Source organism: Spea bombifrons, chromosome 1, assembly GCF_027358695.1.
Source record: "Spea bombifrons isolate aSpeBom1 chromosome 1, aSpeBom1.2.pri, whole genome shotgun sequence".
NCBI lineage: Eukaryota > Metazoa > Chordata > Amphibia > Anura > Pelobatidae > Spea > Spea bombifrons.
In genome coordinates, this window is record NC_071087.1 from 3,239,980 (window position 1) to 3,312,068 (window position 72,089).

The window sequence follows — 72,089 nt, forward strand, 5'->3', positions numbered from 1 at the left end:
GCCTAGATTCACAACAAATTTGTCAAGCCCTGATCTAGGGTCATTATGAAAAAAAAAAAACACAAATTAATAAAAAATACATAATTATTAACTGATCACTTGTCAGTGACATTTAAGCCACTGATTATTGAACGGTCTCCCTGATCGATGTCAGCGGCCTAAACTCGTCGCTTTCAAGTAATCTGATTTTTTCAAAAGTCTAGAAATTGAACTGCGCTCATTCCAGTTTTGACTCCACAATATCTGAGAATCATGACTTATGTATGCGTGTGGGGTATCGCTGTACTCAGGGGGTGTTACTGAGACCTATTTTGCTCTTTCACACATCCGTTCAGAAAAATACATTTGTGTTAGACTAAATGTGGAATCGGCTGCATGGGACAGTCCAATATGCCCCTAACTAGATTCCCTGAGCCGTCTAGTTTTAGGAAACGTATAGTTTTAGGTGGTTAAAATGAAATATGGGAAGTCTACGTACCCATAAAAACTATCATTCGCATTTTCCGATTTTGAACCCGCAGTGCCAAAAAGACATGCCCTACACATGTATATTCCCATCCCCATTCAAACATGCACAGGCCACTCCCATCCTCAAGAAACCCTGCCTTGATCCAAATTCCCCTGCTAACTACTGCCCCATATCACTACTTCCAATAACATCCAAACTCTTAGAAAAACTAATCTACGACCGTCTAACCCACTTTCTGTCCTCAAACTCTCTGCCCGACCCCCTGCAATCCGGTTTCTACCCACAGCACTCGACCGAAACTGCTCTCACCAAAGTCACAAATGACCTTCTATTTGCTAGAAACAATGGCCACTACTCTATCTTAATCTTACTTGACCTCTCTGCTGCTTTCAACACAGTTGACCACCCCCTCCTCCTACAGACTCTCAGCTCTCTTGGTGTCCGTGACACTGCTCTCTCCTGGATTAACTCATATCTTTCCAACAGGTCCTCCTCTGTGACTTTTGCTGGCGGCTCCTCTATGCCTCTGTCTGCTGGAGTACCTCAGGGCTCTGTCCTGGGTCCTCTACTATTCTCCATCTATACTTCCTCACTTGGAAAACTCGACAGCTATGGATTCAAATACCACCTCTATGCTGACGACACACAAATCTATCTCTCCACCCCCAATCTATCTGCATCTGTCCTCTCTCAGATCAGCAGCTGCCTATCTGGCATCTCTTCCTGGATGGCCTCTCACCACCTCAAAATAAATATGTCTAAGACTGAGCTCCTTCTAATTCCTCCCTCTAACTCTATTCCCCTCTCTGACCTTTCTATCACTGTTGATGGTGATCTCTCCATCACCACACGTCCGCTGCCTCTGCGTGACCCTAGACTCTAAACAATCTTTCATCCCTCACATCAAATCACTCTCTACATCTTGCCACTTCCAACTGTGTAACATTTCCAAAATTCGTCCTCTCCTGACTGTCAGCACCACAAACAACTAACCCACTTTGTTGTAATCTCCCGTCTAGACTATTGCAACAACCTACTTACCAGCCTCCCTCTCTCCCGACTATCCCCTCTTCAATCTGTGCTCAATGCATCTGCCAGGCTAATCTATCTCACCCGACGCTCTGCATCTGTCGCACCTCTCTGCGAGTCCCACCACTGGCTCCCCATCTATAGCAGAATTAAATTCAAAATACTCACTCTATCCTACAAAGTTCTCACTAACACCGCTCCCCTCTACCTATCCTCCCTCAGAAGCAAATATACACCAGCCCGCCCTCTAAGATCCAACAATGACCTGCTCCTTGCATCTTCACTCATCACCTCCTCCCATGCCCGCCTACAGGACTCGCGCAGCACCAACCCTCTGGAACTCTCTTCCCCATGCTGTCCGACTCAAACTCCACCCTCCTTCAAACGCTCCCTAAAAACTTTTCTCTTCAGGGAAGCCTACCACTGACATAAACATCAAAACTTCTCTCTCACCCACTTACAACCCTCATCTCGCCCCACAATAACATTCACTACCATGCAGTCCTCACCTCCTGTTTCTCACCCCTTATCCACCTAGAATGTAAGTTCCTGCTCCAATCAATTGCTTGTCATTTTGTACTTGTCGTTATCTGTAAAATTTTTACCTTGTACAGCGCTGCAGAATCTGTTGGCGCTTTATAAATAAAGTATAATAATAATAATGTATATGGGGTATTCCTGTACTCGAGGGGTGTTTCTGAAGATAAATCACGAGTTGTTTCAGTAATTTTATGTAACCAGGGTAAAACATACTGAAATACTGTGTTTGCATAGAATGGGTTTGTTAAAAATGAAAAAAAAAATGTTACTGCAATGTTTAGGTCGGACTGGCACTAAAATGGTTAAATAAAAAGTGTTAAAATGCCCCAAGTAAAATACTTTGGGATGTCATCTTTCAAAAAATATACTTTTGTTGAGCAGTTCCTCTTTTTCTGGACGCTATTGGGGCGCAACTCCCCCAGAAACAGCGATGCAAGTCATTCATATTTAACCCTGTAAGTGCCAAAATAAATGAAAATATGAGGTGTTTCCAAAAACTGATTTTTGTCTGGCCGCAACGTCCCTAATTACTCTTGTGTGAATGATAATAAGGTGGATGGATTTATTAGTGATCACCAATCAGGTGCTACCATTCCCATAGCACAGTTATGATTCACTGCCATCTCAAGTGAGTCTTTTTTCCAGAGAAGTTGTACAAAGGCTCCAGCTTCACTCATCTGGAGAAGACCCAGAACACGATCCTAACTGCTAAATTCTTATAGCAACTCAAGTTATCAATTTGCTTACATTGCAAACTTGAGTCTTAATTGAAAGACACGTCTGAAGTGCTGTAAGTGATGGCCGTTTGATGTTTTGCCCAAAGATATTTCTGGAAACAGCTTCACAAAGTAAACAACCTCTAGCGCTATAGGCTTGTGCTCAGTCTTCTGATATAATGCAGGGAGAGTCCAGGAAGTGGGTTATTACTTCCTGGGGATTAAAGGAAGTGACGGACATTTTATAAAAAAAATGTCCCCACTATGCTAATGGTGGATGTCAGAGCTGGATAATATGAATATAACTAGAATACAAAAGGTACATTAACACAAATTGTGCATTTCTGTATTAAATCATATTATTTAAAATTCAAATAGAATAAAATCATATCCAATCACCTCCGTGAATTAAATTTTAAAAAAAAGACATTTGCAGAAAAATCAATGATAAATTAAAAGTGCTGAATAACATTTACATCTGAGAAAACGATAAATATTATTAAAGGACATAAAACTGCCTATGAATGAAACGTCCTTCTAAAACTAACTAATACTCTAAAGACATTTGATTAAAGTCTGCGTTTGTATATTTCTGTCCATGCAGACAATTACCGGCGCTCTGCGGTTTTCTTATAATTTAAAACCAACATAGAATTGCGATCCCAAAACACAAAGTCCTGCATCTATATTGAGACTCCATTGCAATGAATGAGACCGCACTGTATAAAAAGAGCCGAGATGTTCAGGTTCATTACAATGATATCAGATGCAGCAGATGCCACTGACCCACACGGTGCTCGACTCCACCGAACCCGGCAGACACTCTCTGGCACTCGGCAGGTTACTGGGCTGCATGATGCTGATCGCTGGGTTTCTTCCATTGAAACGTCTCGTTTGTTTGTTGCTCCTGTGTATGACTGCCTGCAGATCTGAGATCCGGAGCCCAGCACCGGCCTGTCATCTGCAAATAATCAAACCATTTGAAGACTTTGAGTATTTTAAAGATGGGGACATTATAATTGGAGGAGTTCTCACGGTGAATAATCAAATGAGGAATTTTTTTTTTTTTGGACAGGATCATTTTTTACCCAAAATCGTCTGTATCATGTAAGTTCCCACAACTAACCATAAAAATAATATCTGCAGAACAAATGAAGAAATATCTGATGTTATAGAGAGCCTAAAGCAACTAACCCAGTGACTGTGTTAAGCAGTAAATCCAGTTGCTGTCCAGCTGTTTTTATACATTATATTTTTTATTTCCCCCTGCGTGGTATAACTTGCTCACATGCTCTAGTGCTATTTTGAGGTAAATATATACATATTTATGACATGTTATTATTATTACTTTTTATTAGGCTGTTTTGTGAAATTAACGTTACACAGTGTAAGATGTGTTTTTTTCTTGCAATATTATGGATTTTATGCTATTGACTTGATTGGGGGAGTTAATATCTTTTTGTAAATCTACCCATATAGATTTAAAAAATATTATGAAGATATTGGATAAAATACGTATCTATAAAACAGAGGTCATTGTGTTTTACGCTAAGGAGCTGACATCCCCTTTTGAGAACATGATAAATGCATGACAAGGGTTAACCAAAATATTGGCTTTTTTATTTTATTAAACCAACTCTTACTTTTTACTTTCACAAAGGATTTGCATTTATTCCATTTCATGAAACATTAGGACTGAGACTATGTAGAATTAGCAAGAAAATTAAAATACATTAGGATGCGCAAAAAAAAAAGAGATTGAGAGTTTGAGGAGGGAACAGACAGAAATAGAGGGACTATACTATGTACCTCCCAAGGATTCCTATATTTCATACGATTTTTCTCTTCAAAAGAAGTGTATAAGGTGAATTTTCTATATCTTGTAGATGTATCTTTTTTAAAAAACATATAAATAGATATTTTCAATCTGCGAAGAGGGGCCACATGTTGTATTGGGTGGGACCGGACCATACTGTCCACTGTATTCAGACATTTGCAACCATCTCAGGCAAGGCTTGAGACAGAAATCTTTCTCACAAAGGTGCAGGGCATGACATACCCTACATTAAAAAAATATGTGAGGGTAATTAGAGAACACGTGCTAGTACTCTCTACTGACCCATGACCTGTTTTGCCATTCGTTTAAATGTAGAACCTTTGCCAGTTGATGGTAACATGGTATTCCTACAAAGTCTTAATAAGTGTTTTTATCTGGCAGACCTCTGACTATGTTCTTCTGCTTTAATCTAATTCATCTACCTTTACAGGCCAAGCCTCATGTATTACATCAATTTACTGGTCTTTCTTTTCACCATTGAAACACTGAACAACGACCCAAACATTTTACCAAATATTACCCTGGGTTATCATATATATGACTCCTGTCAAGATAAAATTAAAGCTGTGAAAAGCATTCTTCAGATTTTGTCTGGCCGCGGCATGACCGTCCCTAATTACTCTTGTGCGAATTCTAACAACGTGGCTGGATTTATTGGCGATCACCATTCTACTACTACCATTCCCATAGCACAGTTACTAGGGGTGTATGGATACGCACAGGTGAGTAACCTGAATGGTCTTCCATGTATTGTCTGACATTAGCATTCAGTTTCATGGTGAGATCACAACCATGTCTGACTCCAAGCTGTTATTAGAAACCTTTACCGCAGAATGTTTACACTTTTCTCTTCCATTTTGTAGATCAGTTATGGAGCGACAGACTATGCGCTGAGTGATAGACGCGTTTATCCGCATTTCTTCCGCTCTGTTCAAAATTATCTTGTCTATAATAAAATTATATTGAAGATTCTAAAACATTTCGGATGGACCTGGGTGGGAATTCTCACGGTTGATGATGACACCGGAGAGACAGAGAGTCAGGCTCTGAGAGCGTATCTGACAAGTTATGGAATTTGTATTTCCTTTACTGTAAAAATTAGTTTATTACAAGAACTATCTGAAAATATGAAAATGATGTCAGAAACTGTTTTAATGTCATCGGTTCGAATTATTATACTCTGCGGTTCTTTCAGCACCAGAATTATTGACATTTTAATTCCTTGTCTCAAACATAAAGATATAACATTAATCCTTCCTCCTGCCTGGGCTTCCAATGAATATCTCACAGATTACTTTGTAGAACCCCTGAATAGCAGTCTGGCCATAGAACCGCATCCTCTAGCGCTACCGGATACCGGAAGTTTCTTTGATAATATCCATCCTTCAAACCGTCCAGCAGACAAGCTTCTCGAAGATATATGGACATTGTATTATAGATGTTTATCAGAAAATTCTGAAAAGAATAGGCTTTATGAAGAGATCTATAAAATATCTCTGTGTAACTGCAGTGGGAAACATACATTATTTGTTAAAGATCATCTGAATGATGGCGTTTCTCCTCGGGTGTTTATGTCAGTGAGTGCTTTAGCTAAAGCTTTGCATGTCATGCACTTAGTTTATAACGAGAACGCAAAAGGAAATATAATTGAAAACATCTATAAACACCAGGTATGTATGAAATACAGACTGCTTCACGTGTCAGACGCTGACGGACATACAGGAAGAATTTGTAAGGCTTTATTTAATAATATGAATTCTGGTCAGCCTTTACACCTACTAATAAATATATGACACATAGAGACGGGTTCAGTGATCCATGAAATCATCCAATGGTGAAAACCAAGATGGAAAAAGGATGGTTTATGATTCAATGATCTGAAATCAAGTTGCAGCAATAATATCTAGACCATGGCCTTGAGAAAGATTAATAGGAGGCAAATGTAAATGTGCAGCATCTTAGTAAATGTTAAACTGATACCTTTTAGTCTGGTTTCCTAGAAGATGGGTTTGATTCAATAACGTGTCTACCACCAAATAGCTTAAGTGTAGACAATGAATGCATGTTAAAGTATATGTTAAATGATTATTTACACAATTCTGCTGGAATGAAATCCATAAAGCATCCGCCTTAACCACGTCAAGACTGAGGGTTTTCCCATCATAGTATCTAAGGCTTATATTGCCATGGTTACTATATTTTCACTCACAATTCACCTTTTTATGTTGAGTGTAATTAAATAATGATTTGATATAGATATACATATACCCTTTATTAGGTACACCCGACTTGCTGAAGTTCAAACCGAGCATTAGAATGGGGAAGAAAGGGGATTTAAGTGACTTTGAACATGGCATGATTGTTGGTACCAAACAGGCTGGTCTGAGTATTTCGGAAACTGCTGATCTACTGGGATTTTCACACACAACCATCTCTAGGGATTACAGAGAACCGTCCGAAAAAGAGAAAATATCCAGTGAGCGGCAGTTGTGTGACGAAAATGCCTCGTTGGTGTCAGAGGCCAGAGGAGAATGGGCAGACTGGTTTAACATGACAGAAAGGCAACAGTAACTCAAATAACCACTCGTTACAACCAAGGTATGCAGAATCCCACAACATGGCGAACCTTGAAGTAGACAGGCAACAGCAGCAGAAAACCCCAAAGGGTGCCGCTCCTGTCAGCTAAGAACAGGAAACTGAGGCTACAATTCACACAGGCTCAGCTGTTACGCAAGGCCCTGGGGTAGCACAGGTAGCTGAACCCATGTTGCAGAGACGGTATAGTGGACTCACAAGGAAGCGAAGACAAAGCCAAACACAGGGAAAAGGCACAGAAGCAAAGTTGAGGATATCCGAGGTTGGGGCAGGCCGCACAGGATCAAGGTCAGAAGACAAGCAAAGGTTGGGTACACAATAGACACATATATAGCACAAGGACTAGAAACACAATAACCCGGAGCAACAGTAATACTCTTTGAACGGGCACTGCAGTAATGGAACACATACATCCGTGTGCGAGCGCCGGGCATGTGCAGTACAGTATTGTACTAACACCGTGCACGTCCTCTCATCATCCCATGGGCGCCACCCACAATTGGCAGAACGACGCAGGACACGGTAGGTGTAACATCAGCAAAATTGGACAATGGAAGACTGGAAGAACATTGCCTGGTCTGATGAGTCTCGACACCAGGTGCGACATTCAGGTGGCAGGGTCAGACTTTGGTGTAAACAACACGATAGCATGGATCAATCCTGTCTTGTATCAACGATTCAGGCTGCTGGTGGTGTAATGGTGTGGGGGACATTTTCTTGGCAGGCTTCGGGCCCCTTAGTACTAATTGAGCATCATTTAAATCTTGACCATGTCTATCCCTTTAAGTCAGAAACCTATCATCAAAAAAATAGGGCTGCCCCATATCTCTGGAATCTACTTTCACCGAACCTTCAGCATTCACCCTCCCAACATTCAAGAAACATCTCATAACCCAGTTCTTCAGAGAAGCATAACCTTTTAGCTGCTAGAACTTCCATGTAACTGATACAACCCCACACTATCTCTCACCCTTTCTCTGTGCCTTATGTTTGTTCTCACTTCATTCCCTCAAGATTGTAAGCTTGCGAGCAGGGCCCTCTCCACCTAATGTATCGGTTTGTCTTAGTCTGTCAATGATCGTCTTCTCATACCCCTTAAATATATGTATTGTATTTAGGGCTGCATAAATTGTTGGAAATAAAAGACAATAATAATCCTCTCAAACTGGTTTCACTGAACTCCAATGGCCCCCACAGTCTCCAGATCTCAATCTAATAGAGTACCTTTGGGATGTGGTGGAACAGGAGATTTGCATCATGGATGTGGGCCGACAAATGCAGCACTGAGGAGAAGTGAAACAGCATTTAATGTTTGAGTTTCTTGCAAATGACTGCAACTTATTACAAGCCTTTATGTTGTATATCGTATATTTTATACATTTGTTTTCTAATTGTTACTTCTTAAGTTATATTACCATTCTAACACTAATTTTAGCTCACATGCAAAATACAAAGTTGTTACAATACTTTCTCCTAAATTGTGCCTCGATGACCCTGGTTGTTTTGGTTCTAATGATGTGCTGTAGTTTGATGCTGTCACAGATCTGGCTAGTCCGACCGACTACCTCCCCTGACTTGTGCTCCCTTAGCTTGGGACAACACTCTTTCCCCGGTTCCCCAGTCCCTAGCCGAGACTCAGTGTAGGGTAAAACCAAAACAAAGACTGATTTATTTTAGACACACAGGACTGGATATATCCAGCAAAACACACATTAACATAAAACAAGATATTGAGATACAAACCACCCCCTTAATCTGCCTTCCAGAGACAACAGGGGCAGTAAAGGAATTAACAATACAATAGGGGTCCCAACCTCCACTATCACTGGCCAAAATCACTTCCAGGGATGGCCCGGCTAAATGTCTGTAGTGGTGGAAATGGGGGGAAGGGGGGGGACAACATAGTAGTGCTCCATGGGGTGGGGGGGTCTGATATCAAAGTAAAACAATGGTGGTCACTCCCTGGTTGCAGATCCTGGCTGTCTGCCAGAGATAATCCCCTCAGCAAGTGATGAGATGATATACTGCTGGGGTGGACAGTCGTCTTTACAAAGTCAGGGCCCTTAGTCAATAGAGAGGGGGCTGGCAGTCAGACCTCTCCAGTGGCCCCAGTGATGGACGGTTCTGTCGTAGATTTTATGAAAGGTTGATTCTAGTTAATGATATGAAGTTCTAGTAGATGAATAACAGAGGTCAGCTGTAGGTCTATTTTAGTTGAGTGTTTGGGTGGGTTCTGCTGTAAAATGGGAGGTATTTTTATTTTCTTGATTAAAGACAGAAGAAAACTCTCCTACATTGTGACTGTGAATGTCCTCTTGTTTTGTTCTAAATCATTTTTAACAGTTGCATCGCTATATAAAAAGGATAAAAATTGCATCACAGTTGGACCGCACATTATACGATGAACATGGAGAATTTGCATATCATTACATAATTACAAATTGGGTGTTTTTATCAAATAAGTCTGCATTGAAAAACATTGTGGGTAACTTCACTGAGTGGGCTCCAGATGGTCAGCAGCTAATCATTGACTCGCATTTAGCAATATGGAGGAACAAAGACAACCAGGTAAGGGGGGGATTATTGTTTTTGTTTTCCTACATTAAAATTAAGCTACATTTCTATAAACTTTACAGGCATAGAGTATATTAAACATAATTTAACAGAAATAATATAAACTCCCCAGCACCATACATCCTAAAGATGGTAAAACAAACCCACTGTGACGGTGTAATGGTTCTAACTTGTGAAAAACCCTGTAGCATGAGAGCCATAAACGTCACACTTAAGAATGACCATCCTAAACAGCCACAAACCAGACCTCCCAGCCAGACCTCGCTAAGCCAGGCTCTGGAAAACCTCCCCCAGACAACACACAAATGTCCAGGCAAGTATTTCCTCACTTACCTCAGGGATACCTCAGGTCTTTTTTAGTGGATCTCCTTGCCCTGGGGGCATAGAGGAAATTCTTCTTTCCACAACAGTCTCTGATCGCCAGGCTCCAGGTTTTAATGCCCAGCACCTATGCCTGATGCAGACCACATAGGAATCATAGACTGGATCCTGCAAAGCTCTAGCCTCTTGGAAAAGCCTGCATGGATCCAAGCTGTCAGTATATACAGTCCTAAAAAAACACAGCAGCAAGCTTTAATGAGGCTTTAATGAGAAAATGAGGCCAGACCCTCCCCCAAAACAATGCAAAAAGCAACATTTCTGGGACCACATTCACTCACTCTCTCACTCATGCATTTTCTTCTTCGTCCGCATCTTCGCGGCACCTTCAGGTTTATGATTGCACTTTATGTGGAGCCACCACATGGACAATTTCCACTGCATGTGCACTTATTATACTCTCCTTGGAGAACACTTTCAAATGCTGCTGTTTGCACGGTTATTGCATAAATGTATTAGAATAGGGAATATTAGGCGCTTTTAGGATATTACTTTTTCTAGATTCTAGAAAATGAATGAATTCTGATCTTGTTGAATGATTTTCTAATTATCTAATCATCCAATCATGTTCTACTCCTAATGTATTTTTCAAAACAAAGGAATTACATCTTTATTTAGAATATTTTTGTAGATCTATTATTCTGTGATTGTGCTTCTTTATTCTTTACTAATTTATAAGAGTGGCTCAAACAAGAATTATTTTTTTCTGTTTGTAGATTCCAAGGTCTCAGTGTTCAGAGAACTGTTTGCCTGGATATCGAAAAGTCCTGAGACCTGGAACACAAATCTGCTGCTACGACTGTGTCCGGTGCTCAGAGGGAGAGATATCCAACAGATCTGGTATAATAGATTATATAGAATCATACACATAATTTACTCATAGTATGTGTGTAGGAATGAAAGCCTGCTCCTGGTAAGGTAGAGGGTGGAGTCATGGGCGTAGGAGCCCCTAAAATCTGGGGGGACAGCATTTTCCCCCATCAGATCCCCACTTTCTCCCCATCTCTCACACTATCTACCCCATCTCCCCCTTCTCACACTATCTAAGCCCTCTCACACTAACTACCCCCCTGGGGGGGATTTCTTCATTATCGGCCCCCCCCTGCATGAGTTACTGGGGGTTCCTAAGCCCATGGGCAGAGTTGGGGGGTATTGAGAGCCACACGAAGGGCCAGGTGTAGCTATAAGTGATCACAATAATAGACAAACAAGACAGGCATGGGTTGACTAGAGCTGGGCATAACCTCCCCCACCCGGGGGGAGCCGAAAAACTACCTGGCAGCCGACAACCAGCTGTGATACCAAGCACCTTACAGATATTATGTGAAAAACCTTTTTACACAAGCTCCAACCTCCATGCTTCAGCACACAGCTGGTTCACTTTCACAAATGCGCCTCAGTGTACTAAATAACCCCCATTAAAAACATAAAAAGTAGTAACGGTTTAACCCCTTAATGACAAAGCCCATACATGTACGGGCTCAAAATGCATTGTTTTCAATGGGTTTAGGAACTGTACATTTACTCAAGAAATCTACTTATAGTGGGGTTTTGTTTTTGTTCCTTGTTTGGTCTTTGAGCTCCTCCGTTATATTTACTTCCATGTGAGATGAGTGGACCAGATTCTTGGCAAAAGTGGTAGAGGTTAGTGCAGCAAGTGACTTGAAACACGCATGGGATAGGCATATGATTCCTGAAACTAAAACAAGGCGAAGAAAAATTGGGGCGATTAGATTTGGGGCTATTTTTGTTTGTTATTTTCAGTTCAAATCTAAGAAATGTAAACAAAAAGAAGTAATTTAACATTAGTTAATATGGATACACTCAGTGGGAGGGAACTATATACTATAGTATATTCTATGTTTAATTTACATATTGAGGCATAATGTTACTTTACGTTATTTTTCAGACAGTGAGAACTGCATTGTTTGCCCAAGTGATAAATGGTCTAATGAGAAAAGGGATCGGTGTATTCCAAAATCGGTGGAGTTTCTATCATATTTGGATGCAGTTGCTGCTGTTTTATCTTTTGTATCAATTCTGTTTTGTCTTGTAACTGTTGTAATATTACTGATCTTCATTGTCTTCAGAGATACCCCAATTGTGAAAGCTAATAACAAGAACCTCAGCTTCCTCCTCTTGGTCTCCATCATGCTGAGCTTTCTCTGTGTGTTTTTGTTCCTCGGTCGTCCTGAGGATGTAACCTGCATGCTGCGCCAAACAGCTTTTGGTGTCCTCTTCTCATTAGCCGTGTCTTGTATTTTAAGCAAAACAATCATGATCTATATTGTTTTCAGAGCCACGAAACCCGGCAGCTCCTGGGCAAACTGGGTCAGTGTGAAAGTCTCCAATTCTATAGTACTGCTCTGCTCATCCATTCAAGTTATCATTAATATTTCCTGGTTGGCCATTTCACCCCCATTTCAGGAGCTGGACATGCGCTCTTATCAGGGAAAGATCATCATTCAGTGTAATGAGGGCTCAGTTATTGCCTTCTACTGTGTCCTGGGTTATATGGGGCTTCTGGCAGCTCTTAGTTTTATTATAGCTTTTTTAGCCAGGTCATTACCGGACAGTTTTAATGAGGCCAAATACATCACCTTCAGCATGCTGGTGTTCTGCAGCGTTTGGATTGCGATGATCCCGGCCTATCTGAGCACCAAAGGGAAGAACATGGTGGCCGTAGAGATTTTTGCCATAGTGGCTTCAAGTGCAGGACTTGTAGGATGTATATTTATTCCAAAATGCTATGTAATTCTTTTGAGACAGGAATTGAATACAAAAACATATTTACTTGGAAGCAGAATTAAAGGTTTAACCAAATAGTTATAAGAAACATATTCTGCATTGTAAGTTGTATTATCTTATAACTGTCAATGGTCAATTTCAGAAATCTGAATTTGTTTTCTAGACATCAAAAGACCTTTTTGCACACAATACCCCAATGTCCTGGACTTTTAAGAAGCATATCTTTAAGTCTGATCCTACTTATAAAAAGCAACTATGTTAACCCTTCTATCTTTTATTAGTTACAGCAAAGGTGAGGAGTCCACTTGTTTGCAAAACAGAGAAACTCAGCAGCACACAAAGCAAAACACACACAACAGGATTAAAATAAACCTCTATAGACATTTTGTAGATATAATGTTTATTAGGATAAATTAGTCAATGTCTGGATTAGGGACAATTAAAATATTCCATGATTGGAATTGAGATAATGGACCCTCCAGACTTCATATCCATCCCTGAAAAAGACGATGAATCAAACACGAATCCCTAAATTATTTTGTATTTCCTTCTGCACTTGATCATTTGCATACTGATAGTTGAAAATATTTTAAAGGACACTCATATCTAATAAAATAAAATATATTCCAGATCATGTTTATACTATTTGTGTTTATTTGGGAAGTAAAAAAACAAAGCTTGGTTGGGCAGTGAATCTCATCTGATACTACACTTTATTATGACATCCTTTTTTATTATGGAATAAATACTATGTCACTAAAGGTATTGTTACAACAGTCTGTTTTGTGACCCTTCCAAACATAGTTTGCCAAAAAACTCATCTTTACTAATGTGAACTTATTTGCCAGTATAACCAGAGCTCAATCTAACTAGGGATGACCTGGCTGCCTACTCACATTTATGACCTAGAACTCAATTAACATTAACTGCTGAGTCAGCCAACAGATTCGTCTGATAACTTCACTGATAAAGCACTAGGATAGGCTCAATTACTTACTATACGACTTAACTCTGTCACTCTTGACTCTGTTCATAGAAACATGGAATTTCACAGCAGAGAAGAACTATTTGGCTCATTTATTTGGCCTGTTTTTCCTGATGTAAGACTTTGGTCTTGATCAGTCCTTGACCTTGTCTTAGATTCCGAACAGCTCAATACCTCTTGCATGGATGCTTAACTTTGCTAACTGTATTAGCCCCTACCATTACTGATGGGAGGTTATTGCATTTATCTATTACCCTCTCGGATCGGGTTCCCTAGAAGAGAATCATAAACAAATTACATTCTTTGGCGTTGGATGTCAAAACACACGAATGTGACTGCTTTATGTGACACTGCTGAGCTGCGTCGGAGCATTTACAGAGAGAAAACTGAGAAATGAGATTCTTCTGTGTGAGAATTGGTCAACCTTGGGCTACTATTTCTCACTGTGTCTAATTTCCGTACCTGAGAACTTGTGGGACGCGGCCAGGACTGCCAACTGACGTCAGATTGACTATTGACCTTAGCTTTTTGGACCGCTGTCTGTAACCTGACTTTGCCTCTCTGACCGTCCCATTCGTCACGGATTTTCTAGTCACCCCTGCGTATTGGGCTCCTCCTTACGCACTACTGGTACCTCACTGTACCTGACAGCTGTTCGTTTTGGACAAAATGTGTAGGTCTTTCTTTTAACTCAAAATGACATTTGGAGGGTCCCTGGCACCTTCTAGAAACTGCTTTCATTATAGAAATAAAAACAACTGAGGGTTAAGGAAGGTCAAAGAGGAGAAGCAGTAGTATTATTATCTTTTATTTTTATAACGCCAACAATTTAGCGCAGCGCTTCATACAATATATAAATTTAAGAGGTATGACAAGACTAGAATTGAGAATTTTTCATACAATTAGAGCACAAAGTCTTTACTATATTTAGGCGATATACGAATTTAAGAAATCTTATTGGAGCAGTCATAGGATACGCTTGCATTACACAGAAGAACCCTCTTACAGCTATATCACATGTTTAAAAGCATATGTTCGTAGTACTCAAGTTGCATTCAAGTCTAAAGTGTGTGACAGAATAAAAGTATAACAATGATTTCTTACAGCTGTTTTCATAAAGCTATAGACGTAATAAGTTATTATTTTATGTTTGTTGGCATCTCCCGAGTAGCCATATATAATTATATACTGGATCTTTTATGTGCGTGTAACAGGTTTTTACCCCAGTTACCTCTTTGCGCTCTGCAGGCCAATCCTGAGGCTCCGCTACCTGGGAGTTGGGGTACATAACTGCGGCAGCACCTCCACCCAACGGAGCATCCAGGGTGATTAATAAAACTGACACAGGCTAACTTAAAATTAACTTTATATTGCACAGCAAAACACTCTGCATTAATATAACAGAACACAGGAAATATAATAGAATGAAATATACAGAATATGCTATATGAGGTTCACCCACCCACAACAATCACCGCGGCCCACCCTAATCTTCGCCCTAGCGGCCACTGGGTACCTTTACTTGGTGCACATGACACGGTTTGGGCCCATAAGTATCTGACTCCACAGTATGGGCTGGATTATATGGAACACTTTCAGTATGTCAGTATATCTTTTATTTGTGTGACTAAGTTCAGAGTGCCCTGTTGTGGGGACAGGGGGAGAGGTTTTAGGCTTACCACTCCACAGTCTGCTATCAGGACAGTTCAGCTTTTACCTCTTCACTGCCAACTCTGCTGCAAACAGCTCTGTATCTCTGTCTGCTGGAAGATTAGTCAGGATGCTGCAGCTCTCCTCTGACCGTGGATTTCAAGCAGGCCTCTGTTCCTAGGCCTCTCTCACTCTCCTTCTCTCTCAGCAAAGGTCCTTCACACCTCTGGCATCCAACTCTGAACCCCTCTCCCCAAACTCCAATGGCCCCTTTTTCACCTCATCCATGTGCTTTGCAGTTCGCCATCTGCTGGTCACTCCATAAGAACTGCAGGTGAGTCAGTGACACAGCAGCAATCACTGCTATATGCGAAAAATGGCAAAGAGGAAAAAATAGAACTGACTGGAAGGTATAACAAAAGATACACATCTACAGGAAGCATGCAGTATGGCTGAGTTATATTTAATGGGAGTGTCGGCAAAAATATATTTTCAGATCTCACAAAAACTGGCAAAACTGAGGTAGAAAAAAGTGACAGAAGTTAATGTTTTTTAATCCTTAACATAAGTGATAAGATCAGTGTAATCTAAAGCACATACACTTTAGGTTATTTACCCCACATCAACTTCAGTAATTGAGAACACAGAGCTTCTCGGGGATATTGATACAACGCAAATGTTTTCATTGTTATAATTCCTTAATTATACTGAACTAGTTATTAAAAAATGTTCTGTTTGGCTACTGTGGAAATCCTAGAATTCTTTCTGTCCCGTTTGTTTTAATTTCTGTGCAGAATCTTTCCTTGGGCTAAAAATGAGGATCGATGGCCTTGCAAATCATTACAGGATTGGCCCTGAAAAGTTAGTGATGATTCTTCTTTGCCAAGGGTTGAAGAGGGTTAACAGTGATTTTGAATGGACGTAAGCCTGCTCCCTTCCTTAATTTTTTGGAATTGTTTTGCTTTTTTTAGCGCCTCTGTTCCACAGGGCAGACAAGGAGAGAGAGCGAGAGGCATGATATGGGTTCATGCTCCTCCATAGGGTTTTTAGGAGTTTTTAAACCATCATCTTCCAGGGGGTGGGGTTAAACGAATTCTCCCAAAAGTCAAGATGAGGTTGAGTAGGTATAATTAGGCACTATACCTTTCATGCTTATATAATTATCCCCTGTAGCACTGCATGCAGAGTGGGGGTAAGAGATGTGACCGCCCTGGATAGTAGGTTTCCCATTTTACATGTAATGGCTGCAGGTGATGGGGGTTGAGCATTTTGTGAGTTTCAGGTGAGGATATGCAAGTCACAGGCAGCTGCAGGCCCGTACAAAGAACATTCCAGCTCTTGCAAGTGAACGGACTGATACATATTTTATTTTAGGCAGGTGATCGTCCAGCCAGTCGCCTATAGCCTTTAGCTCAGATTCCTCGATAACTAAATGAGATGGACCTGGAACTTTAAGGACGACACAAGTACGACAATAGAGTTACTAGTTGCTCATCCTTTGCAGGACTGTCTTTTTGGACAGCTCCTATTTGCACAGATTGTGGAGGATCTGAGTGAGTGGTCGAAAAGACATGAGAAACCAAGTCAAAGTCCAAGCTCACTCTGTATTTCTTTCAGAACTCTGTTACTTCTATTTCTATGAGTTCTCAGATCTAGAACATAGGAATCATGGTATAAAAAATGAATAATATCCCACCCCTGACCGTATGTCCCATTCCAACAATTCTTTTTACCTGGCTATAGAAAATAAAAACAGGTTAAAAGAAACCATACAGTAATTACCTAACGATCACGCTGTCTTCACCTGCTGCTGAGTAAAGATGCTCAGGGGGACACATTAATGAAGTTTACTGAATAGCTGATACATTTTTGAGGGCATGTTTAATATTCGCACAAAAGATAAATAAATGTCTAAATAAACAAATAACAAATAAAGCTTATAAAGGAGAATATTGTCAATGGGGCATTTATGCATGCCAGGGGCTGTGCAGATATAGACACTGCCCACAGTGCAAAATGGAGGCAAAAACTACCATTCACTTGTTCTGGTAGTACCAGTTTGCACAAACTTTGTTCAGAACCCTGGATTTGGAACTCAAGGACTCTTTTGAGAGAAAGTACCTGTCCTACTACTTTCTAGTTCACAGACTTTTTTGCAGAAACACATGCTTAGTGTCACATTTTTTGCCAGGAACCGCCTTGTGTTGAGGAAGGAACAAGCCACAGTCCGAGACTGGCTCAGGCTTATCCACAGCCGACTGAGCGACTCCTCACATATGGACAGACTGAGGTCTAGCGTCCCTCATCCACGCCAGCCACTGCACTACCCCATATCCCCAGGTTGTTTCCACTACTGTGCTAAATCATATGTGTCATGTCTGGAATTGTAATCATACACTGTTTTAACTGTATTTCTGAGCGTGTGGACTGCCCTGATGGGTGGCACTAGTCTGATATGCTAATGATAGGTCTCCTCTGTATTTGTGCTTGTGAGCCAAAAACTTGTCATGCCTCTCCTGATTAGATATCTCACTCTGAAGTGAGGCTGATCTTTAGTTTTACTCGCAGTAGGTTATTCAGGGTATGTGCAGATGTAGGTCCCAGGCTCACAGCCCCTTTAACTCATTGATGATGTTTAAGAGAGTCTCCAGTGACTGTCTATGTTTGTTGCATTATTTTTCTAATAGAGGCTTGCTATGCATTTTAGAGCTGAGCTGGTCTGATTTGCTAATGGAGAAGTGTTCTCTGTAATGCTGCAAGTAAACAAAAATGGTCATGTTCCTCATGGGTAGGAACCTTCTTACAAGGTAGGCTATTTCAATGCTGTCTGGTCATGATCTGAGATAAAGCTCTGTTGTTTTTGTCGCCTTAAGTTATTAAGGATATGTCCAGATATGGGTCCCTGGCTCACTGAACAGAGAGGGGTATCAGGGATATTAGACAAAAGGATCATAGGAATATATTTTATTTGAATAAATGCAAACGAGCACACTAGCATACATGCCCAATATATGTTCGGACAGAATGCTGCCCTCTGTTGGTTAGATACATTAAGTAGCACAATAACTTTGGATTTCAAGCATATGGAACAATGCTACTCAATGTATAACCAATCGAGGACAGCATTCTGTCCGAACATATATTAGCCATATGTGGCAGTGTGCTGATTTGCATTTATTCAAATAAAATATTTCCCCCTTTGTCTAACAGTTTTTGCTCACCTTAACTTATAAGGGTATGCCCAGAGATATGTCCCTGGCTTACTGTACCTAGAGGGATTCTAACTCTTTTTATACAGAGGATGTATATGAGACATTTTATTGTTAGTATGTGCTTGTTGTATTACTTGGGCAGACAATGCTTAACCCCTTCAGTCCCAGGTGTTTTTGGTACCTCAAACCCTGGAGCAATTTTGCCAATTTTGTGCTATGTCGGTTCAGCGATTGTTCTGTTTTCCTGTGAATAGTGTAATCATGTTAACTATATATTGTTTTTTCAAAGAGAGAGAGAGCTTTCTTTTGATACCATAGTTGGATGATTAGCGGAAAATTGTGAATAAGAAATTTAGTAAAAACTAGAGAAAATTAGAAAAAAAAAACAATTTTTTTTTAAATTTTCCCTCTGAATCCTCACAAAATTAGGTAAAGTGATGGAAAATCCCCTCCAAATTTATCAATTCAGGTGTCCTGATTTCAGAAATACCTAATTTATATAGATTTTCCATACTTTCCCAGCACCAGGGAGCATACTATAAGGTGTTTTTTGTATACTTTTTATGACTATGGCTTAACGGGTTTGGGGGTTGTGAACGGGGGCAGGAGGGTTATACTGGCTAGATGTTATGCTAGGGCAATGGGATGTAAGGTTTTTTAATTTTTCTTTTATTATCTTTTTTTATATTTTTTTCTTTTTGTTTTGTATTTTTTATATAATTTTTTTTACACAAAAATGGTTAGAGGTCCTCTTAGGGATCTCCTGAACATGCCAGTGATGTCACAATGACATCACAGCTCACATTATTATTTTTTTTATTATTATTTATATTATTTTAATGATTTTTTTATTATTATATTTTAAATGAATTAACTTTTTTTTTCCTCCTTCTCTGTTTCAGGACGGGAGGGGGGTGAGAGACATGGTTTCTCACTCCCCTCCCTGCGACCCCCCTGCACTGATCACACTGTGATCTCTATGCAGGTCCTCACAGACGTGCATAGAGATCGCAGCGTCTGTGCCTCATCAGAGGACAGGATTTCTCCTGCAGGGGATATCCTGTCCTCCGATGAACTTCCGGGTTACGTCAGCAGTGACGCAACCCAGAAGGGAATGCACGATCGCGCGATCAGGCAGTTTGAAATGTAACAGCTTTCCGGCTTTCATGCCGGGAGCTGTTACAGGAGATCGGACAGCAGAAAGCCGGCGATGCCCACTTCTCCTGTCAGTGGGGAGTCCAGGCTGTCAAACGACAGCCTGATCTCCCGTGCAGCGGCAGGGATGTGTCCCTGATGCTGCACGAAGGGCTGGACGTACCGGTACGTCCATAGGGGTTCCTTAATAGGCGTTTTTTTAGACTTCCCGGTACGTCCATAGGGGACCTGATGGCATAGTCCAGTCTGATGTGCTAATGGGAGCATCATCTCTGTAATGGTGCAAATGAGCAAAGAACGGCGATCTGAGCTGAACTGGTCTGATTTGCTAATGGAGAAGTGTTCTGTGTAATGCTGCAAGTAAATAAAAAATGGTCATGTTTCTCATGGGTAGGAACCTTCTTACATGGTAGGTTATTTCAATGCTGTCTGGTCATGATCTGAGATAAAGCTCTCATGTTGTTTTTGTCACCTTAAGTTATTAAGGATATGGCCAGATATGGGTCCCTGGCTCACGGAACAGAGAGGGATATTGGCCACACTGTACTAGTAAGACCAGCAAAAAACTAAAACGCATGTCTGTGGTTGCTGTATTGTTTGTACAGATGATGTTTCCTAAGCATTGCTAGTCTGGATAGTCTTGATGGATGTGATTAGTCTTAAATGCAAATAGAGTGATTTTTGCTGTTTTGGTGCTAGTGAGCAAAATACGAGGTTGCTCTCCTGAGTAGGTACTAGACTTATGCATTCCTCTTCGGGCGAACATGAAAATGAACACGAAGAGTCCATCTTTTTGTTCATTCCGAAAAAAACGTAGGCGAAGAGGAAGACACACACGAAGAATCTTCGTGATCGTCTTCGTCTACTAATCTCCCAGGTCCCTTCCCCACCTAGCGTACAATTGGTCGATGCCAGAGGAAGACCCTGCAGGTAACCAATAGGCTCACTCGCACGGCCTTTTTAACTCCTGATTTCCACTCCCGTTAACCCCTGCGATGCTGCGTTGGATAACGGGAGCAGAAATCACTCGCACAGCCCCTTACCGCTAGTTGCTATGCAGGAGAGAAAAAAAAAAACAACCAACAAAGTCGCTGGTACGGGCATTTAACTTAGCATACTAACTAATTATAACTTCGAGGTCACAGGAGATAGTGGTTGCGCATACTGAAGAAGAAAGTCACAGTAATATAATATGTGGCTGGCACCGTGTGGTAAAGAGTTAAGGAATGGGTACTCACATTTTTTGGGGACTTAAGCAATTAGTCCCACAAAACTTGCATGGGCGATACAATCCTCGCCTGGGGATATCTTTAGCAGCAGTCCTGTGTAGTTCTTTTTTTGGTTCTCAGGATAAGGTGCACATAAAAAGTTAAACAGAAATAGGCATAGTGCTTTCTGTATATATAAAATGAATAAAACAAATAAAAACAGTTCACTATATACTCACAATATGGTGAGCAATAAATGGATTGCTCACACCTTCTGGCGTAGGTGGAATGATCCCCACCAAGGATATAAACTTGTGTTAGCAATCACACTCCTATCATGCCAAGTCATATTGTTGATTTTTTTATCCAATTGTGGTGTGTTACTTTTAACCCCTTGACTGCTAACGACGGCATGGTGCCGTCGCTAGCAGTCCCAGTCAGGTGCTAACGACGGCACCATGCTGTCACTAGCACTACCCTACCTTGATGGAGGTCTGTGGACCCCCATCACCACCTACCCCGGCGATCTGCCCATCATATTGAAGGGCATCACTGGGACCACCCGATCCGGCCGGTGACGTAGCGCGTAATGACGCGATGACGTCACCGCGCAGCTTTATTGAAAACTGACAATTGTCAGTTAAAGCGGTATGGGGGCATGCTGCTTAGATGCTAAGCAGCTACAGACCCCCAACATATACCGTTGGAAAGGTAATCGCCTCACCTTTCCAACGGTATAATGCTTGTAAAAAAAGAATAAAAAATATTAAGTAAAAAAAATAAAAATGTACAAAAAAAGTAAAAAAAATGATAAATAAAGATCAAAATTGCCTAGATTAAATTAAATCAAATTAAATTATCTAAACATAAACTGGTTTAACTTTAAAAAAAAAAAAAGTTTAAGTATTCTAGCTAAATGATCACTGTGGTAGCCAATGTTACCACAGCGATCATATAGCTATAAAAAGTCACATTCCCTTTTTAAAAATGGCCGATACTAAATTTTAACCCTGTGATCCCTTTGATCATGAGGTTAAATTTAGCCAATGGTAGAGAAAGGCAATTATTGAAATCCTGATGAACTGCAAATATTATTAAAATCAGCCATTTAGCCTGTGCGGTACGTGAGTAACCATCTCATCCCTGGAGCCCCTTGCATTTTTACTGCAAAACTTATTTTTGCTGTAAAAGTGATTTTTTTACTCCCTTTACGATCATTTCTTTGGGATTGTAAGGGGAAAGAATGGTGTGTGTGCTTCTGTGAGTGAATGTATGGAAAGTATGGTGTGTGCTTCTGCGAGTGAATGGAGATACGAAAAGCGTGTGAATGGTCAGTAATTAGGGTTGTAGCCTTGACGTGGCATTACTGCTCACGTAAAATTATGTTAAATTATGGCACAAAAAGTACATATTTTCAAAAACTACACCCCTCGGCGCATCAAATGAGGGGCTGCATGTGTACAAACCTGGAGTGCGCAAGACACAAATGAACATGTCGCTATGGTTAGAAAAAACATTTTCTAGCCAAAGCGACATATTCCGTCATTATTTGTGAACTCAACTTTTGTCCTAGAAATACATGTAACCCCTCATTTGAAGCTCCAAGGGGTGTAGTTTCTTGAAATGTGTACTTTATGTACCCTAATTTAACTTCCCAGATGTCTAGACCACTTTAACTTCAGATATGGCAGATTGAAGAATCTTGTTAAAAAAAGTCTTAAAACATTTAGGGGTGATGCCTGCATTTAGACAGCTCTAGACAGCTGGGATGTTAAATTATGGTACATAAAGTATATATTTTCAGAAACTACACCCCTTGGCGCATCAAATGAGGGGCTGCATGTATTCGTAGCAAAAGACTGGAGTGCGCAAGACACAAATTAACTTGTCGCTTTTAATTTTTATTTTTTTATTTTTCATTTTTAGAAGTGTGATATTCACTTATTTTTGTCCAAGTCAGATTTGTGATACAAATACAAATAAGACCTCATTTGCTGCAGCTGGGGGTGTAGTTTCTAAAAATATATAGTTTTGTTGGCATATTTTAACATCCCGGGCAGCTAGAGCTGTTTAATTGACGGCAGCCATGCATTAAATTTAAAGATGTCTTTTTGTGATAAAGTTAAATAAATTTAACTTTTAGCAATAAAATATTAGAAAAACAGTCTACTGTTCTCAATTTCTGTTTATTTTAGACCGGTTACCTACTACAAATATTTAGCAACACAGGTTTTGATATTAGAGTTTAGAAAAATAACATTACGAACTAGTTTTTATTGAGTTGGAAGTGAAAAATTACACTTTTTTTCCCATTTTTGGCTGTATTTTGCAAACCTATAAAAATGGTATATTTGGAATCTGCTGGGTGTGCTGAAAAAAACAATATATGGTTTGTATAGTTTATTCCCAAGAAATTTACTTTGAAACGCGTTTAAACGCGAGATGCACCAAAATGCCGAAAACCAGCTTAGCACCAGGGTGGGAAATGGCTTAGCAGCCAAGGGGTTAATAAAAGTGTGGTTAACACTAAAATTGGACAGAAAATACTGCTACAGCCAACCAGTATATGCTGGAATCTGGGTATGCCTGATATTGCTGTTAACAATCATAATATATAATTTTTTGTACAATTTTGGTGTGTAACTTACTTTTATTAAGTGTGGGGGGTAATTTTCAGTTTTGGCTAAGTGAACCCTGAATTTTCGGTTTTGGTCCAGAATTTTCATTTCGGTGCATCCCTAAAATAAACTATTTCATTTTAACTTATCCAGAATCCTGAATTTGTAGTCACAAAACTTTCTAGGCCCAGAAATCAGTGAGAGGAAAAGTAAAGGTTTTGTGTCATTTACTTTATTTTAATCTGCATATCTTATTAAAGGCCATATTTTCTCACAGTGAGAAGAGAGTGCGGCCCTCGCACGTATACAATTCTGATGAGGTGGCCCACTGCAGAAAAAACTTGGACGCCCCTGATGTAGACTATGCTGGGATCTCTAATGACTGCCCTCTTCTGGCTAATCACAGGTACAACCCTTTATTAACCTCTTTGTGACCCTAAGGACCCTCAGGGCAAATTATCAATATTTTAGGGTTTACTTTCCCATTTCCCATTTATACTAGCTGCATATAGAATTTATGTACCAATGTTTTTATATTTTATTCAACTTATGCAAATAATAAGAAGAAAAAGGGAAATAACGGTTGGAGAAAAACATAGCAAAAACATCAAAATCGCTCTGGCCCTGTAGTGTATCAGCTCTGGTCCTTAAGAAGTTAACACTTAGGACTGTACATGGAATATCATTAACATATGCAGAGCAAGGGGTATGAACAGGAAACTAGTGATAGGGGAGGAGCTTGTGAGCAGGAAATAAGGTTATGAAAGGAAGAGATTCACCACTTTCCAATCATTTTGGAAGAGTATGCTCCTGCACAGGGCAGATTATTATTATTTATTGTTTTATATAGCGCCATCAAATTCCGTAGCACTGGACAATGGGTATCTGACGGGCAGATTCTCTTAGCTCGCTATATGCTCCCCTGTGATTAGGGTAATATTTAACCCGTTTGCTGCTGGTGTGGAGAGATGTAAAGCTGGGTAACAGTATTCCTTTCGGTTTCCATAGTTACAGGGGTGATTTAAAGTGACAGGCCTAATGTCTCATGTTTAGATTATACTATTTGTCCTGAGTTTAGAGATACCTAATGTTTTCATGGTTTTTTTTTTTTTTGCTTTTTTCTACAAGTTATTGGGCAAAAAGTAAAAGTAGGATTTTGCTATTTCAAAACCAGTTTGTTTCCAAATCTGATAATTTTTCCCTCATGTTCTACTTTGGGTATCTTTGAAGCCGGCCAATGCAATTTACCCCATCAAACCATATATTTTTGAAAACTAGACCCCTCAAGGTATTTCAAATGCCAGTACTGTAACTCCATGCATGAGATTCTACCACCAGCCTTTGCCATAGTTTGTGGTATTAATTTTTTTTTATTTTTTCACACAAATTACACTATAGGTGTAAATTTATAGCTCCAGGTATACGTCATTATCAAACAACACCTCGATATGTCTTCAGCAACATTTCCCGAGAACAGTGATACCACCCATGTATGGGTTTGCCTGGTGTTTGGGAGCGAAAAGGCCACATTTGGGAAGTGCACTTTCCCCCCATTTTGGTCAGTCTGTGCCTACGCCCTATCTTTGAACCCGGCCACTCCAATTTACCCCTTGGGTATCTGAATTGCTTTTACTTTAACTCTTTCCAGATTTTGGGGACGATATAGTGCTAACTAACCCAAAACTTTATTTATTTTTTATTTTTTCCAAAACAATTTATTCAAAGAGGATAATGCACAGATGAAGCACATAAAAAGAAATAAAGGGCAAACTGAAATACAGTGTACAAATACAATGAGTATGTATCAGTGTCATAGGAGGCCCAAAAGGGTCAAAACAGCAAGACGGAATGCTCGGCAGACCCATGCGGAAGAGAATACATATAAAGAATGAGCAAGCAGGAAGGATACAGAATATAGACAGCAGTCATTAGCAGTTTATGAACGATGTTCGTATAGAAGACGTGGCAGGTAAACAAGACAATCAAAAATATAGGGAACATGTATAACATAGCCCCATCATAACTCCTGAAGTACTCCACCAACCATACCAAAACTTTATTTTTTTATTGTATTTTTTTTGGACTTTTCTTTTTTACATTTTGCTGGAACTGGATGGTTCCTCTGATGCAAAATTATTTTTTATGTTTTTTTTATTATTATTTCAATATTTTACTAATCACATTATGATTAGAAAGCTGGGCTCTATTGACTTGCATGGTTGAATACAGTACCTGTATTGAACCTGCACATTGAGCCAGAGTTCTCAAGAGCCTCTAGCGAACTTTTCCAACTTTGTTATTTTTATTAAAGGACACGCTGCCATATTGCGAGTGGCAAAATCACCCGCAGTGGTGGTTGTGCTCTCCCGAGTGGTCACAATGTGCCTTGGGGTGAGTGTTTTGTGTTGCTGAATGCCATCTCAGCCTTGCAGGAGTTAATATTTGTCCCCCACAAGCTTGAGTTAACAAAATAACAGCACTGACCTGAATGTCCAGGGTGATTCCAAGTCAAATGCTGTGAGTTAAGTAACTGCAGCAGTTAAAAACTGTCAAAAGTGGGCAGATGATGATCAGATCACTCCTGGCCAATAGGAGTAATCTTATCATTATGACAGCCCCTGGATGATCCTTCCTTAGAAAGAGAGAGGGGTCATCTAAAAAACACAAATTAATAAAAAAATACACAATTATTAACTGATCACTTGTCAGTGACATTTAAGTCGCTGATTATTGAACGGTCTTCCTGATCGATGTCAGTGGCCTAAACTCGTCACTTTCAAGTAATCTGATTTTTTTTCAGAAGTTAAAATTGAACCGCGCTCATTCCAGTTTTGACTCCACAATATCTGAGAATCATGACTTATGTATGCATGTGGGGTAGCGCTGTACTCAGGGGATGTTACTGAGACCTATTTTGCTCTTTCACACATCTGTTCAGAAAAATACATTTTTGTTAGACTAAATGGAATCGGCTGCATGGGACAGTCCAATATGCCCCTAACTAGATTCCCTGAGTCGTCTAGTTTTAGGTAATGTATAGTTTTAGGGGTTAAAATAAAACATGGGAAGTCTACGTACCTGGACCCAGCAAACTGATCTGTCAAAATTCTATGTTTAAAAACTATAATGCCTCTTTGCTATCTCTCGCCCGCGGCTGTCGTTGCCGATTATCATGACGGAGATATCTGCTTTTGGAGAGCTTTCCAACTACAAGGTCAATATGTCCAAGTCCGAGATTCTTGATGTTAATCTTCCTCCACCTGACCGCAGGGCGCTGGCGACCTCCTTTCCTTTTGCTTGGTGCGACTCTAAGCTGCGATACCTCAGGATATGGCTAACGAGGGATCTCTCTCAGCTCTTTAGCTGTAATTTCTTACCTTTATTAGCGACTATCCGCTCTGATTTCGGTAAATGGTCGAGACTTATGGTCTCGTGGTCGGGTAGGATACATGCCATCAAAATGAACATTATGCCGCACCTCCTGTACCTATTTCAAACCCTCCTGCTTCTGATACCGCCTTCCTTCTTCACCTCCGTTCGCTCGGCTTTTCTCCGCTTTGTCTGGGACTCTCGCGCTCCACGCATTAAATTTAGCACACTGGTTCGCCCCAAATCGAGGGGTGGCCTGGCCTTGCCTTGCCCGCGCACTTACTATAGGGCATGTCATTTGCTCCGGGTTTTGAAGTGGTCCCAGGCCTCCCGCATTAAGCAACGGGTCGATCTGGAGGACGCCCTTCTTGGTGTCCCTGTTCGCTTCCTCCCCTGGTTGTCGATGCCCTCTGCGAGATGCTTGGCTGCTCCTCACCCTTTTATCCGAGCCAAGCCACCCTGCGCGTCTGGCACTCTCTAACTCGAAGCGCGCAGCTAACCACTTTTCCCTCCCCGCTTACCCCCCTTAGGGACAACCCCGACTTCCCTCCGGGCGTGGGGGTCGATTTGCTCCCCGCTGTCGCCTCTGGCACTGATTCTAGACTTCGCTCCTTTGTCACTTCTGCTGGGTTTAGGCCACTGGAACAACTGATTGCGCCGGCTTCGCCTACCTTCCTCGATCGGTTTCGCTATGCGCAGTTAACCAACTTTTATCGTTCTCTGGTGCAGCGGCACAACACGTTTCGCGCCCTCACTGCTTTTGAGACTCTCTGTGTGTCGTCTAGTCGGCTGACTCACGGGGTGTCCCACCTCTATAGTCTGCTGCTGACTGCCTTGACCCCTGTGCCCCCTGTGTTTATGGGGAGATGGGAGGCTTCGCTGCAGGTCGTTCTCACGGAAGAACAGTGGGAAAAGGTTTGCATCCTGACCCATCGTTGTTCTCTGAGCAACCGGGATCGGGAAATGGCTTACAAGCTTTTAGCTCAGTGGTACAGGCCCCCTGCAGTGCTAGCTCGTCAGTCTAAAACTGAGCTCCTTCTAAGCCCTCCCTCTAACTCTATTCCCCTATCTGACCTTTCTATCACTGTTGACGGTGCCTCGGAGTGACCCTAGACTCTAACCTATCTTTCATCCCTCACATCAAATCACTCTCTAAATCTTGCCACTTCCAACTGCGTAACATTTCTAAAATTCGTCATTTCCTGACTGTCAGCACCATAAACAACTAATCCACTCCATCGTAATCGCTCATCTGCTAGGCTATTCTAACTCACCCGACGCCGTGCATCTGCCGCACCTCTCTTCGAGTCCCACCACTGGCTCCCCATCTATAGCAGAATTAAATTCAAAATACTCACTCTGTCCTACAAAGCTCTCACTAACACCGCACCCCTCTACCTATCCTCCCTCATCAGCAAATATACACCAGCCCGCCCGCTAAAATCCAACAATGACCTGCTCCTTGCATCTTCACTCATCGCCTCCTCCCATGCCCACCTACAGGACTTCTCTTGCGCAGCACCAACCCTCTGGAACTCTCGTCCCCATGCTGTCCGACTCTCACCAACTCTACCCTCTTCTAAACGCTCCCTAAAAACTTTTCTCTTCAGGGAAGCCTACCACTGACATAAACATCAAAACTTCTCTCTCACCCACTTACAACCCTTATCTCGCCCCACAGTAACATCATTCACTGCCACGCAGTCTTCACCCCTTATCCACCTAGAATTTAAATTCCTACAGGAACAGGGCCCTCCATTCCTCCTGTTTGTGTATGTCAATTGCTGGTCATTTTGTACTTCTCATTATCTGTAAAATTGTTACCTTGTACAGCGCTGCAGAATCTGTTGGCGCTTTATAAATAAAGTATAATAATGTATATGGGCTATTCCTGTACTCGAGGGGTGTTTCTGAATACAAATCACAAGTTGTTTCAGTAATTTTATGTAAAAAAATGAAATTTACTGCAATGTTAAAGACAGACTGGCACTAAAATGGTTAAATAAAAAGTGTTAAAATGCCCCAAGTAAAATACTTTGGGATGTCATCTTTCAAAAAATCTATACTTTTGTTGAGCAGTTTCTCTTTTTTCTGGCCACTATTGGAGTGCAACTCCCTCAGAAACAGCGATGCGCGTCATTCATATTTAACCCTGTAAGTGCCAAAATAAATGAAAATACCAGGCATATGAGGTGTTTCCAAAAACTGATTTTGTCTGGCCACAACGTCCCTAATTACTCTTGTGGGAATGATAATAAGGTGGATGGATTTATTAGTGATCACCAATCAGGTGCTACCATTCCCATAGCACAGTTATGATTCACTGCCATCTCAAGTGAGTCTTTTTTCCAGAGAAGTTGTACAAGGGCTCCAGCTTCACTCATCTGCAGAAGACCCAGAACACGATCCTAACTGCTAAATTCTTATAGCAACTCAAGTTATCAATTTGCTTACATTGCAAACTTGAGTCTTAATTGAAAGACGTCTGAAGTGCTGTATGTGATGGCTGTTTGATGTTTTGCCCAAAGATATTTCTGGAAACAGCTTCACAAAGTAAACAACCTCTAGCGCTATAGGCTTGTGCTCAGTCTTCTGATATAATGCAGGGAGAGTCCAGGAAGTGGGTTATTACTTCCTGGGGATTAAAGGAAGTGACGGACATTTTATAAAAAAATGTCCTGACTATGCTAATGGTGGATATCAGAGCTGGATAATATGAATACAACTAGAATACAAAAGGTACATTAACACAAATTGTGCATTTCTGTATTAAATCATATTATTTAAAATTCAAATAGAATAAAATCATATCCAATCACCTCCGTGAATTAAATTTAAAAAAAAACATGACATATGCAGAAAAATCAATGATAAATTAAAAGTGCTGAATAACATTTACATCTGACAAAACGATAAATATTATTAAAGGGCATAAAACTGCCGATGAATGAAACTTCCTTCTAAAACTAACTAATACTCTAAAGACATTAAAGTCTGCGTTTGTATATTTCTGTCCATGCAGACAATTACCGGCGCTCTGCGGTTTTCTTATAATTTAAAACCAACATAGAATTGCGATCCCAAAACACAAAGTCCTGCATCTATATTGAGACTCCATTGCAATGAATGAGGCCGCACTGTATAAAAAGAGCCGAGATGTTTAGGTTCATTACAATGATATCAGATGCAGCAGATGCCACTGACCCACACGGTGCTCGATTCCACCGAACCCGGCAGACACTCTCTGGCACTCGGCAGGTTACTGGGCTGCATGATGCTGATCTCTGAGGCTCTACCATTGAAACGTCTCATTTGTTTGTTGCTCCTGTGTGTGACGCCCTGCAGATCTGAGATCCGGAGCCCAGCACCGGCCTGTCATCTGCAAGTCATCAAACCATTTGAAGACTTTGAGTATTTTAAAGATGGGGACCTTATAATTGGAGGAGTTCTCACGGTGAATAATCAAATGAGGAATTTTTTTTTTTCTGGACAGGATCATTTTCCCCCCCAAATAGTCTGTTTCACGTAAGTTCCCACAACTAACCATAAAAATAATATCTGCAGAACAAATTCATTTTATAGAGAGCCCAAAACTACTAAGGGGAGTGACTATGTTAAGCGGTTAATCCAGTTGCTGTCCAGCTGTTTTCATACGTTACATTTTTTAATTCCCCCTGCGTGGTATAACTTGCACACATGCTCTAGTGCTATTTTGAGGTAAATATATACATATTTATGACTTTTTATTATTACCTTTTATTATTTGTGAGATTAATGTAAGATGTGTTGTTTGTTTCTTGCAATATTATGAATTTTATGCTATTGACTTGATTGGGAGAGTTAATATCTTTTTGTAAATCTACCCATATAAATTTTAAAAAATATTATGAGAATATTGGAGAAAATACGTATCTGTAAAACAGAGGTCATTGTGTTTTACACTAAGGAGCTGACATCCCCTTTTGAGAACATGATAAATGCATGATAATGGCTACAAAGGTTAACCGAAATGTTGATTATTTTTTATTTTATTAAACCAACTCTTGAAACATTAGGACTGACACTATGTAGAATTGGAAATAAAGATTTTTCTTTTCAAAGTGTATAAGGTGAATTTTTTATGTCTTTTTTACGTAGATATAGACATTTTCAATCTGTGAAGAGGGGCCACATGTTGTACTGGGTGGGACCAGACTCAGCCATGACCACCACTCTCCACTGTATTCAGACATTTGCAACCATCTCAGGCAGGGGTAGGAATGGGCTTGAGACAAAAATATTTCACAAAGGTCCTTGATTTGTCTTCCGGAAGACATGCCCTACATTAAATAAATATGTGAGGGTAATTACGGCACTCACGCTAGCACTCTCTAATGACCCATGACCTGTTTTGCCATTCGTTTAAATATAAAACCTTTGTCAGTTGATGGTAACATGGTATTCCTACAAAGTCTCAATAAGTGTTTTTATCTGGCAGATTTATGACTTTGTTCTTCTGCTTTAATCTAATTCTTCTACCCTAACAGGCCAAGCCCCATGGATTACATCAATTTACTGGTCTTTCTTTTCGCCATTGAAACATTGAACAACGACCCAAACATTTTACCAAATATTACCCTGGGTTATCATATATATGACTCCTGTTTAGATGAAAGAAAAGCTGTGAAAAGCATTCTTCAGATTTTGTCTGGCCGCGGCATGACCGTCCCTAATTACTCTTGTGCGAATTCTAACAACGTGGCTGGATTTATTGGCGATCACCATTCTACTACTACCATTCCCATAGCACAGTTACTAGGGGTGTATGGATACGCACAGGTGAGTAACCTGAATGGTCTTCCATGTATTGTCTGACTTTAGCATTCAGTTTCATGGTGAGATCACAACCATGTCTGACTCCAAGCTGTTATTAGAAACCTTTACAGCAGAATGTTTACACTTTTCTCTTCCATTTTGTAGATCAGTTATGGAGCGACAGACTATGCGCTGCGTGATAGACGTGTTTATCCGCATTTCTTCCGCTCTGTTCAAAATTATCTTGTCTATAATAAAATTATATTGAAGATTCTAAAACATTTCGGATGGACCTGGGTGGGAATTCTCACGGTTGATGATGACACCGGAGAGACAGAGAGTCAGGCTCTGAGAGCGTATCTGACAAGTTATGGAATTTGTATTTCCTTTACTGTAAAAAAATTTTTATCACAAGAACTTTCTGAAAATATGAAAATAATGTCAGAAACTTTTTTAATGTCATCGGCTCAAATTATTATAGTCTGTGGCTCTTTCAGCACCAGAATTATTCGCATTTTAACTCTGTGTCTCAAACATAAAGATATAACATTAATCCTTCCTCCTGCCTGGGCTTCCAATGAACATCTCACAGATTTCTTTGTAGAACCCCTGAATGGCAGTCTGGCCATAGAACCGCATCCTTTAGCGCTGCCGGATACCGGAAGTTTCTTTGATAATATCCATCCTTCAAACCGTCCAGCAGACAAGCTTCTCGAAGATATATGGATATTGTATTATAGATGTTTATCAGAAAATTCTGAAAAGAATAGGCTTTATGAAGAGATCTATAAAATCTCTCTGTGTAACTGCAGCGGGAAACCTAAATTAATTGCTAAAACTCATCTGACGGCTGGTGTTTCTCCCCGGGTGTTTATTTCAGTGAGTGCTTTAGCTAAAGCTTTGCATGACATGCACTTATTTTATAACGAGAACGCAAAAGAAAATGAAATCCAAAACATCTATAAACACCAGGTATGTATGAAATACAGACTGCTTCACGTGTCAGACGCTGACGGACATACAGGAAGAATTTCTAAGGCTTTATTTAAGAATATGAATTCTGGTCAGCCTTTACACCTCATACCTCCCAGCATTTCAAAATGTGAAGTTTGGGGGTGTAGTTTGAAGGGGCAGGGGGGGTAGCGAAGGGGGGGGCGCCAGAGTAGTAGTCCACACAGGGCGCCACAACGCCTAAGGCCGGCTCTGATTGCAACATATTAGAAGCCTTTATGTTGTATATTGTTGTATATTTTATATAATTGTTGCTACCTCTTAAGTTATATCGCCATTCTAACACTAATTGCAGCTCACATGCAAAATCCAACGTTGTTATTTACCAAAGAACAATATTTTCTTCTAAATTGTGCCTTCATGGTGACCCTGGTGCTGTTGGTTCTAACGATGTGCTGTAGACTGATGAAGGGTTGATGCTAGTTAATGATATGAAGTTCTAGTAGATGAATAATAGAGATCAGGTGTAGGTCTATTTTAGTTGAGTGTTTGGGTGAGTTCTGTTGTAAAATGGGAGGTATTTTTATTTTCTTGATTAATGACGTAGAAGAAAACTCTCCTACATTGTGACTGTGAATGTCCTCTTGTTTTGTTCTAAATCATTTTTAACAGTTGCATCGCTATATAAAAAGGATAACAATTGCATCTCAGTTGGGCCGCGCATTTTACGATGAACATGGAGAATTTGCATACTATTACACAATTACAAACTGGGTGTTTTTATCAAATAAGTCTGCATTTAGAAACATTGTGGGTAACTTCACTGAGTGGGCTCCAGATGGTCAGCAGCTAATCATTGACTCGCATTTAGCAATATGGAGGAACAAAGACAACCAGGTAAGGGGGGATTATTGGTTTTGTTTTCCTACATTAAAATTAAGCTACATTTCTATAAACTTTACAGGCATATAGTATATTAAACATAATTTAACAGAAATAATATAAACTCACCAGCACATACATCCTAAAGATGGTAAAACAAAACCACTTTGACGGTGTAATGGTTCTAACTTGTGAAAAACCTTGTAGCATGAGAGCCATAAACGTCACACTTAAGACTGACCATCCTAAACACCCACTAATCAGACCTCCCAGCCAGACCTCCCAGCCAGGCTCTGGAAAACCTTCCCCAGACAACACGCAAATGTCCAGGCAAGTATTTCCTCCCTTACCTCAGGGATACCTCAGGTCTTTTTTAGGGAATCTCCTTGCCCTGGGAGCATAGAGGAAATTCTTCTTTCCACAACAGTCTCTGATCGCCAGGCTCCAGGTTTTAATGCCCAGCACCTATGCCTGATACAGACCACATAGGAATCATAGACTGGATCCTGCAAAGCTCTAGTCTCTTGGAAAAGCCAGCATGGATCCAAGCTGTTAGTCCTAAAAAAAAACATGTACCTGCGCCCCAACTATTTGCCCCAACCATTCTTTATTAATTTATAAGAGTGGCTCAAACAAGAACTATTTATTTTTCTGTTTGTAGATTCCAAAGTCTCAGTGTTCAGAGAACTGTTTGCTTGGATATCGAAAAGTCCTGAGACCAGGAACACAAATCTGCTGCTACGACTGTGTCCGGTGCTCAGAGGGAGAGATATCCAACAGATCTGGTATAATAGATTATATAGAATCATACACATAATTTACTCATAGTAGGTGTGTAGGAATGAAAGCCTGCTCCTGGTAAGGTAGAAGGTTGAGTTGGGGGGTAGTGAGAGCCACGCGGAGGGGCAGGTGTAGCTATAAGTGATCAAAATAATAGACGAGCAAGACTGGGTTGACCAGAGCTGGGCATAACATCCCCCACCCGGGGGGAGCAGAAAAACTACCTGGCAGCCGACAACCAGCTGTGATACCAAGCACCTTACAGATGTTATGAGAAATACCTTTTTACACAAGCTCCAACCTCCATGCTTCAGCACACAGCTGGTTCACTTTCACAAATGCGCCTCAGTGCACTAAAAACCTCCCATTAAAAACATAAAAAGTAGTAAATGTTTAACCCCTTAATGACAAAGCCCATACATGTACAAGCTCAAAATGCATTGTTTTCAATGGGTTTAGGAACTGTACATTTACTCAAGAAATCTACTTATAGTGGGGTTTTGTTTTTGTTCCTTGTTTGGTCTTTGAGCTCCTCCGTTATATTTACTTCCATGTGAGATGAGTGGACCAGATTCTTGGCAAAAGTGGTAGAGGTTAGTGCAGCAAGTGACTTGAAACACGCATGGGATAGGCATATGATTCCTGAAACTAAAACAAGGTGAAGGAAAATTGGGGCGATAAGATTTGGGGCTATTTTTGTTTGTTATTTTCAGTTCAAATCTAAGAAATGTAAACAAAAGTGTAATTTAACATTAGTTAATATGGATACACTCAGTGGGAGGGAACTATATACTATATTATATTTTATTTTTAATTTACATATTGAGACATAATGTTACTTTGTGTTATTTTTCAGACAGTGAGAACTGCATTGTTTGCCCAAGTGATAAATGGTCTAATGAGAAAAGGGATCGATGTATTCCAAAATCGGTGGAGTTTCTATCATATTTGGATGCAGTTGCTGCTGTTTTATCCTTTGCATCAATTCTGTTTTGTCTTGTAACTGTTGTGATATTACTGATCTTCATTGTCTTCAGAGATACCCCAATTGTGAAAGCCAATAACAAGAACCTCAGCTTCCTCCTCTTGGTCTCCATCATGCTGAGCTTTCTCTGTGTGTTTCTGTTCCTCGGTCGTCCTGAGGATGTAACCTGCATGCTGCGCCAAACAGCTTTTGGAGTCCTCTTCTCATTAGCCGTGTCTTGTATTTTAAGCAAAACAATCATGATCTATATTGTTTTCAGAGCCGCGAAACCCGGCAGCTCTTGGGCAAACTGGGTCAGTGTGAAAGTCTCCAATTCTATAGTACTACTCTGCTCATCCATTCAAGTTATCATTAATATTTCCTGGTTGGCCATTTCCCCCCCATTCCAGGAGCTGGACATGCACTCTTATCAGGGAAAGATCATCGTTCAGTGTAATGAGGGCTCGGTTATCGCCTTCTACTGTGTCCTGGGTTATATGGGGCTTCTGGCAGCTCTTAGTTTTATTATAGCTTTTTTAGCCAGGACATTACCGGACAGTTTTAATGAGGCCAAGTACATCACCTTCAGCATGCTGGTGTTCTGCAGCGTTTGGATTGCGATGATCCCGGCCTATCTGAGCACCAAAGGAAAGAACATGGTGACCGTAGAGATTTTTGCCATACTGGCTTCAAGTGCAGGACTTGTAGGATGTATATTTATTCCAAAATGCTATGTAATTCTTTTTAGACAGGAATTGAATACAAAAACATATTTACTTGGAAGTAGAATTAAAGGTTTAACCAAATAGTTATAAGAACCATATTCTGAATTATATGTTTTATTATCTTATAACTGTCAATGGTCAATTTTAGAAACTTGAATTAATTTTCTGGACATCAAAAGACATTTTTACACACAATACCCCAATGTCCTGGACTTTTAAGAAATATATTTTAACCCTCCTATCCTTTATCAGTTGCAAGAAAGGTGAGGAGTCCACATGTTTGGAATCACAGAGATAAACTCAGCAGCACACAAAGCAAAACACACACGACAGGAACCAAATAAACCTCTGTAGACATAGTGTAGATATAATGTTTATGCCCATCGTATCAGTATAAATGAGTTAATGACTGCATTCAGAACAATTAAAAGATTCTCTTATTGGAATTCAGATGATGCAGACTTCATGTATCCATCCCTCAGTCAGACATTAAGTAAACCGAACACAAATCCCTAAATTATTTTGTGTTTCCTTCTGCACTTAATCATTTGCATACTGTGTGTGAAAAATAAAGCAGTCTTCATATTGCTTATATCCTACACTGAGTCTTGGCTAGCGACTGGGAAACTGGGGAAAGTGTGTTGTCACAGGCTAAGGAAGCACAATTCAGCGGAGGTAGTTGGTCGGACTACACAGCTCTGTGACACCGATAGTTGAAAATATTTTAAAGGACAATAATATCTAATTTAAAAAAAATATATTCCAGATCATTTTTTTACAATTTGTCAAATCAAAGCTTGGTTGGGCAGTGAATCCTGTCTGATACTACACTTTATTAAGACATCCTTTTATTTCATGGAATAAATACTGTAACATTAAAGGGATTGTAACCCTTCCAAACATAGTCACATGATAAACTCATCTATACTAATGTGAAGTTATTTGCTAGTATGACCAGAGCTCAAGCCAACTTGGGATGACATTCGTGCCTACTCACATTGATGACCTAGAACTCCATTCACATTAATGCTGAGTCAACCACCAGATTCTTATGGTAACTTCACTGATAAAGCACTAGGATAAGCAAAATTACTTACTACATGCCCCCAACTCTCCCGATTTACGCGGGTCCCTGTCCCGCTGTCCCACGTATTCCTTCCTCTGTCCCGCTTTGCAGGAGCAGAGGAAGGGTGAGGCAAGATCGGTACTCACCTCAGGTGCAGCTGCGAGGGGTGCACAGCCGCCCGATCAGCGGCTGCAGCCTGCAGACTAGCTGGGAGATCGCAATTTCCCTCTAGTCGGTTCAACATTAGGGACACTTCAGACCTCGCTTTACTGCTCCCTAATCACTATGTGCCGGCAAATAATGCCGAGCACGGAGATATTACGTCATCCCTAGGCTCGGCAGCAATAGCCGGCACGTAGTGATGAGGGAGCAGACCTTGCGCTCCCACCGCAGGATACAGGATGGAGGCAGAAGGATGAAGGAAGACGGATGGAGGAAAAGGTAAGAGATGGGGAGAAAGGGGTATAATGGCAGTGTATGCGAATGTATGTGTTTGTAAGCTTGTGTGTGTATGGGCCAGTGTGTGTAAGAGCAGTATAGGTATTTGTTAGCTGGTGTGTAAAGCCAGTGTATGTGTATATATGTGTGTGTAAGGGCAGTGCATATGTGTGTAAGGGGAGTGTATGTGTGTGTTTAAGGGCAGTGCACATGTATATGTGTAAGGGCAGTGTACGAGTATGTGTATGTAAAGGAAGTGTATGTGGCGATGCAAGCGCAACATTGTAAAGTGCAATTGCTTGCATCAGTGAGTTCCGCGAGAGTTAAAAAAAATAAAAAATAACTTGTGTCCCTTTCACATTTTGAAATGTTGGGACGTATGCTTACTATATGTCTTAACTCTGCCACTCTTGGGTCTATTCATAGAAACTGTGACAAACCCTATAGCATAAGGGCCATACATGTCACTTTTAGGGGTCCTAAGCACAGTCCTCTAGGGCAATCAGCATCAGGAACAGCAGCTTTGAACAAAACAGCGCTTTATTTTAACCGCCTAAACCCCAAAAACCAAATCATAAAAATAAAACCTAGCTCACAATTGGAGCCCTCTCTAACTGAACTATGCTGGTCCGGACTGACCAGCCTAATCACCCACTAACTCAACCTTCCAGCCAGACCCAGCTACGCCAGGCTCTGGAAAATGTCCAGGCAGGTATTGCCTCACTTGGCTCAGGGATAGTCTTCTTGTTCAGGGCCTCTCCTTGCCCTGGGAGCGCAGGGAACTTCCTCTTCCCCCAACAGTCTCTCTGATTATCAGGCTCCAGGGGTTTTTAATGCCCAGCACCTGTGCCTGATGCTGACCTCATAGAAATCCTGTACTGGATCCTGCAGACTTTTAGCCTCCTGCAAAAGGCGGCATGGATTTTCCACAGAATGGGGGAATGGAGCATTGGCCCACCCTGCTCTCCAATTGCTCCACCCCAGGGACCCATATTTACATTCTGGATAGCACCTGTACCCAAATGCCAAAATAAGCATCTCCCTGGGGTTTACACCGTCACAAAACATAGAATCTGACAGCATATAAGACCTATTTAGTCTGTTTTTTCCTGATGCATCATTTAGGTCTTGATCAGTTCTTGATCTTGTCTTAGCTTAAGAATAGCTTTGTGTCCCTTGTATGCATGCTTCGTTTACTGCAGGCATGTCCAAAGTCCGGCCCGAAGGCCAATTGCGGCCCACGTTCCAGACTGATAAGGCCCCCCAGATAAGTTGCCCAAATATAGATCTGGTTTTTATATATTAAAGGCAGAGTGATTTAACACCTTGTTTAGATTTGTCATCCAAGTCACAAAATGAAAAGTATGCCGTTTTCAATAAACTTTGCATAAAATAGTTAATTTGCTTTTAATTTTAATGGTTCAAAGAATGTCAGGCAAAATGGTCGGCCCTCGCACATGTTCACTTCATCAAATCTGGCACGCTTCGAAAAAAGTTTGGACATGCCTGGTTTACTGTATCAGCCTCTATCACTGGTAGTGAAGTACATTAGAAGAATAATGCACTTGGCATATACATTTTAACTGTTTCCCAACTACCTACCAGTAGTGAAGTACCCCCACCTGCAATTAAAAACCCTCCACTGCAGGGGACCTGAATCCTCCTGTCTGGCAGCCGGTGAACTTTTGTGCGATGCGCACAGACAACCTCCGCTACCGCACTCCACTTTCGCCGGGGCTTATATGATGGAGCCTGACGCTAATTCATTGTGTCAGGCTCCAAACAGGCTGTGGAGCGGCTTCCTTTTAGTTCCCCCAGTCTCGCTAGAGTTCCCCCAGTCTCGCTGTGCTTCTGATTCCTTGATTCCAGTTCTGCTCTTCGCTTCAGCTCTGCTTCCTTTATAAGGTGTGGGGCACCCGTTATGTTTGTCTCAGTTTACAGATTCAGGTCCAGAAACAGACATGCTTCATAACAGGCAGAAGAGCTGACAAAACACCGGAACCAAAGTCCAGGCGGAAACGGATGACGAGCCGAAAGCATCTCCGCTACTGCGAATAACTCCTGAACACCATCTCTGGGTCATTACAGTCGTCTTTATGGACCCAGCTCCTGACACATTGTGTTTGGCAGAAATAAAAGGTTGTGTGACTTGCATCTGTGAAAATTACTGGTGGGTAGGTTGTGTCATGAATGTAATGTCACAGAAGGTTTTAATCACTTTCCTACCTCCCAATGGCCCCTCCCTATCCTATGTGTACCCTCACCAGCCAGACATATTGAATAAAAATTACACATTAACCTCTGCGGACTATCAAAGCTCAGAAGAAAAGCTACAAGGGAAGACACTAACTTGTTATGGTTGTAAGTTTTCCTCATAGTTATATGACATCACATATTTTATTATACCATCGTTTACATTAACAAGTGGCAAGGTATTTCATTGCGTGTGAGATTTTTCACTCCTGTTCCCAAAGCCCAAACTAATACCAAAGGAAGAATGCATTTAACTGTATAACATATTTTTTACCCAGAATATTAAAAACACACTTTTTTTTGAGATTCAAGGTCAAGGTCAAGTGTCACATCATTTGATACTTAGCTTCTACCTCAATTAGAAGAAAAGCTTGCTGGGGAAAGTGTATTTTTTTCCACATTGGCAACCCTACTGCAGAATCATACCTGCCCGGCATGCCCAGAAGTTTGCCGGGTTAAGCTCCGCTAAGAAAAATATGGCCATATAGTGTTACAGAATCTCCAATATACAGAAAACACAGTCCAAGGGCAGCCGAGGGAGCTACACGGAAACAAAGTTATGGATCCTTCCTCTGACTGCTGGAGTTAGGTAAATACGGATCTGCCCATGAATCCTATCCTACTCTGATGTGGAAGAAAGGAATGGTCCCCGAGAAACAAACAATGGCAGGCTAACGAGATGAAGCTACTGAGATAAGACACAATCCTCAGAAAAACAAACAAGGGATGAAGCTTCACCTACCCAGGTTAGGGCAGAAAAAAACACTGAAGATAAACGGGAGGTTCTGGGACGTTTGTAATTTCTTGTCCTACCTGGATAGGCGAATCTCTCACCTATATATCCTACTGAGAATGACTTGAAACCCTGCTTTGTAACTTCTTGCAGTAGGTATGGTTACTTTTTTCCTTTCTGTAACCATTTTGTACACACATTCTTTCCTACATTGACCGTTTTGTTACCCTATAGATATACAGGTACAGACACAAAAGGTGAAGCAAGATTAGGAAATACCTGTAAGACTTGAGTTTTCATTACTCTCAAACCCCTCAATTCAGATATTTTAAAATGCTACCCTATAGGGTACTATTTGAGGATGGATGTAGCCCACTAGAATATGAAAAAATATCTATGTGGGGTGTAATAATGGAATGTTCCTGAACATTAATCCGGTCATTGTTTAGCTGTGGCATCTACTGTGACGAAGTGCTAAAAATAGAAAAAAATAAAATGAGTAAAGGTTTTGTTTTTTAACATACTAGCACCCAAAATTATTATCTTTTGCTTTTTCGTTGGTTTCAAACAAAGGCCCTATTTTTTCGGAACAAAAGTGATGCATATAGAGCTGAAACAACGAATCGATAAAATCGATAATAATCGATAACGGAAATCATCGATAACGATTTCCGTTATCGATTAATCGAGTGATCAATTCGTTGTTGGAGCACTCGGCTCCTTTTACTTACCTCCGCGAGCGTTCCCCGCTTCTGCTACACGCTCTGCAGTCTCCGCCTTCTTTTAGCTACGTGACGGATGTGACGCGTTCCGGAGGTAAGTATTCTTCATGTCTATGTGCACGGATCGCACAGAGCCACTCGCACAGAGCGAATCGCTCTGTGCGAATGGAGCCACTCGCACAGAGCGGTTCGCTCTGTGCGAGTGGCTCCACTCGCACAGAGCGGTTCGCTCTGTGCGAGTGGCTCCACTCGCACAGAGCGGTTCGCTCTGTGCGAGTGGCTCCACTCGCACAGAGCGGTTCGCTCTGTGCGAGTGGCTCCACTCGCACAGAGCGGTTCGCTCTGTGCGAGTGGCTCCATTCGCACAGAGCGGTTCGCTCTGTGCGAGTGGCTCCATTCGCACAGAGCGGTTCGCTCTGTGCGAGTGGCTCCATTCGCACAGAGCGGTTCGCTCTGTGCGAGTGGCTCCATTCGCACAGAGCGGTTCGCTCTGTGCGAGTGGCTCCATTCGCACAGAGCGGTTCGTGAGTGTGGGTGCAGGGCAGAGTGGGGGTGGGGGTGCAGGGCAGAGTGGGGGTGGGGGGTGCAGGGCAGGAGACTGGGTGCAGGGCAGAGTGGGGGTGGGGATGCAGGGTGTGAGTGTGGGTGCAGAGCAGAGTGGGAGACTGGGTGCAGGGCAGAGTGGGGGTGGGGATGCAGGGCAGGGTGTGAGTGTGGGTGCAGGGCAGAGTGGGTGCAGGGCAGAGTGTGAGTGTGGGGGCAGGGCAGAATGTGGGGGCAGGGCTGGGTGCAGGGCAGAGTTAGAGACTGGGTGCAGGGGCACAGTGCAAAGTGCTGGGTGCAAAGTGCCAGTGCTGGGTGCAAAGTGCCAGGGCTGGGTGCAAAGTGCTGGGTGCAAAGTGCCAGGGCTGGGTGCAAAGTGCAAAGTGCTGGTGCAAAGTGCTGAATGCTGGGTGCAAAGTGCTGGATGCAAAGTGCCAGGGCTGGGGCAAAGTGCTGGGTGCAAAGTGCTGGGTGCAAAGTACCAGGGCTGGGTGCAAAGTGCTGGGTGCAAAGTGCTGGGTGCAAAGTGCTGGGTGCAAAGTGCTGGGTGCAAAGTGCAAAGTGCTGGGGCAAAGTTTCTTGAACAGTAATAGTCCACCTCTTTTCAGAATGTTTGGGGTTATTTTGTTTCATAAATATTGTGTTTGGGTTCTTGTACTTTGAAAATATTGTTTTTTATTACATCATAACAAAATAAGAATGTTAATGTAAATTTTAAGTTGTTTTTTAACATCCAGTTCATTAAATTCTTTTAAATAAACGAAAAATTTGCATATTGTTTTTTTTTATCCGATTAATCGATTAATCGAAAAAATAATCGGCCAACTAATCGATTATTAAAATAATCGTTAGTTGCAGCCCTAGATGCATAGTTTGTGTGGGAATATCTAACATGGGACTCTTGATAAAACCAACAAATAGTAGAAACGTCACAAGCTGTATGGAACGTGCGCTACTAAAAAGCCTCGGTAAGGTAAAGGTAGTGCTGCTCTCACACTGCAGAAACACTTTCCTTATTCCAGACAGTGATGATAAATGATCTGGCAATAGGCGTTGAAAGTCATATTTCTGTGTTTGCAGATGACACTGAACTAGGTAAAGTAATATTACTGTGCTGCAGAGAGATTTAGACAGACTGGGGGACTGGGCACACAAATGGCAGATGAAATTTTATGTAGATAAATGTAAAGTTATGCGCTTCGGGGTAGGGAATGCACAAGCAACCTACATCCTAAACGGTAGTGAATTAGGGATAAAGACAAATGAGAAAGATTTGGGAATTGTTATAGACAACAAACTAGGCAACAATGTGCGATGTCAGTCAGCAGCCGCTAAAGCCAGTAAGGTATTGTCATGTATAAAAAGGGGCATCAATTTGCGGGATAAAAATATAATTTTGCCCCTTTATAAATCAATGGTAAGGCCACACCTTGAATATGCTGTGCAATTTTGGGCACCTTTTCTAAAGCAGGATATCATAGCACTAGAAAGGGTTCAGAGGCGGGCTGCAAAATTAATAAAAGGAATGGAGCACTATAGTTATGAAGAAAGGGATATGATAGCATTATGATAATATATAATATATATGATAATATATTCAGGGCCAATACAAACCATTGTGTGGAAATCTGTTCATAAACAGGACTATGCTTAAGACGCTGGGTCACGTGTTTAGACTGGAAGAAAGGAGATTTAGTATAAAGCAGAGGAAAGGGTTTTTTACAGTAAGGACAGTAAGGATGTGGAATTCTTTGCCTGCAGAGGTAGTTTTATCAGAGTCTACAGACGTTTAAACAGCAACTGGACGAATACTTGAAAAAACATAATACTTGGGGATAAAATCTTTAATTATGGGGAAACCGCGTATTGATCCAAGGAGAAATCTGAATGCCATTTTGGGGTCAAGAAGGAATTTTTTCCCTGGTTAGTGCAAAATCGAAAGGAGCCAAACTGGGTTCTTTTGGATCCACAGCAAAAAATTTTCAGATATAGGAAAGGCTGAACTTGATGGACGCATGTCTTTTTTCAGCCTAACTATATGTATGTAACATATATATATATATATATATATATATATATATATATATATATATATATAACTATGACACAATATGGCATGGGGGCAGGACATCGCAGGATGACACCAATGTTGGAGGTGAAGTAGGTGGGGAGCACCACACCGCCGGCGGCAGAACCCAGTGAAATAGCATCCTCTGGATAGTTTTTTTTCCAGAGCATTTGCTTATTTATACGTTCAAACGGGTCACATCCCCACTTCACATATTACCCTATAAATGCATTCAGGAATATTATAGCATTTGTATATTATCAGCTATAATATGAGGCCCTGATAGCCTCATATGCTATCGGCCAATAAAGGTATCACCTATACTAAATTTACTTTACATACAGATATAGATTTATATACATTATAGTGCTTCCCACAGTAATATACAGGTATAGAGTTATATACATCAGAGTTTTAAATACCTGAGATAGTAATATTCAGATATTGATTTATATACTGATATAGAATTATATCACTGTTATATAGAGTTATATACATAAGAGATTCATATACTGATACATAGAGTTATATACTGCTAAAGCTTAATGATATATATATATATATATACATATATATATATAGTTCTATACATTATATAGTTATATTCCTAATATTTAGAGTTATATACATTAGATAATTATATACTGATATCTAGATTAGAGAATTATATACTGATACATAGAGTTATATACATTAGAGAATTATATACTGATAAATAGAGTTATATACTAATAAAGTACTCACAGCACTTCAATTGCTGGTGTCCTGAATACAGGTAACTTGGGAAGAGTTTTAAACATCTGGGGCCCTAAACAGCATTTATTTTTCCTGAAGTAAAATCTCAGACCCCTCACAGCTGTGTACAATGTATGCAGCTCCCGCCATTTTCTCACTCACTTTTACTGCTGCTTCTGCTGATGGGCCCCTCAGCCACTGCCAGAACTCAAAATGGAGGAGCTACATGCAGGTCCTGTGATCAGCTGCACCAATCAGGTGACAGTGAGGCATTGCCTGGGTGTATATTGATGGATGTGGGAGGCTGGAGGGCAGAGTATGAGAGGGAAGCAGGAAGCTCCATGGTGACAGAGCTCAGGACTAGGCCCAAAGTGACTCCTGATTAGATTTCTGTGCTCTCCCTGTGAGAGACTGTGTTGGGGAAGATGGAGCGTCCTCCTAAGCAGAGAGGAGCTGGTGAGGCCACTGCAGCTTCACAGTCCATTAAACCCCAGAGTACTCTGTGTCTGCAGAGTGAGTGCTGTGTCCTGCGCATGCTGAGCTCTGCTGGAGGGAAGGCTCCTCATGTCTGCTGAGAATGAAGCTGCCGGTGAGTCTGACAGAGAGGGTCCAGTAGGTGGCCATTACCCATACACCAGTTGTGCTGCAGGCAGGGGCCTGTGAGGTACCTGTGTGCTGCTTGACTGACATTTAAAGGGACAGCGCTATCTAAAAGGGCCCACGTGTAGCTCCGCTCTCCAGGATCTGTGTGGTGATGGGGTTGTTTAGAAGGGGTATTGGGATAGTCGGGTCGTCAGATATGATATTCCTATTACTGCTGCTGATATTAATACTCGTGGGTATCTGATGCCCTGTCCCCTGTATCTGACATTAATACTGTAAAGCTCCTGTTAAAGAGACAGTTTAAAATCCACTCACTACTTTACATTGTAACAGAGAGTCTTTTCCTCAGTGTTGTCACATAAAAAATATAATAAAATATTTACAAAAATGTTAGGGATGTACTCACTTTTGTGAGATACTGTGTGTGTATATATAGATATATATATTATATACTCACACACATTATATGACCAAAGGTATGTGGGCACCTGTCCATCCTCTTTTAAGAAGCCTTTCCACAAGATTTTAAAGTGTGTCTGTGGGAATTGGTTTCTGTCACTCTTTATTGGAACTAGGGGGCCTAAATCCTGAAATAAATATCTTCAGATCATTATGCCTTCTCCACCAAACGAGTAGGCACTATGCATTCCAGTAGGTAAAGTTCTCCTGGCATCCGATAAACCCAGATTCATTCATCAGACTTCCAGATAGAGAAGCATGATTCATCATTCATCCAAGTCCTGTGGTATTCCTTTATTGAACAATAAAAACTAGACTTGGGCACCAGGGGGCTCTTCGTGTTCGTCTTCGTGCTCGTCTTCGGCAAAAAAAAAAACTTCGTATTCCGCGAATATTCGCCTGGTCCTGTCTTCTCTTCGGGCGAATATTCGCGGACATTCTTCGTGCTCGGGTTTTCTTCGTTTTCCCCGGTTAAGGGGTTAAAACGGGGTTAAAGCCGCTCTGGCGCCAGGAGTTTAAATGTCCGTATGAGCAACTCTATTGATCGTCAGCAGGGGGCTCGTCTGCCATTGGTTGATGGCAGACGAGCCCCCTGCTGGCGACCAATAGGGTCGCTCGTACAGAATGTTATACTCCTGGTGCCGTAATTGTTCGGCAGATCCCGCTGGTCTCCCTGTTCTATCATTTATTAACTGATCGAACAGGGAGACCAGTGGGATGTGCCGGGTAAGTTGCAGCATTGGGATTTTAAAAGTCTGTACGAGCGACTCTGTTGGTCGCTCGTACAGACTTTTAGGCTCCTGGTGCTGTAACTTACCCTGCACATCCCACTGGTCTCCCTGTTCTATCAGTTAAATGTCCGTACGAGCGACCAATAAAGTCGCTTGTACGGACATTTAACTGATAGAACAGGGAGACCAGTGGGATGTGCCGGGTAAGTTACAGCATTGGGGTTTTAAAAGTCTGCACGAGCGACTCTGTTGGTCGCTCGTGCAGACTTTTGAAACCCCAATGCTGCAACTTACCCGGCACATCCCACTGGTCTCCCTCCCTGTTCAATTAATTAAATGTCCGTACGAGCGAACAATAAAGTCGCTCGTATGGACATTTAACTAATTGAACAGGGAGGGAGATCAGTGGCATCGGCAGGGTAAATTGCAGCATTGGGGTTTTAAAACCCCAATGCTGCAACTTGCCCTGCCGATGCCACTGGTCTTTAACTAATTGAACAGGGAGGGAGACCGATGCCACTGGTCTCCCTCCCTGTTCAATTAGTTAGTCTGTGCCGGGTTAAATGTCCGTACGAGCGACCAATAAAGTCGCTCTTACGGACATTTAACTAATTGAACAGGGAGGGAGACCAGTGGCATCGGCAGGGTAAGTTGCAGCATTGAGGTTTTAAAACCCCAATGCTGCAACTTGCCCTGCCGATGCCACTGGTCTTTAACTAATTGAACAGGGAGGGAGACCGATGCCACTGGTCTCCCTCCCTATTCAATTAGTTAGTCATTGCCGGGTTAAATGTCCGTACGAGCGACCAATAAAGTCGCTCGTACGGACATTTAACTAATTGAACAGGGAGGGAGACCAGTGGCATCGGCACTGCCGATGCCACTGGTCTCCCTCCCTGTTCAATTAGTTAGGGGTTAACTTTTTTTTTAAAGGGTTAAGGGGCCGTGCAAGTGAGCCTATTGGTCGCTTGCACGGCCCTTTAACCTATGGATTTCCGCTCCCGTTAACCCCTTCGATGCTGTGTTAGATAACGCAGCATCGAAGGGGTTAACGGGAGCGGAAATCCATAGGTTCGCTTTCAGGGGCTACAAAGACCGTGCGAGTGAGCCTATTGGTCACCTGCAGGGTCTTTCTCTGGCATCAACCAATTGGTTGATGCCAGAGGAGGTCCCTGTAGGCGACCAATAGGCTCATTCGCACTGCCCTGTAACCCGTGACGGCGCACCTGCGGATTTCCACTTCCGGGAACTGCCGCGAAGACAAGACAAGACAAGGTAAGATGAAGGGGGGGAATGGTAGACGAAGACAATCACGAAGGTCTTCGTGGTGTGTGTCTTCGTCTTCGCCTACGTTTTACCGCCGCCGTCTTCTCTTCGGCGTGTCTTCGGAACGAACACGAAAACGCACTCTTCGTGTTCGTTTCCATGTTCGCCCGAAGACGAATGCACAAGTCTAACAAAAACACACAACACAGTGCAGCTCACGATCAAGATAACGAGGTTAACTGAAACACCACCTATACCTCAAGTGGAATCAACATATGGAAAAATACTAAAACAATTGTGTCAGTCCTCAGTAAACCACAATGACATTTGGAAATAGCAGTTTAGGGAAATAAGAAAAATCTAGAAATATGTGACCGTATAAAAACCACTTTTAATAAAATCACAACTGTCAGTCTGAAAAACCACAGGGCCCTTGTGGCTAGACTCAGTTGCTTGATTACCACAAAAATAATAGACCGAAAAAAATACCAAAAAATAGTAAAACATATAATAATATAACACTCCTGATCAATATTGGTACACGGTTCAGGCTTAATGGAAAACCTATAAAAAATTGTATCTAACTAAAAAAGAATTTGTAGTAATTGTCCTGCAACATGAATTTGTATCAACAATGTTTCAGCACTGAATACTTCAAAAACTCGTGCTGATAACAAAATATCTGTAGAAAGATGTCCTCAAACATTCAGTATGGTATGGATCCCTTGGGGTAGGCAGTAAGCACTATGTCTTTATAGAATCACTGGCCGGTGCCTTATTTGGTAAAACAGATGCTCTTTTTCTTAACAGATCATAAAAAGATGGTACACTGTACCGCTCACCATCTGATGTTAGACCAGATTTTTGTCGCTAGCAGATCTTTTCCCAGTGCAACGCTCCAACTGGGAGATATGGCTCTGGATGGAAAGTAGCCTCCCACACAGGCGAGCGCACTGGCAATCACCGGCGTCTGACGTAGCAGTCAGATGATCAGTCAGTTGTTAACTGTGTGCAGGACGTTCCGGCCGAAATCGCAAACACAGACCAACTTAGTAATGGTATTCGCTGGGTGTTCGCATGGATTCCGCAGTCAATCAGCATATAGACAAAAAGTGCAAATACTGCCTCCCAAACTTCCACAATTGCCGCCGGCTTAGCGGCCAGTGTCTGAACAGTGTCCAATATAGTAGTAGTGTGTTTAAACACAAGCTAAACGCGTTTCGGGTATAGTAGCTATTAGAGCAGTCCCCTTCCTCAGTAGCTGTAAGTTTAGAGGTATCTGACCTCTCTTTTATACTGACCATAAAAGTCACACGACAACAATAGAATAAAGGTGGAAATGCTTAAAAGACAAAAAGAAAAAACATGGAAAGAGTACTCGAGATTCCATATTTAATTGCTATTTGGGCATTTGTTCTCTTTATCTACATGAAACTAAAGAGTAAAATAAATAAACAAATACATAAATAATAAAAATATAAACGATAAATAAAATAGAAAATAAAAAAATACAAAATAAAAAATGAAAATAAGATACAAGAAACCTTTCATGAAAATATCAGTAGATGATAGGATCCCTCCCGGGGGCCACTCTACCAATTGTTCCAGAGTGGGTCACGGGTAGGGAGCCCATCTTTCTACATAAAACCAAAAAGTTCTATACTTGAATTCAAACCATATGGCTCCAAACTTTGGAATTCATAGATCTTTGGTTTTTGCCCTCGACATCTGAATAAGGTAACTGCCCCCTCGCCAGTTTCTTTCGATATTTTTTTTTTTTTTTTTTTTTTTTAGACCTATAAAACTCAGTTTTAACGGATTTTTATTGTGGATGTGAGCAAAATGAACAGATAATGGATGTTTTAAGTTCCCTTTTTTGATATTATAGACATGTTCTGCCACTCTTGTCTTCGACGATCTCTTTGTACCCCCTACATATTGTTTATGACAACTACATTGTAATATATATATATAACTCCTTTAGTGTTACAAGTGATTAATTCTCCAATTTCCCACTTAAAATCATTGACTGTAGTCTTAACCATAACTGTTTTTTCTCAGGACAGACAGGCAATTTGAACAAGACCCACATCGAAAAAACCCTTTGTGGAGAGCCATGACTGGCTTACTTCGTTCGGTGGGGGCCTTTTAATAGATGGAGCCACCATAATGCGTAGATTTAGTGCTTTAGTGTAAATTATTCTTGGGCGAGATGGTATAGATCCTCCTATCACTTTGTCCTGTTTTAATAAATACCAGTGTCTCTTTATTATCTGTTCCACCTTTTTATAATCTCTGTTAACCCCTTCAGGACCGGGATTTTTAAACTAGGGTGACGCTAAAGGACCGGAGCCGTTTTTATGTTTTTGCCTTGTCTTTCTTCAACTGTAATTTCTCTCTTATCAATTGGTGCACCCACACAAATCATATATTGATTTTTTCAGAACAAGTAGGGCTTTCATTTGAAACCATATTAAGCTGGGTAGTGCATTGTTTTGTTTGAAATAAACTGGAAAAAGTGGGGGGAAAATGAAAAAAAAAAATTTTTTTACAGTTTTGTATACATATAAATTGTACACACATTGAACCAATGGGAAAAAAATATCCCAAATATATTCATTAAGTTGTCCTGATTTGGAAACCACCCAACATGGCCAGGATTTTCATCTATTTTGACCAGTATAGGGCAAATATTGCAAGGCATGCATCACGTTATTAAAATGTAATTTTTTTCAAATTTGGCATGGTAGTCTAATAACTGCAATACTTATCACAGATACTGATTATCCCCCCAAAATTATATGTTTATGAACAGTAGATAAGTCAAAGGTGTACAACTACGGTCATTTTGACACTTTTCAAACAGGGATTTTATCACCAATTGCTGCCAAATTTTGAGGTATTTTTATATTTTTTGGGTTTTTTTTGCATATGTTGCAATGTTGCTTTAGATTTTATATTATATTTTGTATAGAATATGTGCAACTGCAGAAAAAAACACCAAATTGTGTTCACGAACATCCCCCGGTTCCAACAAGGCCTCACTTGCATGGTTCATGCATTTTTTGAGGAAGCTATGAGGGCAAAACTGGAACATGGGCATTTTACTTTTCAAATTTGGAATTTTCAGAAATTGGCTTCCTGGGCCCATATCCCATTTGGGAGATTTTGGAAGCCCCCCACTGTAAATTACCCCATAAAAGTACATATTTATGAACAGTAGACGAGTCAAGGTGTTCAACTAGGGTAGTTTTGACAGTTTTCAGCCAGTCATTTCTTCAATGATGTCTGCCAAACTTCACAGGGAAATTATTTTATTGCGTTTTTAACGCATGCATTTCAATGTTGCACTGAATTTCTTGCACACCATAAGTGCAACAGTGGAAGAAAACACCACATTTTGTTCACCAACATCCCATGAGTCCAACAAGGCCTCACATGCATGGTTCATGCATTTTTTGAGGAAGTCATGAGGCCATAACTGGAACATGCGCAAGTTTTCAGGAATTGGTTTACTGGGCCCATATCCCATTTGGGACATTTTGGAAGCCCCCCACTGTAAAGTACCCCATAAAAGTATATATTTATGAACAGTAGACAAGTCAAGGTGTTCCACTAGGGTAGTTTTGACAGTTTTCAGCTAGCCATTTCTTCACTGAAGTCTGCCAAGCTTCACAGGGAAATTATTTTATTGCGTTTTTAACGCATAAATTTCAATGTTGCAATTTATTTCTTGCACAGCATATGTGTAACACTGGAAGAAAACACCACATTTTGTTCACCAACATCCCCCGGTTCCAACAAGGCCTCACATGCATGGTTCATGCATTTTTTGAGGAAGCTATGAGGGCAAAACTGGAACATGTGCATTTACATTTTTTAAAATATTTTTTTTATCAGATTACTTGTAAGTGACAGGTTTAGGCCGCTGACATCAATCAGGGAGACCGATCAATAATCAGCGACTTAAAATGTCACCGACAAGTGATCAGGTAATAATTATGATTTTTTCATTTATTAATAATTTGTGTTTTTTCATAATTACCCTAGATGACCCCTCTCTCTTTGTAGAGCAGGGTCATCCGTGGGCTGCCATAATGATCCAATCACTCCTATTGGCCAGGAGCGATCTGATCAGCCCAGCCCAGCATTTGACCTGGAAGCACCCTGGACTTTCAGGTCAGTGCTGTTATTTTTTTTATTATTATTATTTTATAAAAAAAAATTTAATTTATTCATTTTTTTATTTTTTTATTATTTTTTTATTTTTTTTAACTCTTTCAATGCTGATGCTCCATTGAAGCACAGCATTGACTGATATTTAGTCCCCACAAGCTTGTGGGGACTAATATTAACCCCTGCAATGCTGTGATGGGGGTCATACACAATCGCAGCATTGAAGGGGTTAATTGAGGAAGAGGGGGTTAGGGGTTAACTGAGGAAGGGAGGGGGTGGGGGGTTGTTCTCCACACTCATGTGGAGACCAAAGAACCCTGTCTCCCTGTCCCTGAAGCTGCCTCTGGCAGCTGGGACACAATCTTCAATAGACTTGTAGAGGGAGGAGTCTCTTTGATCAGTCCTACAGGACTGATCAAAGGACGTCTGGGGGCTCGTTTTTGCTGTTGCTGGTCTGCCTGGGCTTCCAGGCAGACCACCAGCAGCAGAGCCCCCTACAAATGGGAATTATGGAGCGATCAGGCAGCAGGGGGGTGTTGGGTCAGGTCCCCACACTTGTGTGGGGACCCATTCAACACACCACCCCCTTCCCTGAAGCTGCCTGTGGCAAAAAAAAATCTGCAATCCGTGGGAGTGATCGTAGGCTTGGGGGCGGGCTTAGACAGGCTGTGCTGGTCTGTCCAGACTCCTGGGCAGGCAGCAGCGCCCCCATGATCACCACGATGGTGGTGATGTGGGGGGCGGTTTTTGGATTAGACGTACCTGGTACGTCCCGGTCTACCGGTGACTGGTAACCAGGAAGTACCAGGTGCGTCCCGGACCTGAAGGGATTAAGACTTACATTTCATAACTGTGTTAACCTTTATTATATCTACAGATTGTTATTTCTGCTACAAAACAATTGTGTTTTTGAGTTATTTTCGGGTCGAAATATAATTATATAACATTTTGGAATAAATATACATCCTAAAAGTCCAGCACTTGAAGCCAGTATGGCAAAAATCTCCACGGCCACCATGTTCTTCCCTTTGGTGCTCAGGTAGGCCGGGATCATCGCAATCCAAACGCTGCAGAACACCAGCATGCTGAAGGTGATGTACTTGGCCTCATTAAAACTGTCCGGTAATGTCCTGGCTAAAAAAGCTATAATAAAACTAACAGCTGCCAGAAGCCCCAAATAACCCAGGACACTGTAGAAGGCGATAACCGAGCCCTCATTACACTGAATGATGATCTTTCCCTGATAAGAGTGCATGTCCAGCTCCTGGAATGGGGGGGAAATGGACAACCAAAAAATAATAATTATGACTTGGACAGATGAGCCAAACAAGACAACAGAACCAGACAGTTTGATTCCAAGACATTTTCTCCAGACACTGCCAGGTTTGGTGGCTTTAAAAGCGACAAAAATCATGATAGTCTTGGCCAGCACAGAAGACATGGCTAATGAGAAGGCAACTCCAAAGACAGTTTGGCGCAGTATGCAGGTTATATCCAAAGGACGACCAAAGAACAGAAAGACACAAAGGAAGCTCGTCATGATGGAGACCAGGAGGATCAGGCTGAGGCTCCAGTTATTGGCTTTTACAATTGGGGTATTTTTATATGAAACAAAAATCCCTGATACTGTAACAGTTAGAAGACAAAATAAAATTGAGATTGATGTAAATGCTATAGCAACAGCATCATTATAAGACAAAAACTCTTCCATTTTGGGAACACACAGATCCTTCTTCTCATTGGGCCATTCATTATGTGCGCATTTTATGCAGTTCTCGCTGTCTGTAAAAAAATAAAAAATACACAATCTTGAATTTCATGAAACAGATGTAATTAATAAGAAATCATCAAAAAATTAAAAAATGGCTGGATCCAGAAATAACCTCAGGCAGATTACTGACATTTATTCTGCAGTAAGGTTAATGGGAACAAAATAACCACCCATAGTCAGGATCATGCTGCAGGTATTTGTCTTTCTAATGGTTGTCCGCCTGCTCTTGTAATATCTCCGTGCTCTTGTGTCTGGGTGTCAATGTACGGCCTGTGGTTTCAATCTGTGATGGGAATGGGAGTAATATAGATTCGGCTGATTTGTTCAGAACATGCAGTGGATTTCGGGGCTTTCTCTCTATTAATCAGTCAGACGTAAACATTATTTTTTTGGTAAGAATATCAGAGTATCAGGTAGGATATACCGGTCATATTGGAGATTTCTCCCTCTGAGCACAGGACGCAGTCATAGCAGCAGGAATGGATCTCAGACCCCGGGGCTTTCCTGTAACCCGGCAAACAATATTCTGTGCACCGAGATTTTGGAATCTGAATAAGAAACATATTTTTTTTATGCTGATTATTTTGTAAAGCTCCTAGAGCTCAATCTTGACTTCAAATGGCATTCTACCAAGCTACTCTATCCGGCATATCTGTAATCTCTTATTGGTTATAGTATAAAACAAATGTGAAAACCAGTGCCTACCCGTATATGAAGTAAAATATAATATAAGCAAAAGGAGGGATACTACCCTTCTTAACGGCAACGCAGCTGCAAACCTGTAAAACACTCTCCAGGTGTTGTAACTTCTCAAGCAAATTCCACTTAATGCGCTCGTGTAAACCGACCATAAAACAAATTTAAAAAAAATGTGATAAAATGTACAATTATTGACCAATTGGTTTTCTCTATGCACTCACAAAATTTGTGTGGTATTTAGAGTAAGATTCCTTAGAGTCTGTATGACAGAAGGCAAAAAACAAGGATGGTATCTCTTCTTCAAGGAGTAGTCGAAGGAGATGGATGCACTTACGCTTAGATGAATATACTGGGCATGTGTGTCATTCGGATGTATCTCCCGGGATGGTTGCTGCCTGATGTGTGTCCACAGCTCCACGATGGGATTCCCCGGTCCTTATGGCTGTTCTCCTAGGATCTCCAATGTTTCCAGTGGGGTATGGAATGCCAATATGATTCAGTGACTTGTGTCAAACTTGTGTCAGTGTCCAAATATTTCCAGATATAACTTTATTCAGTTCCTATACGATTTAATATAGCAAATATATTCTTATAACAAAGAATGAAAAGTCTTCTCACCTGGTTGGCTTCGTTCTTCCAGGTTAGTAGACCGGGTTTGATGTAAAGCTGCTGATCAGCCGGAGCCCACGGATCAAAGATACCGACCACATCAAAGGATTTAAATTTATCCTTATTTACAACCCAGTTCCGAATTATGTGTAGGGTAACATACTCTCCATTTTCATCAAAATATAGATGAGAGGTTTGGTCCCCGGCTTTCAGATTTCTTATGTTGTGGTGCAACTTTTATTAAAAATACAAAAGTACTGAAATATAATCAGCTGTTATTCATTTTCTGAATAAGCAAATTGTAATGTATCCTTCAACATATGTGCCTGCCATTGACACACCATGACAAGAAATCTCTCTCATTCCACAGGTTTTATCTCCCAGTCCTTTCTGTTGTCTGTTTTCTCTCTCTCACACCCAGTTCACTCTCTCACTTTCCTCTTCTCTCTTTTCCTCCCCTCACTTTCTCTATCTGTCCATCTGCATCAACGCAATGGAAGCAAGAAGGGATAGTTCAGAACAGAGGGGACAGGGAGGATCAGTGAGAAGTTGGAGGGGCAGGTCAGAGCAGAAGGGACTCAAGGTGAAGTGGATCAGCAGGGAAGGCACGAAGGGGCTGGGAGGATCAGCGGGGAGCTGGAGAGGATGAGTCAGAGCAGAGCCCGCCTTAGGTGTTCTGGCGCCCTGTGCGGACTACTCCTCTGGTGCCCCCCATCCCAAAAAAAGAAAGGAAAAAATCTTGTCACAAAACTCCGCTTTCTCATCTATCCCCTCTCCCCCTTTATCACTATCTACCACCTCTGCCCCTTCTCACTGCCCCTTCTCCTGACTTACCTGATGTTTGTAATTAGTTATTTTGATTTTATTTCCATAAACATTTTTTTCCTGGAATATGTACATATTGTGTAGGGCTTTAGCCATCGCAAGTACTGCATTATTCACTCGAGAAGCATCATCGTTGTTGATAAAATTAGCAATGTCTTTCAAGCGTTCTCTCCCAGTACAGTTACGAAGTGACATCCCAAAATGAATTTCATAATACTGGTTTTTATAGGGATCTGGAGACAAGCATTTAAAAGCTGTTATCCACAAATCTTCCAGTAACTTGTCATTTGGGTAGTTCTTTGGGTGAAATTTCTCGAGGAAGAATGAAAGTTTTGGAACATGGTCCTTGTAATACGGTTTCAGTGTCAGAGTGCCGTTAAATATATCAGAGAAATCCTGGAACAGAAATGCGTTTGAAGACCACGTTGTGCCAAGAATTACAGATTTATTGATTAACAAATGTTTTGTTTCCCCAATAATAAACATAAAAGCTTCAGAAAAGGAACCACAAAATATGATAACTTGAGATGTTGAGCTTTCTATTGTTTTGGAAGCGTATTCAAAAGTTTGATCCATGTTTTCACAATAATGTATTTTTATTACATATTCAGCACAAATTCCATCCTCTTTCATATACTTTGTCAGTACTTGGCTTTCGTTTTCTCCACTTTCATCATCGGTGGTTAAAATGCCGACCCAGTTCCAGCCAAAGTGTTTCAGCAGCTTGGATAAAATATAATAACTGACATGGTCATTTTGAACTGTTCGGAAAAACGTCGGATAAACTCGTCTGTCGCTGAGCACGGAATGCGTTGCGCCATAACTGATCTACACGAAAACAAATGGATTATAACAGATGCTACAACCACCCTCTCGGACATTGAAGACCAAGACTTAGTTAAACAAAAACGTTTACCCTTATGAACAAAGACCGTCTTACATGGTTTTACTGTGAATGAGTGAATCCTTTACAGCACTTTTGTTCAATTGTAATTTCCCTTTTTCACATTTACTTTATGCAAACACAATATACATTATTTATTACAGGACAAGCAGGGCTTTCTTTTGAAACCACATTAGTGCATAGCACGGTTTATTGGTGTCTAAATGAGCCTCTGCTCCAAGAGCCTGACTGGCCCTGTATAATTTCTACAAGAATTATGAAATGAAATACATTTATCTTAGCTGGATGGGAGTGTTGGGAACATGTATAAGTACTGCTGTGCACCTGCTTCTCTCCAGGGCTTGAAGTTTAGTCTATGGAAACCAATGAAGTTGATCCACACACCTCATAAGTGAAGCTCTTATGACTACAAAAGGGGCTTCTTACTGACTGATCCTGTCACATATAAAACCAGAAATAGGTAAAAAAAAAAAAACACCAGTCACGTGTCTTGATCTAAATAAAGTGTATAAATAAATAAACAAACAAATACTTCCCACAAAATGACACTGCAGCAACCCAATATACACTCGTCTCAGTGTTCAACAGTAGATACGATAGATATAGGGGCGCATGCGGGATAAAAATAAAACAAACAATATTGTGTAATATTGTCAGAAAAAATAAATGATATAAATGTGATGTGAATGCACTCACAAACACAGCCAATGCAAGCGGCTCTTCAGAATAATACAAGGATCTTTATTTCTTCCCAGTCTAAAATTAAATAAATAAATAAAAAGACCAAATGGTGCAATATCTTCCTGCAGCTGTTATAAAAGTAACGAAAAAAAAAAAGAAAGAAAGAAAAAAGAAAAAAAAAAGAAAAGCAACGAAATGCACTTACAAGATTGCAGGTGTAGAGAAAGCCTTTCAATTTAAAACCGGCTTCCTCAGGAGAAAGTAACGGGTAAAATGCAAGTAAGAATTAATCCGCAATGGGTATTAAGGTGTCCGTGATAGCGCAAAGTCTGTTTTTAAGTCCTATTCCTCCATATCACGACCCCGACGTCAACGTCTGTTTTCCTCACGATTTCCGGGTACGTCAATGCGTTGAACCGTCCTCTATCTGCGGCGTCTCTAAGCGACGAGGACGCCTCTATCTTCAGTGTGTTTTGGACTCCTCCCCACCGACGTGTGTAGTCCTCCCACCTGTGGATGTATCTTTATGTTCCGGTTATCAAGCACTCGAGCACCGATTATAAATATCTGTAAGTTCTTAACTGGTGCTCGTTTCAGAGCGTTTTTTTAGGGGAAAAAATTGTAAATTTCAGACGTTGACATCGGGAGCGTGACATGGAGAAATAGGACTTAAAAACGGACTTTGCGCTATCACGGACACCTTAATACCCATTGCGGATTAATTCTTACTTGCATTTTACCCGTTACTTTCTCCTGAGGAAGCCGGTTTTAAATTGAAAGGCTTTCTCTACACCTGCAATCTTGTAAGTGCATTTCGTTGCTTTTATAACAGCTGCAGGAAGATATTGCACCATTTGGTCTTTTATTTATTTATTTAATTTTAGACTGGGAAGAAATAAAGATCCTTGTATTATTCTGAAGAGCCGCTTCCATTGGCTGTGTTTGTGAGTGCATTCACATCACATTTATATCATTTATTTTTTCTGACAATATTACACTATTGTTTGTTTTATTTTTATCCCACATGCACATGCGCCCCTATATCTATGATCCTTTCACATGACAGGAAGTTGAGGCATACTGTGCCATTACTGACAGTACTGTAGGAATGGGGTCTGCTTGTGTTTCTATGAATACCCCTGCTACAAGAAAGGGACTTAATGCACCAAGTAGGCCCCGACATCCACAGGTCCAGTTTCATGACAACGCAGGAGCTTCTGGAAGCTTCTAGCCTGGAATTTGTACAATGACTGCTGAAAACTGACTGGAAAAACAGAAAGACAAGAAGTTGCCCAGTATGTATAGACAGGATCCATCACATGCCACATAATATAGACGCTCGCTGAATACAAGGGTGCTTAAATGCCACGAGAAGTGAGCCTAGGGCTGATGGTTTTGGGTGCAGGGTTTGAGATAACTAACATCTATTAAAGAGATTTAAACAAATGTTTAAACAAACGGTGCATATTCTGCTCACCTGTGCGTACCCATACAGCCCTAGGATTTGTGCCATGGGTATAGTGGTGTCGGAAAGTTCATCCCCAATAAAACCAGCCAGGGTTCCTCGTTTAGTACAGGAGTAATTAGGGACGGTCTTTCCTGGTCCGGATAAAATCTGAAGGACACTTTGTACAGTCTTTTTTTCACTGGAACATGAATCAAATAAATGAAATCCTAGAGTGATATTTGGTAAGATTCCCGGATCACTGTTGATCTCCCCAATGGCAAACATAAAGGTCAAAAGATTTTTGTAGAAATGTGGAATAGGACTGTGGAAATATTACAAATGTGCTTTATTTTAGATTTGCAGCTGTAGGAATGCATATACTTTGTTAAGAAAACTGTAAAGATATTCAAAACAAAAGGCAAAGAAGAACCCATTCAACATATATGGAGACTTTGTGGAAAGTAACGTGATGCTTAGACTCTAAACTGATTGTAGTGAGGTGATCACTAGCCCCGCTGGTAGGTTTTCACCTGTATCAGCCGCTATTCCCCTGAGGTTGAGCTTCAGTGAACTCAAATGGCTGCAAGATTTATCCATACAAAGTCTTTCATTTACTTCTAACGCTCCCTGAGTCAACTAAAGCTCTGGCTCACATACTTGTCACCTGCATCACCTACTGCAGCCATAGCTGGTCTCCACAATACATGTTTTGCTCCTTTACAATTAATCCTGATTCCTGCCGCCAGGGAATCTTCCTCGCCTGACGCTTTATTAACACATCTTACAGTTACATTGTAGTAAAGCAAGGACCTCCTCGGGTATTTTTCTGTAAGCCCACATTGTTATGTGTCTCATTCATCCATTATATGAGACAAAACATGACTGCCCCATGGAGTAACTAATACGCATATAAAATAAAGAGGAAAAGTCATAGAAGTCCAGGTGTGTAAGTAGACCATGTGTCTAGTGAACATACATGCACATTTCTACCCCCTCCACACCCTTACAGCATTCAAAACAAGCTAGGACTATCTAGGCTAACAATGATCACAGGAAAAGTTAAAATAAAAGCCAACTTATTGGATCTGTGGACTCTTCTACAAAGAAGAACTTTACAGGTTATACAGAGAATATGTTCTAACATTTCTGCTCTTCTGGAATAAACTCCTCTCCTGGACTCTTAAATCACTTTATGCATTTAAATGTTTCTTTCTCCTCCCTCATCATGTTAATTATCTAAACCATTCCTGACTTCTGTATTGTAAAGTTTTTCTACTTACTCCATACAAGCCATCATAGTGATGATTCCATGTTCACGATAATCATTCATTAAGTTATTTACTCTGAACACTCCTCCAATAATAATGTCTCCATCTTGAACATATTCATAGTCCTCGATACATCTTCTCATCTCCAGATGACAGTCTGGAGGTGAGCTTTGGGAGCCAGATCTACACGGAGTCACACACAGGAATATCACAAACAGGGAAACTTTACATGCTGGAGATCTAAATATCCCCTCTCCACGTGACAAAATGTTCCACAATGTAACACAGAAAGACCTTGGGCGTCCATAGCACTCAGCAGTATAAAGCCCCACGCAGGGTGATGCCATCGGCTGCATGCGTGAACTAATGTAATGCAAGTGAAGCATCTCTCCTTTTATACACTTCAGTCTAATGCAAGTCAATGGAGTCTGAAATTAGCTGCTTCGGAGGTTTGAGGCCAGAGCCGTGACTTGTTATTAAAATATATAAATTACACATGTAATTAAACTTAAAAGTAAATGTCATTTTAAAATAGTTGGACACAAACCATATCTAGGTTTTGCCTTAACATGCAATATAGCATTATTTAAGGTAGATAGAACCAAAAACCAATGCTTTGAAAATATTGCACAATCACCTAAATCACCAGTTAAAATGTTACAAATATTCAAATATTAAGAATATAAATGAGGTTTTTGCTGGGATGCACAAGAAGCACAAGATCATTATTTCAAATAATTGCTAATATGCCATAGAGTAACTAAAATAAGCTCTTTTCCAAAGCAGTTATATATTTTTTTTCACCCAGTTACCCAAAGTAGTTCTAGAATTTTAAGTATTTAATCTTACTTTTTCTTTTAAAGAACAAGTTCCTGTTTCCTGTTCTTCATTAAAAGTGAGTTATTTGTGTAATATCTAATTTTCAGCAGAGCTAGAATGCCAGTTAGCTTGAGATTCTTTCCAGCTCGCTCCCAGTAAAGCTCATGTGAGTTGGCTAAATACCTAACTCGGCTACATGATGCTGGTGATACACAAGTGCTCCTGGTTGCAAGAGCACTTGTTTATCACCAGCAAAAATAGGGATAGAGATCTAATAATTAAAAGCCTCTTTTTTCACAGGTTGCATTTTGTGGGTGTGTGGCCATCGAATTCCGTAGCGCTGTACAATGGGTAGACAGGACATAACAAGTAGTATGTAAAAAATTGACAACAGTTGAGGAGTGCCCTGCTCAAACGAGCTTACAATCTAGAGGGATTTAGAGTGTATTACACAATGGGTAAAGGGTAAAAGTGCCGGTGTAAGGGATGGACCAGCCACACTAATATTGCAGGAGAGGGACTAGGAAAGGTGAGCTAAAGGAATATGGGAGGGCATTAGTGTGCTATGTTGTAAGCATCCTTAAAAAAGTGGGTCTTGAGGGATTTTTGAAGGAATAAAGGCACAGAATAAGACGGATAGGCCAGGGGAGAGCATTGCAGAGGATAGGGGCAGCCCATGAGAAATCTTGTAAGCGTGCATGAGAGCTAGAAATCAGAGGAGAGGATAGAAGGAGATCATTGGATAAGCGGAGAGACCGGTTAGGAGTGTATTTAGAGATGAGTGAGGAGATGTAGGGATGGGAAGTGCTGTGAAGGGCTTTGAAAGCAAGAGTGAAGATTTTGAAATGAATCCTAAAATGCACAGGCAGTCAGTGAAGAGACTGACAGAGGGGAGAGACGTTAGTAAAGCGATGTGAGAGGAAGAGAAGTCTGGCAGCAGCATTCATGGTGGATTGTAGAGGGTGAGATGGTTAAGAGGGAGATAATAATCAAGACAGGACATAATCAGGGCATGGACAAGAGCTTTAGTGACATACTATGTTAGGAAGGGACGAATGTGGGCAATGTTTTTAAGATGGAGATGACAGTTTTTAAAGACAGAATGAATATGGGGTGTGAACGAAAGGTTGGAGTCAAGGGAGACACCAAGACAGCGTGCATTAATAGATGGGGAGATGATAGCACCATCAGCATACAGGTGGTATTGAAAGCCAAAGGATGAGATCAGTTTGCCAAGGGAGGAAGTGTAAAGAAAGAACAGAAGGGGTCCTAAAACTGAGCCTTGGGGTACCCCAACTGAGAGAAGGAGGGAGGTGTTACTGGAGACAGAGATGCTGAAGGTACAATCAGAAAGGTAGGAGCAAGGAGAGAGCAGTGTCACGGAGGCCACGATCATGAAGCATTTAAGGGAGAAGAGGGTGGTCCACAGTGTCAAAAGCAGCAGAAAGGTCCGGTGGGATTAGCATGGAGTAGTGGACCTTGGATTTAGCAGTGAGTAAGTTATTAGTAACTTTAGTAAGGGTGGTCTCAGTAGAGCGTCAAGGGCGAAAACCAGATTGAAGAGGGTCAAGCAGGAAGTTGGAACAGGAAGTTGGAATCTAGAAACTTAGTGAGTTGGATCTAAACAATTCTTTCAAGAAGGTTGGAGGTGATAGGAAGCAGAGAGATGGGACGGTAATTGGAGAGATCAGTCGGGTCGAGGGAGGACTTTTTCAAGGTAGGAGTAATGGTAGCATGCTTGAAGGAGAATGGGACAGATCCAGTAGTGAGGGAGAGGTTGAAGATATGAGTTAGAGTAGGGACAAGGGTAGATGAAAGAGACTGGGTGAGATGGGAAGGGATGGTGTCAAGGGGGCATGTGGTTGGACAAGAGGAAAGAAGAACAGCATGTACATCTTCTTCAGTGAAAGCATAGAAATTAGTTAATGTAGTGAAGGGAGAAGAGGTCAGTGGGTAGGGGGGCGCATAGTCAGAGGGAGGGTGAGGGCAGGGTGGTGTCTGTGCAGATATTTCATCTCTGATAGTAGGGAATTGAAAGTATTAAAGAGTCGTTTAGGGTTGTGAGACTGTCACGGTATAGGTAGACAAGGTGGATCTGACTATGCAGACAGGGACCTTATCTCCAACAACAGTAGTAGGCAGGCAGAGAAGATTCGTAGTCAATATACAGGCGAAAGGTCGGTACACAAGATCAAATATATAGTACAGCATAAGAAAATAACACCCAAAAGCAGTATAACGCTTAGAACAGGCAAAGGACACAGCAAGAATGAAGAATTTATATGAAACAGGTACTCTCGTCATGGGGTTCGTGCGCCATGGAGACCGCGGCAACGTGGACGCAGCGGCCGAGGGCATTGAGGCCGGGACGTGATGCCGGCGTACATCCGCGTTGGAAGTAGGACAGCGACGCAGACATGCGGAGAAGGAATCCGAGGCGGGGTTGCCGGCGGTGCGCGAGCCGGCGTCAGCGGCAGAGATAGGAGTCACGGCACGCGTGACAGAGACAGGTAGGAGATGAGGGAGGTGAAGTAGGTTTCTTTAGCAAGGTTGAGAGCAGAGTAGTAGGAACTTTAATTTATAGTGCAGGAAGTCAGACATGGAATGAGACCATCGCCAACTATGTTCAGCAGTGCGGGAACATCGTTTTAGGTGTCAAGTTACAGTCGTGTCGAGTTGGAAACGTGAATGTTGTGAGGAACGAGTAGTAACTGGTGTTACATCCTCAAGAGCAGATGTGAGAGTGGAGTTGTAGAAAGGTATTGTTGTTAAGGCACAACATGTTTGAGATTGGAGAGGGAGTAAATTGATTGAGAAGTTGTATATAGCGTTGGTATTTGAGCCCTGAAAGTCTGCTCCCAGATGTCAAGAACTGACAGATTGAGGAATGGTTTGCCCTGTGGATCAAAATGTTGAGCAGGTTGCCAACTGCCCATTCACTTTCCTGTTCCATTTTCATTTACTTTTTCTTTGCAAATCTTGCTTTTTTCTATTCTTTCTTTTTTTGCTTATGATTCAAACAACCAAACAAACAAAACACACACACAACAACAATAATTATTATTATTAGGTAATATAAATTATTAAGCTAAGATTAAGGGTAGAATTCAAAGAAAACGTATGCATCATAGCCACTGCATCATAACAGCCCCTCCCAACCATCTGTCCAACTTCTCCACAACATGCAGTACCCAAGCATTCTGGGCCTTGGCGGCAGATTACCCAATCTACTTTCCTAATGATTGAGTCCCCTGCCAGAAAAGGTCTAAACTTCCTAGCATTGTCTTCCCTAATCTGCATTAGAGAGGCTACTCACCTGGCTGCTAGGTGAATCAGCCGGCCCTATTAATGCCAGATCTGAACTAATCTCCTCGGCATCCTTGCACAAATAGGATCTCTTAACCCAACACACCATACCTCCCAACATTTCAAAATGTGAAAGAGGGACACTTTTTTTTTTTAATCACACTTAAAATGTGTATACACACACATTGCCCTTAAAACACACATATACACGTACACTGCCCTTACACTGCTTTCTCCCCATCTCTTTATCTTTATTATTATCTTTTACCTCATCCTCCATCCTCCATCCACCATCCTGTGGTGGGAGCGCGACGTCTGTCACTTCAAACCTCTCTTTACTTCTGTTACGCCGGATCAGGCACCACAGGTGGTGGACCCACGATGCAGAAATATCTCCGAAAAACAAGCCGGGATCGAGACAGGCAGCACAGGAGCGTGGTCAATACAATAGCCGAGGTCGGGGCAGGCAGCACAGGATCAGGGTCAAATGACAAAGCCGAGGTCGGGACGGGCAGCACAGGATCAAGGTCAAATAACAAAGCCGAGGTCGGGACGGGCAGCACAGGATCAAGATCAAATAACAAAGCCGAGGTCTGGTACACGTGGAGATCAATAAACAAGAGCACCCAGAGAACATTAACATGGACTCGTTGAACGGGCAAGGAAACACAGGAGCAGGAAGTTTAAATAGGACCAATGGCGGGAAAGAAGGTACGATGACGTCATCTCGACCGACGCAAGAGATGCGTTGTCGCGATGGCAACAAGCAAAAACAAACCCTCCTGCCTGTGGTACCTCCGCGAATGACGTGGAGGCGCCACAAGGCAGGAGAGGAAAGAAGACAGCCACCGTGGACATGCAGCAGCGATCGGACACACGATCGCCGCCGACATGCCCGCGGCGGCTAACCACAAAAGCCCTCTCTGCCTGTGCTGCCGCCGCGAGCAACGCGGCAGCGCACACAGGCAGGAGAGGAAAGTGACAGCCACCGTGGACAGGCAGCGGCGATCGGACACTCGGTCGCCGCCGACATGTCCGCGGCGGCTAACCACAATGTCCTCTCTGCCTGTGCTGCGCCACACAGGCAGAAGAGGCACTGGTCGGGTGCCGCGAGCCTGCAGCGGCGGATCGTCTTTTAGATCGCTGCTGACAGGCTGCGGCAGCCCGATCAGGACTGTCTGTGGCAGGGAGGCGTGCCTGTTCAACACGCACGCCCCCTCGTGTGCGCGCCGCACGCACGGCAACACACGAGGAGGACGTGCGCGAGGAACGCCGAGGAACCCCAGCCGGACAGGTAGGTATGACAACTTCTCCCTCATCACTACGCGCCGGCTATTGATGCAGAGTGCGGGGTACAACGTCATATCCCGGTGCTCGGGACAGACCTCACTTTCCCTTATGTTGAGCCGACTAGAGGGCCATTGTGATCCCCCAACTAGTCCTGCAGCTGCTGATTGGGCGGCTGTGCACCCCCTTGTAGCTGCACCCGAGGTGAGTACCGCTCTCGCCTCACCCGTCCTCTGCCCCTGCAAAGCGGGACAGAGGTAGTGATAGGCGGGACAACGGGGCAGAGTCCCAAAATCGAGAGTGTCCCGCTCAAATCAGGACAGTTAGGGGGCATTTTGCACCTACTTCCCCTCCAGCTTCTTATCCAGCTCTATGTTTTAGAAACCTCCTCTGTTCCATCGCTCCCCTAAAGTGCTTGCTCCTCAGTAAGGAGCAGGCTCCTTTCTATATTGTTAATGTCCCTCAATGTTGCCAGTTACTCTCTGATCCACTATCTTGCATTCCAAATAGGCTACTTGCTCACTTTTATCTCAAAAATACAACAATTTCAATTATTAACCAATAAACAGAGGGGCAATTAATACGATTATGCAGAAATCCTTGCGGTGGGATAAGGGGACTCACAGGAGGGTTGTCTCCTCTCTACGGGAGCTCAATGCTGACCCTGAGACACTTCCTCCACTCCTGGAAAACAGCACTCCCACTCCCATCATGCCTCCCTTATCCATCACAAATACGTTTAACCCCCTTTCCGAGTGCACCTATAATGCATTACATTGAGTCCGGTTTTTGGTTGTGTGTGGACTTTTAAAATTAAAATTATTTATTTATTATTACTCCCAAAATTATTTTATTTGGCATTTTGGGGAAATAATTGTTGGGAAATGTTTTTCTTTTCCAGTATATGATGTGATCTGATGCACTGTTTCACCCAGGCCCGGACTGGGACGAAAAATAGGCCCGGGCATTTAAGCCTGAGCAGCCCATATTTATTTATTTATTTATTTATTTATTTATTTATTGTTAAAGCCCACCCGTCATGTACCATCTTTGCATTTAATCATTCACACAAATCATTAACACATTCATTAATGCAGTCTCACAAATCATTCAAGCAATTCATCCTCACATGAATTCATTAATTGTCATACGCATTCACACAATTCATCCACACATTTATTCATTCATTCTCATACACATTCACACTGCCCCCTCTCTTCATCTTATCTGCCCCTTCTCACTATGTTCCCCCTTTTCATTATGTAACCCCCTTCCCCACTTCTCAATATGTACCGCCTCTATCTATCCCCTCTCCCCCTTCTCACTGCAACGCACTCCCTCACCCTACTTACCTTGTTGCCGGAGCAAGCAGCAACTGTGACCGCGCCTGTGGCAGGGCAGGATTGACTTAGGGGCTGATGGAGCTGCAGCTCCAGGCCCCCACCTTAAAATAGGCCCAGTCAGGACCGGACTGACTGGGCCTATATGGGCGCATTAACGCAGAGCCCCTGAAGCCCGCCACAACTGCAACCGGGTCCGCCACTCTAAGGCAGAGCCGGCCTTAGGTGTTCTGGCGCCCTGTGCGGACTACTCCTCTAGTCCGCACAGGGCTAGAAAGGAAAGGAAAGGAATAAAAACTTGTAACAAAACTCCCCTTTCACACTATCTATCCCCCTGTATGACTATCTACCACCTCTGCCCCTTCTCACTGACCCCCCCTCTTCTCACTGTTATCATTATATACTGAGGCAGACATTGACGGTGGTACAGAATAATACTTATCACTATATACTGAGGCAGAAATTGACGGTGGTACAGCATAACACCTACCACTATATACTGAGGCAGACAATGACGGTGGTACAGCATAACACCTATCACTATATACTGAGGCACACATTGACGGTGGTACAGCATAACTGCTATCACTATATACTGAGGCAAACATTGATGGTGGTACAGCGTAATCCCTATAACTATACATTGAGCCAGACATTGACAATAGTGCAGCATAACCCCAATCACTATATACTACGCCAAACATTGATGTGGTGTAGGCCTACCACTTCATTGTCTGGCTTAGTAGTAGGGATGCACCGAAACGAATTCTGGACTGAAACCAAAAATGCAGCCTGTCCGAAACCGAATATGACCTCCCCACACCATAAAAAAATCTAACACTTTTATTTAAAGTAAGTAACACACCAAAATAGGACAAAACAATTAAAAAACAATATTATATGTATATATATATATATATATATATAATTGTTAACAGCAATCATATTCCTATCATGCCCAGACATACCCAGATTCCAGGATGTACTCGCAGACTTGGCATGATAGGAGTATGATTGCCCTATCTACCCCTTCTCACTCCCTTCTGCCCCATCTACCCCTTCTCACTCCCTTCTCCCTATCTACCCCCTTTCCCCTGTCTCACTCCCTTCTCCCTATCTACCCTCTCCCTCTTTGAAGTTCACTTACCTTTCAGGAGTCCTGCGGTGGGGGTGCAAGGCCTCTGCCTCCCAGCTCTGCCACTGTATGGAACAGTATAGAGTGATGGGAGTTATGATGTACTTTTAGAGCATAATTAGATCATGAAAAAGACATTGGAAATGGTACAGCATAACACCCATCACTCTCACACACTTACCAATCCACACGTATATACCAATCCACACGTATATACCAATCCACACATATATATACCAATCCACACATATACACACCAATCCACACATATATACACCAATCCACACATATATACACCAATCCACACATATGTATATACACTAATCCACACATATATATACACCAATCCACACATATATATACACCAATCCACACATATATATACACCAATCCACACATATGAATACACCAATCCACACATATATATACACCAATCCACATATATATATACACCAATCCACACATATATATATACACCAATCCACACATATAAATACACCAATCCACATATATACCAATCCACTCTCACTGAATGTTTTCCTACCTTTCCTCTTTTCTCCTTACAGCTCCTTTTCCTCCTCTTCTTCAGTTCTTCTGTCTTCTCTGTCTTCTTCCGGTTCAGAGGGCACGGACAGCGGTGGGCGCGGCTTCAGTGTTGTGCGCCGGGATCTGACAACAAACCCCGGCGCACAGCAGCTGTTGCCGCGCGGATCACAAGGGAGCGGTATCGGAGGTCTTTAACAGACCTCCGGCTCCCTTGAGTGATTTTAAGCCGGGTTGAACCCGGCTTAAAATCACTAAGGGGAACTGGAGGTCTGTTAAAGACCTCCGATACCGCTCCCTTGTGAGCCTGCTCCTCCAGCGGCGGACATTACTGCCCGTCTCTGGAGGGGTGCCGGGTGCCGCAAGTTGGCACCCCCTGATGAGCGGCACCCGGTGCGGACCGCCCCCCGCCCCCTGCAGTGTGGCGCCCTGTGCGGTCGCACACCCCAAAGGCCGGCCCTGCTCTAAGGGGCCAGGAAGCCCCCGCCAGGGCCGGCCTTAGGGGTCTGCGGCCGCCCAGGGTTTAAATTAAAACATCGGGGGGTTTTTTCAACTTTATTTAACATCCTCCATCGTCTTATAATCGAGCAAATACAGTAAATTCGGCAGCTGTAGTGGGTTTAGGTTATTAAAACTGTAGCTCACTGTATAAATTGAATTCATGATTCATGGAAAAAAATATATTTGTAATATATATATATTGAAATTAATGTAAGCTGACTCTTTAGTTTAAAACATAAAAGGTTCAGCTTTACTAACATAACCAGGGCCGGACTGGCCCACCGGGAAACTGAGAGATTTCCCAGTGGGCCGGCACACACACAAGATACTCTAGCAGCCAATGCAGCTGTGAGTTTTGAAACAGTCGTAACAGGAATATAATCTTTAATTATGGGGAAACACCTTATTGATCCAAGGAGAAATCAGACTGCCATTTTGGGGTCAAGAAGGATTTTTTTTCCCTGGTTAGTGCAAAATTGGAAAGAGCGAAACTGGGGGGGGTTGCCTTCTTTTGGATCAACAGCAACAAATTAACAGATATAGGAAAGGCTGAACTTGATGGACGCAGGTCCTTTTTCAGCCTATATCACCATGTAACTATGTAAGACCACCTCCGCTGGCTGCTAAAATCATTAAGCAGCCGGCGGAGGCAGTCTTGCGGCCACTTTAAAACTCGCTGCTGCATCGGTTGCTATGGTATCTCGGCGTGCCGGTCCACAGACCCGCATCCTGCCATCCTGTTTGTCCAGCCCCTTTGTAGACGCATTGTGACGCTCAAGGGGGCAGGGTCACGTGGAACAGCATGTCGTGACAGGGAGGTCGTCATGTTGGAGGAGAGACGCCTGCAGGGGAAGGAGGCTGGCAAAACGTAAGTATTTGAAAAAAAAAATAGTTGGAGTGATAGGTGGAAGGGGACCCATGTTTCAAGGGGAGGGCTGCCTTCGAACAGCAATTAAATACAAAAGGGGGGTATAAGTACACAACAGGATGGTTGGGGCATTGTATATAAATCCATATATAAAGGGGTGTAGCTGGGGGAAATATACATGGGTACATAAACCAGTACCAAAGGGTCATCAATGTGGGGGGAATACATTTAAACTAAAGGGAGGGCTGGCTGGGGGGTCACTACACGAGGGGGAAACACACTTACAACAAACCAGTGTGGAAAGTGTTTATGCTTTGTGTAGTTTAACCCGTCCTGATGCGGGTATTGGTGTGGCAGAGCCTGTCCTGGTGTGTGTGTGGTTGGGTGTCGGTGTGGCAGAGCCTGTCCTGTTGTGTGTGTTTGGGTGTCGGTGTGGCACAGCCTATGCTTGTGTGTGTGTTTGTGTGTTGGTGTGGCAGAGCCTGTCCTGGTGTTTATTTGGTTATTTGACGCTTTAGAGGAAAAAACATCCTAGGCCCAGAAATCAGTGAGATGAAAAGTAAAGGTAAAGGAAACTTAAATGTTGGTTCTTCAGAGTCTTTGAAACCTACTCCTGATCTCATTATACAGGGGGCTACTCCCTTTGGTTTCATAGTCATTCCCGTTAACCTTTTACACACGCAGTGACAGGCCAACTCGTATTCAACTCAGTATTTGTTTGTTTATCTGATATTCATTGGGTGATGGAGTGTTAGGATGATTGAGTGGTATTAATTTGTCAAATATTAATTTGTAATCTAAATGTTTTTTGCAGTAGCAAATAGTGGAACTCAGGTATGTATAAGGGGTGTGGGTACAAGAGCTCGACCATGAGATACAATATATGAGGCTGGCGTCCAAATGTTTCCAAGGCTGGACATAACCCAAAAATGTCTAATAATAATTATTATTGTTATTTTTATTATTATCATTACTATCATTTATTTGCGGGTATCCTGTATCATAGTGTTATGTGAACGGCTTTATTCATTACATGTAAAGAGCTGCACTTTGTTTGTGACGAGCAGATGGTTAACAGCAAAGCTCAGCGTCAATTTCCAGAGGGAACGGCTGAGACTTTTCTCTTTTCTCTGCTGTAAGAAAGTTCCTGGTTATTTCATCATCTGATTTCCTCTGACGGTAATTCCCGGGTCGCCCCTGTAATTACATATCTGGCCGAGACGCGTTTATTCAGAGATCTGTGTGTGAAGCCAGAAAAAAGTCCGAGAAACTTTTCAATGACAAACAATCTGATTTCTAAGCAAATCCACGGAGAACACATTTACAGAACTGACATCATCTCCCGCTGGGAACAAGTGTGTGACTGCGATGTCGTTTCTACTGTGCAAAAGAAGTTTAATGAATTAAATGTTATAATAAAATCTGAATCACCTAATATTATTGACATTGTACTTTACAATATTGCTGATAATTTAATTTGCTTCCTAAGGAAATAACACGGAACTGAATGTTTAAAATATTGCCAATATTCAAACACCTCTTGAATCCATTATAGCAGATATTGAGATCTATAGGGAAACATAAAAAAATAACTTGAAATGAAAGGTGGTCATAAATGTAATAATAATAATAATAATAATAATAGTAATTTATCATATATAATACTGTAGTATGGACAACAGTATTTTTTATGATAAATATGATTTAATTGACGGTATCCTATATCATAATGTGATAGGTACAATTTAATTTATAATAATGAATAATTCATAATATGCATAATAATAAAAGTGCTATTTTTTTATTAATTTGACAGTATCCTGTATCGTAGTGTTATATGTACAACTTTATAATTACAAAATATAATAGTAATATAGTATTATTATTTATCTGAGGGTATCCTGTATCATATGTACAATTTTATTTATAATAATAAAATATAATAGTAATATATTATTATTATTATTATTATTATTATGATTATTACTATTATTCATCTGGAGGTGTCCTGTATCATAATGTTATGTGAACGGCTTTATTTATAATAATAAAATATAATAGTAATATTATTATCATTACTATTATTTATTTGCGGGTATCCTGTATCATAGTGT

General features: G+C 41.6%; 2 protein-coding genes and 1 long non-coding RNA gene across 3 annotated transcripts; all 3 read left to right on the forward strand.

Moving 5' to 3' along the window:
* Window positions 1-5,031: 5,031 nt before the first annotated feature.
* LOC128468151 (vomeronasal type-2 receptor 26-like) lies at window positions 5,032-13,298 on the forward strand. Its single transcript, XM_053449841.1, has 5 exons — window positions 5,032-5,313; window positions 5,455-5,754; window positions 9,650-9,754; window positions 10,855-10,978; window positions 12,048-13,298. The coding sequence occupies exons 1-5, from the start codon at window positions 5,032-5,034 to the stop codon at window positions 12,962-12,964; spliced, it is 1,728 nt and encodes a 575-aa protein (XP_053305816.1). The 3' UTR covers window positions 12,965-13,298.
* An 8,194-nt stretch (window positions 13,299-21,492) lies between these two features.
* LOC128477309 (uncharacterized) lies at window positions 21,493-21,911 on the forward strand. Its single transcript, XR_008348294.1, has 2 exons — window positions 21,493-21,537; window positions 21,766-21,911. It is a non-coding gene; the product is annotated as an uncharacterized LOC128477309 (long non-coding RNA).
* A 9,870-nt stretch (window positions 21,912-31,781) lies between these two features.
* On the forward strand, window positions 31,782-36,263 carry LOC128468161 (vomeronasal type-2 receptor 26-like). Its single transcript, XM_053449853.1, has 4 exons — window positions 31,782-31,901; window positions 33,501-33,725; window positions 34,372-34,495; window positions 35,347-36,263. Exons 1-4 carry the CDS (start codon window positions 31,782-31,784, stop codon window positions 36,261-36,263), a joined length of 1,386 nt encoding a protein of 461 aa, XP_053305828.1.
* Window positions 36,264-72,089: the final 35,826 nt, after the last annotated feature.

Coding starts and splice junctions, on each gene's coding strand:
- LOC128468161 (XM_053449853.1), top strand. CDS start 31,782: ATGACCGTCCCTAATTACTCTTGTGCGAATTCTAACAACGTGGCTGGA. Junction 31,902..33,500: donor GGGTGTATGGATACGCACAG/GTGAGTAACCTG, acceptor CATTTTTAACAG/TTGCATCGCTATATAAAAAG. Junction 33,726..34,371: donor GGAGGAACAAAGACAACCAG/GTAAGGGGGGAT, acceptor TTCTGTTTGTAG/ATTCCAAAGTCTCAGTGTTC.
- LOC128468151 (XM_053449841.1), top strand. CDS start 5,032: ATGTATTACATCAATTTACTGGTCTTTCTTTTCACCATTGAAACACTG. Junction 5,755..9,649: donor AAACTGTTTTAATGTCATCG/GTTCGAATTATT, acceptor TTATCAAATAAG/TCTGCATTGAAAAACATTGT. Junction 10,979..12,047: donor AGAGATATCCAACAGATCTG/GTATAATAGATT, acceptor GTTATTTTTCAG/ACAGTGAGAACTGCATTGTT.